At 41.8% G+C, this 60,948-nt stretch overlaps 4 protein-coding genes and 1 long non-coding RNA gene across 8 annotated transcripts; 4 read left to right on the top strand and 1 right to left on the bottom strand.

Moving 5' to 3' along the window:
• Positions 1–322: 322 nt before the first annotated feature.
• LOC124148064 (alkali-sensitive linkage protein 1-like) lies at positions 323–4,411 on the top strand. Of its 3 annotated transcripts, none has more exons than XM_046518993.2 (3): positions 323–412; positions 2,668–2,818; positions 3,664–4,411. In XM_046518993.2, exons 1-3 carry the CDS (start codon positions 337–339, stop codon positions 4,325–4,327), a joined length of 891 nt encoding a protein of 296 aa, XP_046374949.2. In that variant the 5' UTR covers positions 323–336; the 3' UTR covers positions 4,328–4,411. The 3 variants fall into 3 exon arrangements, with proteins under 3 accessions (XP_046374949.2, XP_046374951.2, XP_046374950.2); XM_046518995.2 differs by lacking the exon at positions 323–412 and adding an exon at positions 1,265–1,358; XM_046518994.2 differs by lacking the exon at positions 323–412 and adding an exon at positions 2,524–2,572.
• Positions 4,412–5,663: 1,252 nt separating this feature from the next.
• On the bottom strand, positions 5,664–8,174 carry LOC124148066 (alkali-sensitive linkage protein 1-like). Of its 2 annotated transcripts, none has more exons than XM_046519001.2 (3): positions 8,043–8,174; positions 6,760–6,912; positions 5,664–6,349 (listed from the first exon to the last, which is right to left on the bottom strand). In XM_046519001.2, the coding sequence occupies exons 2-3, from the start codon at positions 6,891–6,893 to the stop codon at positions 5,689–5,691; spliced, it is 795 nt and encodes a 264-aa protein (XP_046374957.2). In that variant the 5' UTR covers positions 6,894–6,912; positions 8,043–8,174; the 3' UTR covers positions 5,664–5,688. The 2 variants fall into 2 exon arrangements, with proteins under 2 accessions (XP_046374957.2, XP_046374958.2); XM_046519002.2 differs by lacking the exon at positions 8,043–8,174 and adding an exon at positions 7,694–7,787.
• Positions 8,175–8,213: 39 nt separating this feature from the next.
• LOC124148065 (alkali-sensitive linkage protein 1-like) lies at positions 8,214–30,886 on the top strand. Its single transcript, XM_046518996.2, has 3 exons — positions 8,214–8,418; positions 10,055–10,205; positions 30,145–30,886. The coding sequence occupies exons 2-3, from the start codon at positions 10,066–10,068 to the stop codon at positions 30,800–30,802; spliced, it is 798 nt and encodes a 265-aa protein (XP_046374952.2). The 5' UTR covers positions 8,214–8,418; positions 10,055–10,065; the 3' UTR covers positions 30,803–30,886.
• A 1,892-nt stretch (positions 30,887–32,778) lies between these two features.
• Positions 32,779–37,139, top strand: LOC125371598. The gene is made up of 2 exons (XM_046518999.2): positions 32,779–32,935; positions 36,223–37,139. Exons 1-2 carry the CDS (start codon positions 32,799–32,801, stop codon positions 36,572–36,574), a joined length of 489 nt encoding a protein of 162 aa, XP_046374955.2. The 5' UTR covers positions 32,779–32,798; the 3' UTR covers positions 36,575–37,139.
• Positions 37,140–52,961: 15,822 nt separating this feature from the next.
• Positions 52,962–55,594, top strand: LOC124148023. Its single transcript, XR_006862911.2, has 3 exons — positions 52,962–53,020; positions 53,805–54,053; positions 55,462–55,594. It is a non-coding gene; the product is annotated as an uncharacterized LOC124148023 (long non-coding RNA).
• Positions 55,595–60,948: the final 5,354 nt, after the last annotated feature.

Genomic DNA, 60,948 nt, shown 5'->3' with positions numbered 1-60,948 from the left:
CAGCATTGGCGCCACCAGCAGTGGAGAAGGGTCCTCTTCTCAGACGAGAGACGTTACTGTATCTCAAAAGCAGATGACAGAGAGAGAGAGAGAGATTCTGGCGACGCCTTGGGGAACGTTATTCGGATGCGTGTGTTGTTGAGAGAGACTCGTGGGGTGGTCCGAGCATCATGGTTTAGGGTGGAATTGGTCTTGCACAGAGGGTCGACCCTGTGGTCTTCAAGAACATCGGTCCAGGGAGAGGAAATGGTGTCACAGCAGCTCGGTACACTGATCAAGTCTTGAGACCACACGCCATACCTCATTTGGCACGTAGCCGCAACCACGAGTTTCAGCATGATAACGCCCGTGCCCACACTGCGAGAGCAACAAGAGACTTCCTCCAGCGGAATGGCATCTATCTCTATCTCAGGTATATTACTCTCATATCAGGTATTTCCATTTAAGTATAATTGTTTTAACTGTCTTGATCATCAAAGGGCTGAAGGCTAGTTCTCTGTCTTGATTAGTGATTTTAAATATCTATGTCAGCAGCCACCTTAACACCTCTGACCATTTGTCACTATCACTGCACTGCTCTGCACCACAGTACAAGTTACTAGGTTAGTTAATATTATTAATATTACTTTCTAAACTTACTGATAGCACTAAGTAACTTATAGTATCTAATATCTGTGATATTGTAAATGGTTAGTGATTCATGAGCATGAATGTTATGAATGGGTTCATAAAACACTGTTAGATTTCAGTGTTATGGCCTGGCTGTGCACTATTTCAATCTAAATGCATATTGTGTGTTTTATATGTATGATTATTATCTGATATGTAATAATCGGGAATATTGCAAATATGGACATAATGCTATTAAGGGAATATATATGTTGCCTGTGTTGTCTGTTCATGAGAAAAAATGTTCAATTTAAGGATTGACTGTGTATTTTTTTCGGTTCATCGAGGTATGAATCGAAAAACCGATGTGCAAACTGTATGAATCCGCGTAGCGGATTCTTACAAAAAGTTTGCACATCGGTATTCGAATCATATCATATCATATCAGGAACTTTAAACGTGTGTCAGGAATGTACTGTATAAATGCGACAACAATTACCACATCTGTTGTGTGCATGTATCGTGGTCGGATGTAGTTGTACGACGCGGAAGCAGGTGTGGTCATTTTGCACCAGAGGACCGAAATAGACCCCTTGATTGCAAAGACATCTTGCCTTAGAATATAAATAAAACGCAAATACAAACTGGGCGCAGTCTAGCATATGTGCTGTGTTGTAATCTCACGTGACTATCAGTTGGAACAAAACAAGATATAGTGTTACACTGAGTGTCAGAAGACAGTTTTCTTCGTGAGTATAACATGTTTCTGTTTTCTTACCATTATTTGACAGCGTTGAGATTAACGCTGATTTCAGCAAATGATTTATGATGGATTGGCGTTACACTTTATAGGAATTTAACCTAGCCCTTCTGGCCACGAGTGAACGGTTTGACCACTTGGTTTTCCCTCGCCCTAGTATGCGAGTACTCCTTCAGCGGCCCCATTAAACACAATCTCGCCACATTTCCTGGAGCTACAAAAACACAGACCATTTGGGTAAAAAGTAAGGATAAGATATTTGGATGAACAACTTCTTTATTACAATTAGGTTTCGGTGTAGGTTCTAAAACCAAATATCCTATTCTTACTCAGTACTCCATCTTCTAAATGCCTCTAAAAGAAGTTGTTTGGGTTAAAGAGTGGCCATTGTGGTTGGCGAAAAGTTGGGGTGTACGGAAGGATAGTTACGGTTTTACCCTCCAACATGATGTCGTTCCACTGTAATTTGTTGTTTGTTTGGGGGGCACGGGTGGCCCAGTCGTCTAAGGCGCCGCGATTCGCTGTGCAGAGTTGCGTTCCTAGGGCATGCCAGAAACCTATGATTGTGGGTTCGGATCCCGATTCGCCCCGATTATGTTGCTAGGTTTGTCAGCACCATACCCGTGCTCGTGGGTTTCACCTAAGTGGTAAACGTCTGAGACCTGCATCACTTCGGGCTTTCCTCCCATATTAAGCTGACACGCCGCGATATAACTGGAATACTGTTAAAAGCGGCGTTAAACCCAACTCACTCACTCACTCACTCACTGTTGTTTGTTTGTTGATTAGTATCATTGAGTCATTTTTTTCCTTTTGCGTTGGACTTCCTATTTTCATCATCTTTGTAAATTATCCCAACAGGCTTTGTCATCAATAATTGGTGTTTTTGTATTTGAGTGTGTTGCACGTTCTTTCTTGATAAATAAAATCAGATTATTTCGGAAATAGTATCTACATTACACGAACTCCGTGTTGAAGGAAGAATATTCTTGGAACGGACTGTCACGTGATCTTCTAAAAAAACTCGGATTTTATCTCTGGTCGTGTGCACAGATATCTAGTTCGTGTTTCAGAGACGACCATCCTATGAAGTCCCTGACCTTTTCATGGTTGTATATCAGTAACCGCAATATGTGCCAAGTACATACAAACTCGAAACAAAACAGGTTACAATGGCTCTCTGCCTGACAATCATATTCAGTTGTAAGTGTTTCGCCTTCTTTGCTAATTAAGAAGTAGTGCTCACTCCTTAAATTTCAATTTCATTAAACCAACAATATTTCTTGGATTTCTTTCAGAAATCGCCGCCATGATGTGGGGGTTTGCCAGCGTGACCTGCTTCGCCGTATTGATCACTTCTGTGGTAACAACACCAAAGAAAGGCACAGCTTTCACCACGAAGCACCCGACCTGCAACGACACCCAGACACTGTCAGACATCAGCTGGTGGTACGTGTGTTTGCGTCACGTAACGTTTGTATATATACATCATCATGTACATCTTACCGGGTACTGGCCAAAACGACGAACATGTAGGTGAAGATACGGGTTAGAATGAGCCTTCAAAACCCCATGCTTGCCGTAAGAGGCCACAACACTAACGTGATCGGGTGGTCAGGCTCGCTGTCTTGGTTCGAAGCGTATATATGACATCAATCATTGGCTTGACTGGTCCAGACTCGATAATTTGCAGACCGACGTTACATAGTTGAAATTTTACTGAGTGCAGTGTTAAACAACTAACAAACAAATCATTCATAATCAATAACGATTGGTATTAAATCACGCTTTTTAGCTCTTAAATACGTATTTATGAATTTAATACGATACAATAAAATTTTCCAATGCGGATACAATGTAAGCATTATCCAAAGTGTCCTTCTAGGAAAAATGACACGACTCCTTGCAACGTTTAATTCTTAATTACAGACTTATGTGTGTGTTCTGTCGCGGCAAACATGATGCCAAAGGGCGTCAGATAGTAGATTGATGTTACTGAATTTGACTTTCCCATTTAACCTATTTATTCGGATTTTCTGTCAAAAATGTATGAGGCCGGCCATTTGATATACGCTGCTCAAAAAAAGATAAGATTGCTTTCTGGAAAATAGTGTATTGTGGGTTTTGAGGGAAGATTGTACATATTTGAAGCTGTGCCCCAAACTATTCTGTCTCAAACAAAGTTATTAAACGGTCAGGCCGTTTACCAAACCGTATGTAGGACTAGACTAGCAACCTATACTGTTTCCGAACATTTGTTACCTGACCTATCAATCGTGACCTCTCTACACCAGGTATAGCTGGGGAACGAGTGACAACAAGCTCCATGAGATGGGGTGCCCTGCCAGAGGGGAGTTTGTACCCATGTTCTGGGGAGGAGGTCATGTCGCCAATGTTAACCTACCCAGCTCCGCACGCCATGTCCTCGGTTTCAACGAACCCAACGCGAGGCACCAAGCCCACATGACGCCCAAAGCAGCCGCCTCCCACTGGCATCAATTGGAGTCTGTTGCCATGGGCAAATCCCTTATCAGCCCCGCTCCAGCCCGATGTAAAGTCCATGGCAACAACTCCAACTGTGTCATGGATCCATTTGATTGGCTGGACGAGTTTTTCAAAGAATGCGCAGGCTGTAAAGTCGACTACGTTGCCGTTCACAGCTACACCTGCGGCGCCGACAATGACATGCGGTTCCTGGAGACAGTCCACAACCGTTACAAGAAACAGGTCTGGTTGACGGAGTTTGCTTGTCCCTACACAACTTCTCTCACCCATGTTGAGAATTACATGAAAAGGCTTATACCAAGATTAGAAAGTGCTCCGTTTGTGGCTCGCTATGCCTGGTTTGGGAACCGTATTGTCAAAGACGGCTCGTTCATCCACAAAGTCAACGCGTTGCATGAAGACAGCTCTGCTAAGCTGACGGCGCTGGGAAGGCTGTATAATACTCTTCACTAAATCATCTGAGTCCAAATGGTTGTAATGTAATTTAAGATATTTGATCTGAAATGATTAACCTTTTCCAATAAATCATTACAATGATGACTGGTTGGCTATTATGTCAGGACGTTTCTCGACTTGTTCAAACGGGGAAGGGGCGGTCGGGTAGCCTAGTGGTTAAAGCTTTCGCTCGTCACGCCGAAGACCCGGGTTCAATTCCCACTTGGGTACAATGTGTGAAGCCCATTTCTGGTGTCCCCCGCCTTGATATTGCTGAAATATTGCTAAAAGCGGCGTGAAACTATACTCACTCACTCAAACGAGGACTCGTTTACAATCAGAAGTCTGGGTTACTCGTAAGCATAATTTTTCTGATCCACATACACACATACTTGTCTGAAACATATACATATTCCTACCCGATTCGTCCAAAAGAAATGATAAGGGCAGGATAGTTAAATGTCACGGCCCAAACATTTCTTCTGGTTGTAGGCTCGGCATAAATGATGAAAATCGGGGACTTCAGTCCACAAACAGAAACATCGGCCCATTTCAAGTTAACATAAAACGTCAGAGAATATTAGTCAAATACCGCGTCCGTTGAGCGTAAAAGTCAACATAGTGGTGGTAATTATATGAATGGACCCCTTAAAATTATTTGTGATGATACCAGCTCGATGACACCAGTGAAGTCAGCACAAGGGATCTAGTTTTGTATCCCTCTCTTGAAGTCCACCCTTTGATATGAGTTAAGTGTTTCCAAGGACGGAGGACAAATAGTATGAGCCATATTGAAATTATTGTCCGACTGCTCATTTCTCAATGTGCCGTTATGATTTGTGTTTTTTTGCTTGTGTAATGCCGAACTCAATATTCAAGCTGTATGTCATCGTCTGTATGTATGTCGATCTACATAATTGGTTTACAATGACATTAATCAACAACTTCCGTAGGCATCAACACGTGATACCGTTAGCTGCCTCGTATGACACGCGTTGGTTGCTTAAGACCACTTCTAACCCTGGTCTTCTGAGGGTGTGTCATTATGACATATCCCATGCAGTGGTCATTTATGAAGAACATTTAAGTTTTCCCCTCCACATGGCCTGTCATGCATGTATGAATGTGTGGTGAAAGGAACATGATTTGGTCATGTTTGTTGTGCGGCAACTCCCGTTGTTTCTCCTGAACTGTCACATTTAGTAAAATATTGCAGAAAACATCAGGTGAACTGATGCTGAAACAATTTACCAACTTTGTATCGATACTTAATGCAATCAATCAAGTGAATTAACATTTGTATTTATAGGCCTATAATTATTGTAATAATTACATAAAAAGTAAAACAATAACAGATTGTACACAATTTAATTAAATCCTTAATGAAGAGAATTATACAATCTCCCAAGGGGTGTTAGCTTGGAAGAGTCAGCTTCCAGAAGACTGTTCTCCTTGTGGATGAAGTTATCACCGTGCGTTATCCGAGCCTGGAACCACGCATAGCGGGCCACAAACGGAGCAGCCTCAAGTCGAGGGATGATTGCTTTCATGTAGTTTTCAATATGGGATAGGGAGGAGGAATAGGGACATGCAAACTCTGTGAGCCAGACCTTCTTGTGGTACCGATGGAACACGGTTTCCAGGAACCTCATGTCGTTGTCAGCGCTGCAAGTGTAGCTGTGGACCCCCACGAAGTCGACCTGACAGCTGCTGCAAGCTTTGAAGAAGTCATCTAGCCATTTGTAGGTTTCCTCTGTACATAGTCCTCCAACACTGCCACATCGAGCAGGAGCCGGGCTGACCAAGGACATACCGTGGGCCCCTGATTGGAGCTCCCGCCAGTGCGAGGCAGCAGCTTGAGGGGTCATGTGGGACTGGTCTCTGTGGTTGGGTTCGTTGAAGCCAAGAACGTGGTGGGAGGAGCTTGGGAAGTTCATCTTCTGACCCCAGTAGCCCCAGACCATGGGCACGAACTCCCCCCGGGGCTGACCCTGACAGCCAAGCTCATGATGCTTGTTGTGATCCATGCCCCAGTCATACCTGTAGCAGGAAGATGATCAGTTTACACTTGATGTTTAGTAGATCGTTTACAGGTGATGGTCAGTAGATAGTAGATAGAGACTTAGTGTTTCTCTGGCGTTGACGTTTTATATTTTCACGAGATGGCAGTAGATATATTATACGCTCATTAGTATAGACCTCAGTAGCTCCGATCAGTCGGGACACAATTACAAGAGGCGACTAAATTGGACCATTGGATCAGGTTCTTCTAATGGGTTGATTGCGTGGCATTGTACCCGACGGGTAGGACGTTGTCAATGACTGGTTCAGCTTTACTATTAAACTGGCTGCCGCAATATAGCTGAAATTGCGACCAATGCGGCCTTAATCTATACACACTCACTTATGGTATATTTGACCAAGATGGCCACCAGATGGTCCTGACCTACCACCAGCTGACGTCACGGAGGGCCTGTGTATCGTTGCAGTGGTACGCCTTCATGTACAAACACACCCCTTTCTTCGGAGTACCCGCCACCAGCAGGGACGTCCCCAACAGCCACACACAAAGAAGCAACAACATCTCTTCTTCGTTCTGCTATCTAAAACAACAAGGCATACTTAACTTTTATGACTGTCTACCCACCATCATAGTATTTTCAGGTCTTTTCCTACCTGTCACGTCCCCAAGTGAAAGCAGGAAAGCCCAGATTTGTTTATGTTACACAGGTTGTCGCAGGCTCCTAATCCATTATACGAGTCTTCTGAACGTATAACCCCACCCCTGAATGTTCCCCCTCCCACACCACTCTCAGGCCTGGCTCGCGGGCCGCCCGGTGGCCTAAGGCTCTGCTTTTCGCTATGCAAAGTTGCGTCCATGAGACATGCCAGGATCCGCAGATTCGAATGACTGATTCACCCGCAATATAATCAATGGTTTAACGGCACCATACCCGAGTTCATAGGTTTCTCCATCGTGATAGACGTATGTGACCAGCTGTGTTTCGGGTTTTATATAAAACTGACACGCCGTGATATAACTGAATTACAAGTAAAACGGTCTTTAACCCATTTACCCCACTGGCCCGCACGTCCCTCTGAGAAATTAACAGTCTATATATGATCCGTAGTAAATCGACCGCCTCAGTGGTCTAGCGTCCGCCCGGAGAGCGGAAGGTTAACGGTTTCATCCCCGTCCGCGTCATACCATAAGACGTTAAAAGATGGTAGTTGTTGTTACCCTGTTTGGCGCTGGCCCTCAGTATTTAGGGGCTAAAACAAGGACTGGTCGGCTCGGGTCAGTATACTGTGTCTGAGTGGGGTATACGTCGCTATAGAAGAGCAATAATCTTGAACGCGACCTTAAACCCTATTTCACCTCACCGTAGTGATCGCTGCTTGATGTCCTTTTGTTACGGGCTGCCTCCCTGGTCTAGTGGAGAGAGCGTCTGATCACACACGCGCGCGCACACGCACACGCACATGCACATACCTCATCTCACCTAACCTTTTCTTACGATGAAGGCAACAGTGTCAAGGACAAGCTGCCAGTCTTGAGGTACCTTTACACATATATGTCTTTTGAGAACAGCTATTTGATCGTATAAATACTCTTTCGATATGGTCCAAAAACAAACGTAGGGTATAGATTATAATCATAATCATTTCTGAGCAGCTGAATGTTTATTAACAAGATCGAGCAAATATTACACAGAGTAAATATAGCGCCTACCTTGTTTGAGTTACAGGACTGATAGGACTAGGAACCCATCTGTTCTGTTTACAGGGCTGGCGTAGAGGCAGATAAGCAGCATACAGACACAATCAAGCCTGATCTTATATCAGTTATCACTGAAACGCGTGTCTTAGAATGTACTGCCTTACATGCACTGTTGTCAGGACTGAGACAATTGAATAACCCGGATGGAGGTGCGGCCATTTTGTCCCAGTTCAGAATGTGACCGCCTTTCCTATCTTGACTTAGAATATGTATAGTCAACAACAAACTGGACACAGTCTATGTGCTATCTTGCAGTCTCTGATTATCAACAGGATCAGACCGAACCCAGATCTAGCGGTTTACTGTATGTCACAACAGAGAAATCCCTGTGAGTATGACAGGTTTGTTTTTGCACAATTAGTTTAACAGCATCATGTTCTACGCCGGTTTTACCAATATTTCAGCAGCAATATCACGGGGGATAAAATTGAAGGGCGTCACACATAACAGGCATCAGCAGAGTTAAACTCTAGTCATCTGGTGACGGTAAGCTATCCTCTCCCGTTTTGACTGTAATTCTTCAGTGTCTCGGAAAACACGATCGCATCGCACTCCCTGGAGGAACTAAACATCGACCACTTTATGATGTTGTTGTGATGTCGATGGATAGTTCGGTTGTGGCGGATTGTCCGTTTATCAAAATCGTTTTCATCAATATCACTTCGTATTATACCCGGTCTTCAGCAACCCATGCTTCTCGTAAGAGGCGAGTGACGGGAACGAGTGGTCAGACTTGCTGACTTGGTTGATGCATGTCATCGTATCCCATTTACGTGAACCGATGCTCATGATACCTGTCTCTGGATTGTCTGGTCTGGACTCGATTATTTACTGCCGTCCTAAAAGATGGAATATTGCTGAGTGCGGCGTTAAACATTTAGAAGTATTGTCCTTTTAATAATAAACTGAAGGGCCAAAGAAAGTTTACCGAGTTTTTTTATGTTAGTGAAAAGTAAAAGATTTGATGTTGTCCAATTTAATTTAATTGTCTGTTTAACCATCACTCAGTCCTGCAACAGTCTGTCACAAGTTATCTGTGGCTGGGTATTTTTGTGTTAAACTAAAATGGTTCAGTGAAGACTGGGGTAAGAAATGAATTTGCAACAACATGACCCCTACCATGTTTAAAATGTTGTAAATTTGTGCCGAAAAAAGCAAATGTATAGATTCTCAAAAATAAGATGTCTGATATACCCATCAGCAGTTGTGTATTTTGCGATTTATTTTCTATTTTTAAAACGTTTCACATCAAATGATACTTTAAAAAAAATGTAGAAGTATTCTTACTAAGCGCCAGGACAGTTCACTTTAATATAATATCGCTCCCTGAAGATATTTTCATTTTCATGATAAAAACAACTGCTCCTCCGTTTACGTAATATCGACGGTCGGATTCCGCTATTTTCGCTTAACCTTGAATTATACATAGTTTTACACATAAAGTATAACAGAAATACCTTTTTACCTGTGTGGTATGTACGTTTTTACTACGTCAGAAATCGAAATATCTGCCAAATAAGTACAAAGGTTACCACGAAGTGTCTTGCCATTGTTTCAGAAACTTGACAAGGGAAATTGTACCATGTGCTCAACATGTTCTTTTGTAGGTGTTAGTGTTTGTGTCAGGATCTAATGCTCGTTTGGTTGGTCGGGTAGCCTAGTGGTTAAAGCATTCGCTCGTCACGTCGAAGACTCGGGTTCGATTCCCGACATGGGTACAATGTGTGAAGCCCATTTCTGGTGTCCCCCGCCGTGATATAGCTGGAATATTGTTAAATGCGGCGTGAAACCATACTTGCTTACTCACTCACTCTAATGCTCGTTAGTTAATCCAAACGTCGCCTCGATTATAGCTGCTGGACTGTCGGCACTACACGAATGGCAGTGATTTCACCAAAATGGTAAAGTATCTAACACATATTTTTCAACCAGTTTATGAAGAAAATTTTATGGATTTCTTTCAGAAATCCCCGCCATGACGTGGAGGGTTGCCATCGTTACCTGTATTGCCGGACTGATCTCTTCAGCGGTAACATCACCAAAGAAGGGCATCGGCATCAGCATGAAGCACTACCACTGCAACGACACGCAGACACTGTCTGACATCAGCTGGTGGTACTTGTGCTGTGGCCTATTTTAGCTTTTCATAACCTTGACTTAAATAGTACAACGCACATTAAGTGCCACGATGGTGGTTAAAAGTAACGGTTAAGAACCGACCATGTGATATTGTGTTGGGTAAATTGAAAATTTTATTATAAATTGTATATTTATATACTTATCCTATCTCACACTATGCATCTCTCTTTCTTCTTTCGATTCTGAGTGGAAACGTATCTGAAATAAAAGTTTCCAGCTTCTAAAGTTAATTAACCCTGTCATACCTCACATCGTCACGGTCACCTCCCAGATCTGGGTCATGCGCGCTATGCATGCTGGTTGACCTTCTTGCACTGATCACGTGTCTATCCCAGTCAACTCATTCTCTTTCAAGAGCATATAGACTAAGGAATTGCGATGTGGGGATGGACGGGTGGGCATATAACGTGTGAGATAGGATAAGTATATAAATATACAATTTATAATAAAAATTTCAAATTTTTAAACTTATCCTATCTCACACTATGCATTTTATCCCACGGTTGGATGGTGGGGCGCAACTCCCTTGTCTATAGATCACAACCGTAGGATATTTACGAGGAAGCTGGAACTTAACAGTGGTACAATACTTAATACAGTAACACAGTTAAGTGTCGTAAGACAACAAAAAACAACAACTCGTAGACAGGATAAGAAGAACACTCTCAAAGAATGTTGAGATCCTGATACGTGAACAACTGAAACACAATAAGTCGGGTACAACATGTGTAACATGTTCAAACGTAATCAAGCGTAATCGCATGTCTAAAACGAACGAGTACGACTTATATTCGAGAGAGTATACATCCAGTCGTCGAATCTACAAGACGCGGTATTCCTATCTCCAGAGGACGATAGGTTGGACCCGCTCGGCATCTCTTTTATCGCTTCGTCAAACCCTCAATCATGTCAGTGATTGAATCGATGGGTAAAAAACGAGAAGAGGAAACGATCAACAATATCCACAAAAGGATCATCAATCCGTTACTCAACACACATACCTAAAGTAGAGGTGTTTGAAATTAGGGATCGGGACACCGAAATCGGCCGCGTCTAATGACGACTTCGAGTTGAAGACCAAGATCTCTACAGACGAGTGATTATACCCTCCAATCGGATACTCAGTCTGGGAAGCCCGAATGAATACAATAAACACCAATAATCATGACAAATGTTTATTATAAATAGAGATGGGTGTAATGTAATGAAAATCTGGTTATACATCTCCCTATCTGCGCAGGTGTGTCTTTGAGATCTGTTGTGCGAGTACCAAGGGTCCAAACTGGTGAAGGCCTTGAACGTCCGTCACTGAGATGTCTCGGAGGTAATGGGAAGCAAACACGGTATCGGATTTCCAAAAACATCCCTCCATAATTGCGGTCAAGGAGCAATTACTGTGAAGTGCCATGGTGGAAGCGACAGCACGGGTTTCGTGAGGATTAGATGCGACTGGAGCAGGTAGGCCAGCGAAGGTGTAGGCTCGAAGGATCACTGAGCGTATCCAAAACGAGTTTGTGGTACGGGATACCTCCGTAGTAGCTGCCGCAGAGAGCGGGATGAATAACCTCTTACGTAATCGACGATGTGGTTTCGCCGCTTCCAGATAGATTCGAAGTGCACGTACCGGACACAACGATATGTCTTCGTCAGGGTTTAAGAGGGCAGTCAACGGTGGGATACTGAATAGTCGATCGGGTTGACCAGGGAGTTGATTTTTGGCGATGAAATCCCATCGTAGTCCCAAAAATACTTTCCCATGTGCAGTTCGTTCGTAACGCACTCTGTTGACGTCTAAAGCGTGAATTTCACTCACTCGAGCCGCCGTTGCAAGGGCCAGAAGGAAAACTGTCTTCAAAGAAATGTGTTCGAAATCTTTCTCGGCGAGAGGTTCGTACTCGGCCGACGTTACACTGCAAACACGAAAACGTCGTTTTTTTCCGTATATGGTCATTGGACGGAAAAACGACGTTATTTGGACGTTTTCAAACCATCGTTTTTCCGTCCAAATAACGTCGTTATTTGACATCGGAATTTACTGGGAGAGAACGATAGCGTTAAGCTCCTCCCTTTCTTGATTGACATTGTCAATCAAGCAACAGCGTCTACCGGTATTTCTACTTCTCAGATTTCATTGGTCAGTCCCCGCGTGTTAGATTACAGGCCCGCGTTTGACGCTGCACTCGAAGCGCTTAGCGGAAGTACTGAAATCAATCGTTCTGCGCATGCGGATTACTTAATGCCTTGACCAAATTTTCCGTTCTGTGCATGCGCGATTTCGCGTATTGTTTCCTAGATTTAATGTCACCACTATTTGACAATGGTTCATAAACACAGTCACGTGAAGGTTCGGAATCGTAACGAGTAACTCCATTTAAATTGAAGAGGATCCCAAGTGATATGGGAGATTCCAAGATGAAACTATTCTATGGCTATCTAGGCTGCCACCCAAACCGATCTAAACGGGACCCGATAGCTTATTGTATGCTATATAGTCATATGGAAGTGGACAAGAACTATGCATTGTATTCCGGCCGATTGTTCTTGCATTTACTTATAAGTCAGGAAAATGGACTTAAAAGGGGAGTTGTTGAATGTAATTATTTTAATTATTAAATGTTGCCTATACACTAATCTGGACGAACTTCTCATTGTTCTGTTTATGTCATCCTATATACTATTAGTATGTTACCGTTCTAAAGTCAACCTCTCACATAACATTATATTGTTCATAGTATCAAAGTTTAATCAACAATATCAAGAGCAGCGATATAAACCACTGAAACACCCAAACACAAGGCTGTTATCAAGCGCTAGTGCAGACGTGATGCATCGTAAAAACTGTATCGTGATGTCTTCAGAAATACAATTATACTACGAGATAGTACGGCTAACGCTGACTCACCGGTGGAACAAAGACAATATCGCTAATACAGATATAACGTATTTGAATGTTAATACTAAAGACAAACAATCATTATTTTTGCAGTGACGATATAACACTTATACACGTTTATTGTTAACTTTCATCAGTTTTGCTCTTCATTTTAATAACTTTGTTTTCACATATACATGTTGCAATACCCGACAAGCATGTTATACATAATTATGGGGCAGTTTTCAATCTTGTACTGACTTACTCTGGTGTTAATGAGCGAAGTTTATTGGCTTGTGTGTAAAACCCCGTTTTTCTGGTAATCCTATTATTACTTAGTTTATTTCTATCTAATGACACCCTGTTCTCTGGATCAAGGCTCCGTGACTATCCATAACAATTAAGATGAACATTCAGTTCAAGTAAATGAATGAGTTTGTTTTGACGCTACAGTCAGTCAAAAAACCAATGCTGTGAGGTTTGATAACACACTTCTACCAGGTCGAACATCGTGGATCCTCATTTTCTGCCTAAAGAGAATCATAATAGTTCATATGCTAATCCATCTGCGAATACCCTTCCACTCAAGATGACCTTACTTGTTGCTAAATCTATCATCTACCCCCCCCCAATCCTACCCCCACGCCCCCGCCCCCGCCCGCACCCCCCACACGCACGCACGCACGCACGCACGCACGCACGCACGCACGCACGCACACACACACACACACACACACAAACAACTGACCTAAATAACCTGGACAGGAAATACTGCTGATAGCCTCTGGTCAACTCAGCCGCGCCACCGCAGAATGTTCGTCCAACTCTGCAGGGGGCATTCTCAGTGGCTTCAAAAGCGCTGAAATGTTTTCGCCTTGCATCCAAGATGGTGGACAAGTGAAATCGTATGAAATTTGGATATTTTATGTCCTATCTCTTTTTTGATTACCGAATAAAGTCAATTCACAGTTACACGGTTGTGAAGAAGCTTACAACTTTATAAGACTTATTCATCTCATTCCAAAAAAACTACTCGCGCTCACATAAAGTTTTAGTTATTATGTCACTGTTTTATTTCTCAAAAAATATATTACATGTTCAACAATAACAATTAAGGTGAACATTCAATTTCCGATATAAGTAAAATGAATAAGTGTGTTTTACGCCACAATCAGTCAAAGACCAACGTTGTCCGGTCTGATGACACACAATCTACCAGGTAGCACATTGTGTACACCCTATCCCCATTGAAGTCTCCACTGTGGGTATTCCTGGGGACGAAAAGGCCCCATGTACCTAGGAATTTCATCAATACATTCATGCGCGGCATTCTCTGCCTAAAGAAGATCATATAGTTAACATGCTAATCCAACTCGAACTACCATCCCGCTCAAGATGAATGTTTTATGTAACATCTAACAGGCCCACATTTACGCACGCACGCACGCACGCACGCACGCACGCACGCACGCGCACACACATATTTGGATTTACCAATCCCTGAATTGAGAAGACGTGCGTTACGAAGCTCCTCCAAGTCATCATCAATATCCGTATATGTCTGTGATATCATTACCCATCCAAAGCCGAATATACATTTATTGTGTTTTCTTGACAACAAATGTCATAATTGGGATAACACTTTCTGAGTTAAGTACAGATTCTCGTACTTTCTTGGGTTGAGTCCCGTCCGGGATTTGAACCCACACTGTGAGTGAGGCACCCAATCGCCAGAACACAAAGTTGGCGATCTAACCCAGCCACTTAAACCAAAAATGTTAGTCCAGATGACGTATACTTTGTGTACTCCTCTGACAAGAGAAAAATGGCACGGCTTCTATGACCGAAAGCTTTGAACCAACAATGCCTTTAAGAAAGTGGTCAACAGTAAAAAACATTATATTTGGATACCACTTTCTCAGTAAACTACATATTTTTAGGGTGGAGATAATAGACGTTGATGGTTGATTATCAATGGACAAATTAAAGCCAAAACTTAACTTATGAATGATTGGTAATGGGAAATGGACAATGGGCAAACGGGAGTCGGGGTAATCAGCGCCATGCCAGTTATCTGTTGCCTTCCCTTGTTGCGTTCCCTTCTTTGCTATCTTTTTACTTTTGTTGTTCTTACAGGTACAAATATATGTTCTCTGCCTCATAGCTTTTAATAATATGCACCTGATGAAGGAGAAAGTATATATTCCGAAACGCAGTGTTCCTTCGTTGACATCCATAAATATTTTTCCTTGTGTGTATCAGTTCTTAATGCCCTTCAAAGACTCAATCTAGCTTTGTTTTTAAATGTGGTGATATTTGCGTAGAATATAATATGGTCATGCCTATATACATTTGGGTCTTTGTCTACATAAGCATTTAGACATACAATTTAGAGCTAAGGACATTGCTAATTCTGCAGGCATGAAGTACACGTCATAGCAAGCTGTGATCTTTATTCATACTTTAGATATCCGTAATGGAGATCTGTAACTGAAGTTTACCGTAATCTTCCGCAACTCTCACCTCCTGACCAGTTGAACGTCTTAGTGCATTCAGATGCCATTGTAAAATTCCAGACTGCCCCTCTTTCTGTGATGTTTTGACGGATGAAATCTATTGCGTTATAATAATCTCTGTTTGCTGATATATAATATGTACATGTTGTAAAATATTTACGATATTTTAAACGTGTAATTCGATACCTATGCAATGCAATGTGAACATAAGTGCGGATGCACGAAGGCGGTTATAGTCATAGTTATACTGCGATGGATGTAGGGGAATGGTAGGGGGTGTATGTCTGTATGAAAGCACGAATACCGATACATGAGGGCGGATATAGTTATAGTTCGATGGATGTTTGGGAATGGTGGGAGGATGGATTATGTATGAAAGCATGCGCATGGATCCATGATGGCTGACGTAGACATAATGGTGGGGAAAGAAGAATGTGATGTGTGTGTGTGTGTGTGTGTGTGTGCGTGCGTGCGTGCGTGCGTGCGTTGTGATACGAGGGTTGGCGAACATGTTGTCAGATGATTGTGTGAGTAAGTTAGGTGGTTGAGGATGTGGCAGGTATGAGTATTGATACATGCAGACTTGGGGTTGGGGGACTGGGTGTGCCTGTACTGAGGTCTTTTGTTTCACTCACTTATAGTGTTTTCTTTCACTCAAATTCTGTTTTACGCATTTTAATGAGTGAAACTGTATCTACCCCAACTACATACGTAGCCATTTTTATGGTGTACAATTCTTCTTCTTCCTCACACACACACACACACACACACACACACACACACACACACACACACACACACACGCATTAATTGTTATATTAAATGTATCTTCGAGAGTCAGTAAGAAACTAGAAATAACTGCCTTTGTTCTGCAAACCTCACCAAGTTTCAGCTTTCGACTCTTCCTTTGTGGACTGAGGTTTCACATTTGTAAAATGATCTCTCTTATCTGTCTGTACCATCAACTTAACTGCCCTCACCCCCTGCAGTTTTCCCGTCCCATATTGCCAAGCAGATGACCCACAAGGAGGAATACCGCCTTCCCTCAGTCCAATGATACTGTGCCTAGCACAATATGTTGGGGATACGTAGCCTTGCTGTGGGCAAACATTTTGTATCAATTTGGCAAACTTTGATATGTAAACAGCAAAAACGGAAAAAATCGGATCCTACTTATTTTGTGGATACCATAACAATAAATCAAGCCAATTGATCGTTTGAGCTGGCATGAATATAAAAAATAATTATCAAGTCGATAGTCATAATTCCCTCTGTTGGTCCCACGTGAAATGTTCTTCATGAATAGAATAGATGGCTGATAGGCGTTCGACCGAATAATATCATTTGCTAACTTCAACTGTTCATCTAATTTCCATGAATGTTTGTTACATAGTTCATATGTTCATGGGCTTCTTCACTGAATGTATAGTGTGGAGGACTACTTCACTTGAGGATAAGTAACATAAATAATGATGATAATTATGATAGTATTGCCATTATTATTCCTGATTATTAAAAAAAAGTTATTATGTTTTCATAGAGAGAGAGAGGTATGGAGATTGTGAGATTATTTTTAGCATCGGAATTGTTAACATAATTCTTAAAGATATTATGTTTTGTTTGTTTGTTGTTAAATGCTGCACTCAGTAACGTAAGGATATTAAAACATTACATTTAGGTTCAGTTGTATTTTTATATTTGTATCATTTTGCAAATGTTACAGAGACCTGATAAGGGATATATAATAATGTATAGTCGCTATTCTTAAAGTAAGAATATGTTAGATTTATCAACCAGAAATATTGCACACAAGAGGATAATCATATTTCATGACACTATTCAACGTCGAAGTCAACGATATTTGTGTATGTTATTGCTACATGACACGGATACGTCATGATAAAGCAATTAGAAATTGGCATTTGATGATATAAGATAGCTACGCGATAAATCACAAAGAACAAAGAAGGAAGCGATATTTATTTCACGATAAAACATTGTGCTATCATGACGTCATTTATTGAGATTCGAACATGCACTCGCAACTTGAAAAGTAAAAATTGTAATTTGACCTTATTTTTGAGAGGTATGTGTCTAGTGAGTTGTTCCCAATAAATGTTGCTGGAGAATCCGAAAGTGAGAGTGATATGACAATCGGTATTGGGAGAAAAGGTACAGATGATTGACGAGAAAATTGTGAGAATATGCGGGACCAAACTCAAATCCTAAAATGGATTTATCTAGCATGGCCGCTGTCGGATTCTATTCCAGGTATCATCATTATTTAAGTACGGGTAAATATTGTAAAGCGGGTATTTTTTCCTAATTTAACACCCTCAAAGAGGCTGTAAGTAATGTTGATATCTCATATAGAAATAAACGAGTCTCGGTCGTTGTTTATCGTACAATAAACAACTCCCACTCGTCGTTTGTTTCTTAATTACATGACCATATACACTAACATTATATCTTTTCATGTTTATCGGTCAACAAAAGCGTCATAAGCATTTCCATTATCATGAGAAACCCTTGCCAAATGTAGCGCCAACTGCACCATTGCGACAACATCAGGAGCATGTTTCATGATTCATCATAATAAATGATGACATTGGATGCTCGCAAAAACGCGAGCTCATTCCGATCCACTAGTGGCACTCGCCACAAACACATCCAAAGGCAAGCCAATTGTTCACCCGAAAAGGCAGAGAATTGCATCTGACATCATTTTTGTCATTGATACGTCAAACCTGGAAATGCCGTCTACACGTCCAACACAAAGCCCAAGCCAGGACCCAAATCCTTCAAACCCGGCCAAAGTTCTGTTAATTACATACATTTCCCCCTAACCTTAAATAATCTATACTAGTTCTGAAGTAAATCGTATTTACCCGTATGAATCGTCTTATGTTATTTATTGCCGATAAACAGAATATGCACACTTTCTGAAAGTACTGTGTGATAAGTCACGCACCAAACCTATACTCTCGATATACATGCTGCTCTTACTTAAAAAAGAATATTGGGTTAACAAGATACGTATATTAAAGTACCATGCTTTCCTGATGTGCTCTCATTCTAATTTGAAATAATGGCATAAATAGTTACCACTCATCTTTCAATATTTTTCAAGGTTGGGTTAATCACGAACATATATGAATATGTACAACATCTATACTTACTTATCTTTATACTTAAATACATCAGGTTTGTCTGTCATAAGACCCCGAAACAAATATGTCCAACACAGCCCAATAGTTTGCTCTTGGCTCCTTGTTCTTATGTTTTATAAGTATTGTTTAAATAACTGTTTTTTTTCTGTAAAATATGTTCATTTCAGAAATTAGATGTTATTCTAGCATTAGGTCTGTGGTACGTTTACTACATCAGCATTACATTAAAACGATATTACATTATATAAATCCATACAGAGGAAATGCTTAACATTTATCTTTTAAGGAAGAGTGCAGGACGCTTTATACATATAAATGTGGACCTATATGTATGGACATTTGGATGATACAGATATACCTCCTTAAAGATAGTGTTCGTAGATGACTGTAGAAAATGGAATAATTATGTGAGTAATCGGGTTAATACCACGTTCAGCAATATTTAGCCATATTGCGATATTGGTTTCCAACATACACGACGGACCATGAAATTATGACTTGAATTTGGACCTGGCTTTCTGGTGTGATGTAACACCCCAGAATCTCCGGTAGAAAAAGGGCTCAAAGCACGAATTGAGATCACGAGATGATACTGATGTATGCATCTGGATATATATTTACGTAGTATTACTACCTTAATTCATCAGTATATATGTATTTTGCATAAAAGGATATTATAGGATCGACGCTGACATGCGCATATAACCTATTCACCAGTGCTGTAATATTTCATTTCTTCTGACACATATCGACACGAGAAATTATATTTAAATTTAAAAGGAGCCCAAGTGGGATAGAAATTTGAGTCTGAACCTGTTGAACAAGGCTTGTTTCATTTTGGGCTATAGCATTGCCGCAAGGCCTGGGCGGAAGGGAACACCTGTTTGCATCCATCAGATACCAATCACAACTTCTCTCTCCAAACGAAAACAAAATACGAAAAATGTCGGAAGTGTATCCTTCTAATTTTCTATTTAGATACATGTTTTAACTTTAAAGTAATTATATGTATCTCATGTATAATTGGTATCTGTGATGCTGGTACCGTTTTGTTGCCATTGTGTAGCTTTTGTGGAGTTATTATGAATATCAAATACATGCCTTGAAATATGGACTTGTGAAAGAACTCATCATTGAATCATTTGCATTTAAATTAATGCATATACCATTTACTTGGCGTGTATGGACATATTATCCATCTACTTATACACACTTATTATGGACATATACAGAATTTCATTGTACCTTATTATTTAAAAAAATACCCGTGAACAACCCATGCTTGTGCGAAGGCGACTTGGCTCGCTTACTTGGTTGATGCATGTCATAGTATCCCAAATGCGTAGATCGGTGCTCTTGATGATAATGACTAAATTGTTTGGTCCAGACTGGATTATTTACGAACCGCCGTCATATAGCTGGTATATTGCTGAGTGCGGCGTTAAACAACAAACAATCAAACAAAATCTATATAATTATTAAACACCATCCAACAATGAGAAATTAAACTTATATTTTCTAAATATTCTGTTATATTTATAACATAATTTGATTCATAATTTAATTTTTGCGTTGCTTTCTTCCCTGTCATTCAATGTGCATGTACAAACCCCTAAACTTTTAATATTTCATTTTTCATAAATGGCTACGTTAGTGCGTTGCCTAGATCTCTCGTTACCTACTCATAAGAATAGATTAAAATAATTTGTTTTACTGTCATATTGCTGTTTATCTAATTCATAATACGAAATTGATAATTCATTTATAATAGTATAGATCATATTCGTGTATATCACTATCTGATGCTAAGGTTTTATTTCAGAAAATATAATTAATTCAAAATGTAGAAAGATACACAATTTGCCATTATTTGACTTTTAAACTGTACAAAGTATGATATAATGATCAGAATGCCTGTAACGGATAGTATTTAAGAAAGAAATATTTGTCGAGAAGTCCCATTTTTCAGATATAGTAGTATTATTGCATATCTCCAGAGAGAGGTTTACATTGTAGTTCTCATTATTTGTGGATAATTCAAAAAGCAACATCGAAAATATATATGCTACCATGACGAAAGAATACAGAGTATACATAACTCGCAATTCTATATATTCAGCAAACAGCCCAAAACCGAAACTCCACAACATATCCGATTACACTGATTAAGGCTGTCCCAGTTCTCCATGCGATACTGACGCCCGTTCGTCTCCCAGACCATACAGAATAAATTTAAAAGGAATCCAGCTCAAGTCTAGAACGATTTGGCAAGCCTAGATTGCCTTAATTCTATCCATGAAAGTAAGCATTAATAAAAAAATATTGTTCTTGTCTGCTTCAGATTATATTTTGTAGATACTTATTTTAACTAGGAAAATTGTACTGACACCGGCGCTGTCCCTATTGAAGCTTTCCATAAGAATTTCGAATTGCCGTCCATTGTTCGATGTCAATACATCGATGACAAGTGAGGATATCATAAAGTAATCGTTGATGCCGCGCTACACTTTGATACAAATTATAATCAAGTTGACTGGTGTGTACATTACTACAGTGGACATGTACATGATCATGCCCTAATAATCAAATGCCGTAATGTCAAATACTAATTTATTATTGTGTGATGAATTTAACTGGATCAGTGGTAACATGTGATATTAATAGTCCATCAATTTCTTTCCTGGTTGGTCCATCCATGTCTACAAAATGAAAATAATACAATTAAAATGGAGCAGAGAACAATTCTTAATTTCAGGCTAGAGCTGTGGAAATCTAGACTTTCCCAATCATTATAGACTTGGGTTGGTCTCTTGTTTTACATTATTCTCTTGGGTCAACGTCACAGCTCATACCATACACTAACAAGACCAGCTTGCCCCCCGCCGGAGCTCCCGGATTTTGGTTATATCATCTAACATGGCCAACTCTGCTCTTAAGTAAACAAGAACCTAATCAGCGAGTGGTCCTTTATCATCCCCATGTGGCTGCTTATAAAAATCTGATATCTTTTCCCAAAGACCTGGTTAATAATATATTTTCTGCTGAATATTCGAAACAAATAGAGTGAGTTGGTACTACATGTACATATGTATACGGTTCTATTTTAAATGACTGCAGCGCTCCATTATGAAAACAATTTGTTTTAACGCCGCTCTCAGCAGTATTCCAGTGATATATGACGGCGGTCTGTTGTATATGAAATATATGCAAATTGAATCTTGAATCTTGAAAGTTGTAACATTTCTACAAATAAGTATCACATGCAGTATACAGTATATCAACTGCAATACACTGTATACATCAGTATACAGTGTGTCGCGAGCTCTGCGCTGGGCTGGAGCACACATTTCCTACACCTCTCCCTTCGGCAAACACATCACGAGGGTTGCAACGAGGTCACAGGTCAGGCGTGCACTCGTCAGTTGCCTAATACGGTCAAGAGTAAGATCAAAAGAGCGACAATGCGAACACGCGACAATGCGACAAATGGCTTTTGTTAATTTTGACACGTTTTGCTTGTTTTTGTAAAGGCGTCAATGCGACAATGCGACAACGAGACAATGTCCCTTCCATAGTAATCCGTGCAAATATAACTTAGTAATGAAATAGAAGTCTGACATGCCAGTTAAAAGATAGAGTGTTGCAGCTTCTGATTTCATAGATCTTCAAGAAGGGTTATCAATAATGGGATGGGTGATGAGTTCAACTGCATACGCTGTGATTAACAATAATGCTCCGAGTCAATACATTTTGTCAAATGTATTACATGTATTACGTGAATGAACATATTGTTTATACTCGTCGATGTTTTTGACGGACAAAATAATTTACATGCTCGGTAAAACTGAGGACGGGCATCATTGTGTTTTTCCGTGCTTTGTTCAGGTGAACAATTGACTTGTCCTTGCATGTGTTTGTGACGGGTGCCACTTGTGTGGCAGGATACGCTCACCTTTTCCCGAACACCCATTGGATGACCTGAACCACTTCGGATTTTTATCCCACATCAGTCTGATACACCATGATATAACTGAAATACTGAAATACTGTACAGTTGAAAATGATGTTTAATGCGATTACCGTAGTGTGTTACTGCAACTGTTCATATTTTGTGGAGTGATGTTATGTAATATGTAAAAGAAAGCATATTCAATTATCCAATTGATTTGAATAGAATATACTTGCGTCAGTGTATTTTATTAACGCCCCAAATCGTAATTTAAACACATAAAATAACAGATCACGCATGGTGCCTTGACTTACTACTAGATTTAATGGGCCACCCCGGAATAAAATAGTTCCCCCCAAAGCGAGGAACATATGTTTTAGTATGTTTACAAGAAATATATTCCAAACAATATCCTTTTCTGTAAATTGTCACTGCGACAGTTTGGATTTTTTCCCGTGTTTTTTCTCTCTGGGATGGGTTGTAGCGAGGGTATCCTTAAATGGGCTTGCAACCACGCTTCTGTATGAATTCGTACCAGGGAATTCCAAGGGTTTTCCCCAGGAATGTGGAAGTAGTCAGTGTTTACGCCTTTTCAAGAATAGAGTCACGTGAAGAACGTCATGTGACCGACCTCGTGTCCAAGTCGTATATCTTGTTAACTTCACATTAAAAAATTAGTTATTGTTATAACCAAATGAAACACAACCCATTATCCGATAGGGCTAACTGTACATAGCCGTTACCACAATGTAACATTGTTTGGTTTGACTTCTTGGCGCATGTCTGAATTCCATTAACATGTAACATATCCTAAAACTAGCTTATCAGCAAATCTCGCTGCACTGCGCGCGACAGATACTAGAGCAAGGCATGCCAGAAATACGAAACCTAAAGCTTCCGAAAGGAAGCCTTGGACATCACGTGCGTCGGGGGACCAGCGCCATCTTATTGGCCGTTAACAGTTGTACAAGGCGGAGCAAAAAGCATCGTTTTTCCGTCCATTTTACGCTTGAAAAACTCGACCCTTTTCTGGACACTTTCTAGACGCTGACCAATTAATCAATTTTAATGAATTTTTAGTCGTATTTCCGTCCAATGACCATATACGGAAAAAAACGACGTTTTCGTGTTTGCAGTGTTAGATGGCGAAGTATGATGTTTAGATCCCAAGTTGGTGGTCGAAAACGTGATGTTTGGTCCGCCAACTTGTACGATCTGATCAATGATTGTAATTCGGCGATTGTTGAAATCTTAGTGCCCGTTGTAGTTGCGATGACAGAATTGATCGCAGCTAAATAGGTAGCTAGAGTCGAACCTTTTAGTTTACGAGATGATCGAAGATAGTGAAGGTATTCAGCAATTTGTTGCGGGGATGCCGTGGCAGGTGTGGAAATGCCTTCAAATTCAAATGCCTTCCATTTATGGTCATATAGTGCTTTAGTAGATGACCTGTGCGCCCCCGCAATGGTCTTGGCCACTCGTTCAGAATAACCCTTAGCTATCAATGATTTCTGTAAATGCGCCAAACGCATAGATTGAGGGTTGTTGGCGACGGATGACGGAGCTGAGAGTGTGGTTGATGCAGAAGATCGTCCCTTAGAGGTAGATGGTAAAACTTTCTGTCTGCGAGACGGATGAGCGGTATGAACCAACTGCGTGTTGGCCAGTAGGGCGCGACCAAAAGTAGAGTGAGGCGATTGGTCGTTGAAATCTTCTGTAGAACCCGATGTAGAATGCCGGTTGGGGGAAAGGCGTAAGCATGTAGTCCTTCCCATGGGATTGCTAACGCATCGTGGTCCCAGGCTAGGGGGTCTGGGATAGGAGATACGAACCGGGATAGCTGAGTATTGAAGCGGGTTGCGAAGAGGTCGACGTCTGGGCACGGAAATAACTGGCAAATCCACTGAAAAATCACAGGATGTAGACGCCATTCCGTGGGAGATGGTTTGTCGGGTCGGGACAGGGAGTCGGCTATGACGTTGGCGATGCCAGGAATATGTCTCGCTCGAACTTGAATGTTGAGTGAGTCGATCATTTCTAATGACCACCGCCCTGCCACGTGTAGGTCTTGGCAATGAGCTCCCCATCAGACGGTTGAGGCGTCGACGAACAGGTGGAGGGTCGGGCTGAATGGTTGCAAGGAGACTCCTTCGCAGACATTTGATGGAGTTAACCACCATTTGAGGTGTGGGTGTAGATGGTTTGGAAGAGATATTAGAACCTGACAATCGTCGTCCTGAAGGAAGGGCTTGAGGAAGCACTGGATTGGCCGTAAGTGAAGTTGACCTCTCTTGGTGAGGGCTTGTGCTGATGTTAGGAGACCGAGAAGTTGTTGCCATTGATGTAAGGAAATTGGCTGTTTGAGTGCCAATGGAACGAGGCGTTGGATTTTCTCCCAACGATCTTGGGGTACAAACATCTTGCCCAGACTCGTGTCGAAGAGGGCTCCGATGAACTGGAGACGTTGTGTTGGAATAGTTTCGGACTTTTTTGGGTTGATGATCCAACCTAGTTGATGAAGTAGGCGTTGAGAGAAATCGAGGTGATGAAGTAGAGTGTTCGAATCCTTGTTGGCTTGAATACAGTCGTCGATGTACGTTTCGAAGACGATGCCTCGAGTGTGTAGGAACTTGACGATGGGTTTTGTGAGGCGAGTAAATAGCCACGGGGCCGAAGAAATTCCAAATGGGAGCACTCGCCATTGGTAGTGTTGGCCTAGGAACACAAACCGAAGAAAATGGCGGTGCTCTGGCAGGATAGGGACGTGTAAGTACGCGTCTTGTATATCTAGGCTGATCATGAAGTCGCCGGGATGAATAATCGTTCGTAGTAGAGCGATTGATGTCATGCGAAAGTGTGGAGGAGCCTCTAGGTATAGTTTGTTGAAGGTTTTCATGTTGAAGATGAGACGTAGTTGAGGACTGTTTTTCTTGGGAACCAGAAAAATTGGAGAATAGAACCCTGGTGTCATTGGCTGAGTGCCCAGACACTCTATTGCGTTCTTTACAAGTAACGTGTTTATGGTGTCTATGAGAACTGGAAGTTGTTTGGCTGGATACAGATGTTGAGGCGGTTTGCACGTCGTCGGAGGTGTGGTGGCAAGAGGTAGAGGATAACCTGTTTGTAGGGGACGAGACACATATGGGTCGTCTAGGATGGTCCAGTTTAAAGCGAACGTGCCTAGTCTTCCGCCTACGGGAGACGAAAAAATCGGAATGGCTGGAGTTGGAAGGTCCCAGTCGTTCTGCTGTTGTAGTGAGTCATTTGTGGTTAGTGTCTCCTGGCTTAGGAGAGTTAGTGTTTCCTTTAGTCCCTGAAAAGGAGACGGTGCGTCCGCCTGATTTCCCTCCTCGCTGATGTTGGCGTCCTCGGCCTGGGCAACGAAAAGAAGCAGACCTATTACTCAAAACTTCTCTAAGGTCTTGTTGAGAAGGAGTAAAGGTTGGTCGTCTTCGGTCTTTCCTTTGTTCTTCCAGTTGATTTTTCTGGAGACGAAGTAAGTCAACAGTGACTTGCAGGGAAGTGTCTCTTTGGACTTCATGGGCGACCTCCTGTATGCGCCCAGCAAAAAGGGAGGGTGTTGACCATGGCATTTGGTACAGCCTGTTCTTAAATTGATCATCCCATGAGCAATGTTGTAACACCCCCCGTCTAAGAAGAGAAGTGATAGATCCCGCATGGTGAGCAAGGAGGTCTAGTATAGCTGTCGTTTTATCCTGGATGAGGGTCACAGCACCTCGAATACAGGATTCTTCCGAGGAAGATGCATGAGCTAGAGCCGACGAAAGTGCTTCAGTTGCTGATAAAATAGTGGAGACCAACGGGAGGGTCCTTCGAACAGTGGTGTCGAGGTGAACGAGATCCCTGTCATCCACTGAAGAAGCTGAGTACGGACGCTTAGGAGCTAATGTTGCGATGTCACCATCTAGTTCGGGAGAAATCGTAGACAAGCCATGAGTCCCTGCATCCGCCAATACAAAGCGTGGAGATTGAAGCCGATCACGAAGACGGCGAAAGGATCCAAATGCTTTGTCTAAATTGGTGGCCATATCCTGTAGGACTGGTCTCGGAGGGAGTGTGATGTTCGGCGACGAGGCTGAAGGCACAACAAATGACGATAAAGTGTCCTCCGTTGAAGTGCTTTTTAACAATTGTAACTTATCTGCTATCCAGATAAGTACAGTGATCGGATCCGCTATGTCGAAGCTCCCAGAAGACGAAGCTGGGGAGGTATAGTGGTCTGATGACTCTGATTCTGGTGGTTGATCCACTGAAAGGGATGTAGTGGGTGTAGATAGAGGTACCGTAGTTGGTACAGCAGGTGCCGGTTGGGGAAGACATGCTGCTGTTACAGCCTGTAACAGAGAACGAATCTGTTCTGCTGGAATAGCAGAAAGTTCGCTTGGGATCCATGATGTAGGGATAGCTTGAGATGGAGCTTGTGATGTTGCAGGAGTCTGTGATTCAGAGGAAACAGGGGGGCGTCGAACCGGAGGTGGCGATGGGGAGCCGGTACGACGAGTAGGTGAAGTAGAACTCTGCCTATCTTTAGGTGAAGGGCATCTACTAACGGTAGCTGATCTGAGTGGTCTATCTCTATGTCGCCGAGGAGAATCCTCATGACGAGAAGAGGAAATGTAGCTTGACCGATAAGGTCTGTAATCTGGATCATGAGGATACCCATGCCATGGAGGGTCGGGATCCCTGTAGTGTGGGTATCGTTCCAACTCATGTGCGTAGGCACTATATGAAGTAGTGTTCCATGGGTAATCACCACGTTCATGAAAATCACAAGTGTGAGGGTAATCTCTTAGTCGAAACTCCGGATGGGTGAGTGAAGGAGAAGATCGAGACATGTAGGATGAATGGCTAATAGACTCGTTGTAGCGTTCATCCTCCGAGCCTAGACGTGATGGGTCTGAATAGTCTCTTCGTGAGACATGATAAGGGGATGAGCGATAATCCGCTCGCCTGTCATAAGACGAGTAACGATCTGTAGGTGAACGTCGCATATTAGGGGAGTATCTCGAATGTCTCCGTTCCTTGGAGGTTTTATGAACTCCCGTGTCCCGTTGAACCTCCTTTGAAGTGTGTCGATACTTAGGAGTCCGTTTGTCCTTCGAAGTTCGGTTCGATGATGTTCGTTGAACCTCAGAGGTTCGACGAGGCTCGAATCTCTTTTGTTTGCCCGAAGATGTACGATTCGAACGTGACTGTCGCACCTCGGGAGTACAGCGACGTTCGGAGGTTCGACGATGTTCGAATGTTCGACGAGGTTCGGATGTTTGACGAGGTTCGGAGGGTCGGTTATGTTCGGAGGTGCGATGAGGTTCGGAGGTTCGATGAGGTTCGGAGGTTCGAGGTTCGGAGGTTCGAGGTTCGGAGGTTCGAGGTTCGGAGGTTCGAGGTTCGGAGGTTCGAAGTTCGGAGGATCGAGGTTCGGAGGCCCGATGTTCGTAGGTTCGAGGTTCGGAGGTTCGGAGGTTCGGGGGTCCAAGTTCGGAGGTTCGGTGTTCGGAGGTTCGGTGTTCGGAGGTTCGAGGTTCGGAAGTACGAAGAACCTTCGATGGTGGGATGTTCGGTGAATCATCTCGGTGTCGAGAGTGAGAAGTCCGTTGGTCCCAGTCTGAATGCCGATCCCCCGATGATTGCACTGAATAAAGTGCACTGACTGTCGATGCTAGTCGATCCCGGGACGAATGTCTATCGTCTTGTGAATCCTCTTTGGAATGGGAGGTTCGTGAACCTTGATCCGATGAGTCGTCATACGACTCCTGGTCTTGAGAGGATCGATCCTGCGAAGATCGTCGTATGGGAGATTTCGAACGACGGACCGAACTTATAGGGTCGACCGAGGTACAAGTACCATGTGTACCCTCCGAAGGTAAAACAGGAGCGAGCTCCATGTTAGTCGTAGAACACGACGAGTCGAAAGTACGAACCTCGGTCGGGTTGGATACGTTGGCTGACGTAAGCCGGTCATCCACACTCGTGTCTAACGAGAGGACTCGTCGAATGTCCGAGTCTCGGGATGTGGAGGGTAGGTTCGGCTTTGAAGGTGGATTCGTGGATACCTTAGACATGTCGTCTGTGAGAAAAGAGTCAGAGACCCCCTCATCGTCTAACGAGATCATTGGACCAGTTTGATCCCTAGTATTCTGGCCCGCCTGTGAGGGTGATCGGGCCGATCTCGCTTTCTTGACCGGTGTTTTCTTGGCTTTCGTGGATTTTTCTGCAGTCTTAGAGAGACGATCTGACACCCGACGCCGACATTTATGCAGGTACAGTTTGAAGGATTCATCTGGTAGATCGGAGCAGAGCTCGCAACGCTCTAATAAACTGCATAATCCACGACAATCCGAACATTGGGCATGAGGGTCGGACGGAGAGAAAACACGTCGGCACAAAGTGCAGACAGGTCTCCGTGTAGACTGCTCGTCCATTATGATGAATAACTATCCCAAACAGGGATATAAGTAAATTTGCAGGCAATTAGACGACAAAAATATGAAGATCGCTTGCAAGCGAAAAGAAAACCTCAAAATGGATTCCTGTAATAACAACACGTCACCACTGCGTGGCGATTTGAAAGAGAATGAGTTGACTGGGATAGACACGTGATCAGTGCAAGAAGGTCAACCAGCATGCATAGCGCGCATGACCCAGATCTGGGAGGTGACCGTGACGATGTGAGGTATGACAGGGTTAATTAACTTTAGAAGCTGGAAACTTTTATTTCAGATACGTTTCCACTCAGAATCGAAAGAAGAAAGAGAGATGCATAGTGTGAGATAGGATAAGTTTAAAAATTGAGTATTTGTTTTTCAGTCTGAAGCATAATTATTTTTATTTTCCAATTTTATTTATATTTTGTTTTATCGATAAAATTCTACGTTTATTCCATAGTTATCAGGAAATTCTTTGATTTAGTTGCTGGTGTCAACATTCTACCAAACAGGCGGGGTCAGTTACTATAGAAGCATACGGCGTCATGACATTCCCACATGACTTCATATCATTCCAGAGTGACGTCGTATTTCTCTGTGATTTGAGGGTGTTAATGAATATTCGAAATCTGGAAAATTGCACATTTGAAACCTCCGGCTAACATCATATGTTTTCATATATACGAATGTTTCCAGACATTTCATTTGGTACCCTGGGGTACTAAAAATTACAGTAGCCTGTAGCCAGAGGTGTCAAATGGTAATATTTCAGGGCATTGAATACTCAATTCCTCTCGACAATCTGAAAACACATACATGTAAATGTATATCTCCTACACAATCATCGGGAAAGCTGTATTTCCGGATAACGAGATGTCAGAGCAACTGTAATAGTATCCCCAGGGGCGTTAAAATTCAAATCACTCACTCACCGACTCACTATCTTGACCTCTCCACGCCAGGTACAGCTGGACTACACAGCACGACAAGGTCCAGGTGATGGGATGCCCGGCCAGAGGGGAGTTTGTACCAATGGTTTGGGGAGCAGGTAATATCGACCATCTTAATATACCGAACTCCGCACACCACGTTCTCGGTTTCAACGAGCCCAACGAGAGACACCAAGGCCACTTGACGCCAAAAGAGGCTGCCTCCCACTGGCATCAAGTGGAGGCTGCGGGTCTGGGCAAATCAATCATCAGCCCCGCTCCAGCCCGATGTAACATTAACAACACCAACTGTCTAATGGAGAACTTTCAATGGCTCGACGAGTTTTTCAAAGAGTGCACTGGCTGTAAAGTCGACTACGTTGCCGTTCACAGCTACACCTGCGGCGTCGACAATGACATGCGGTTCCTGGAGACGGTATACAACCGTTACAAGAAACAGGTCTGGTTGACGGAATTTGCTTGCCCCCACACTACTTCTCTAACCCATGTTGAGAATTACATGAAACTTATTATACCTAGATTAGAACGCGCACCATTTGTGGCTCGCTATGCCTGGTTTGGGAACCGCATTCTCACAGACGACTTGTTCATCCGCAAAGTCAACGCATTGCTCGAGGACGACTTGTCGAAACTGACGGCTCTGGGAAGGCTGTATAATTCCCTTCACTAAAAATTTTAAATGGTTGTGATGTGCTGTTATCTAGATATTTGATTTGAAATGATTGATTTTTTTCAATAAATCAGGAAATGATAACTGTTTTTTTGTATGTTTTTTGTTTGTCATAAAACGCTGAACTCAGCAATATTCCAGTTAAATGACGGCGGCCTGTGAATAATCGAGTCTAAAACAGATAATCCATTGATATAAACAATGATTCACGTCGTCGGGTACGATGACACGCAATCAACCACGTGATCCAGCCTGACCGCCCGATCTATTAAGTTTCCTCTCATTGCCAGCATCACGGTTGCACGTCTGGCCCAGTCGTCTAAGGCGCCGCGATTCGCTGTGCAGAGCAGAGAATGGCTGGGTGTTCAACAGACGAGAAAGACATATCTCTGAACAGCAAGCCGTCGTGCAGTTGACATGAAGACCCATCGCATATCACTGACAAGTGATGCTGCATACTTTGGGAAATCTGATTTTCGAATTGCACACACCAGGCCCAATTCGAAAAGTTCTTGTTTAAGTACAGGGGACCAGTAATGAAACTGGGGTTGTGTAGCTGACTTCAATGCACGCAAGCTTCTGAAAGTGAAATGACCTTCGTTGTTCGTTTCTGTTTCCTTATATGGAACATATGCCTGGTGTTTCAGCACGGTGGGTACACTTGATGAATGAATCATTAACTCTACTTGTTGCAACCCCATCAGCACATATAACAGTTGCCCATCTACTTCCTTCGGCACAGGGGGCACGGGTGGCCCAGTCGTCTTAGGCGCCGCGATTCGCTGTGCAGAGTCGCGTCCCTTGGGCATGCCAGAAACCTATCATTGTGGGTTCGAATCCCGGTTCGCCCCGATTATGTTTCTAGGTTTGTCAGCACCATACCCGTGCTCGTGGGTTTCACCTAAGTGGTAAACGTCTGACACCTGCATCACTTCCGGCTTTCCTCCCACATTAAGCTGACACGCCGTAATATAACTGGAATACTGTTAAAAGCGGCGTTAAACACAACCCACTCACTGAGGATACTGGGATCTGTTTTTGAGACAAGATTTGTTTTTCAGTAACTTCTCGATTACATTCCTTGACCCCGGGGCATACCACTAACTTGATATTATTGGCGTTGTGACCGTAACCTGCGATTTCGGGCTAAATACTTTCTTGAACAGTTGTTGTTGTGAACGTCAGTTTGATATAGATGTGAACCTGAAAAAAGCCGCTATTGACGATGAACATAAGGGTAATAATGTTCACAGTATAAGTGTGGCACGAACTGACAAGCAGAGGATCTCGACAGTTGAGAAGCGTAACTCCGGATCATCGGGCCACCCGTCTCACCGACATGTGAATATAAAGCAACAAAAACATTTCCAAAATCATAAGACATCTCTATCAAAAGCACGTTCATTTACTCTTACGACGAACGTTTACTGTCCGAAAGGTGGCACCCGTCACAAACACATGCAAAGGCAAGTCAAATAATCATCTGGAAAAAACACGGGAACATAATAAATTATGGTACAGGTCAAAATAGGGAATTGTATGGGACATTATTGTGTCACTGTTACATTTCGAAATGTACTTCACATGACGACCATGACACATTTTGAAAGCTCTGCTGGGGCCGTGAATGTTGTAACCTTCATCAAACAATTTTTGAGCGTATAAGTTCATGACATCCCGAAGGACGGCAATATAAGTCATATGTTGCAGCAGTCCAGTAGCGAACATCTTCATGATGCTGCTCAAATCCGTTGCTTCTCAGTTCGAATCCACACTCCTTCAGCGTAAGCACTTTACCTGTGACATTCAGCGTCCATAACGGCTCTTTCAGTTTCAATGTCAAGCCGACGTGCACTACAGCACCTGTTCAAGGAAGTATTTAGCCCTCAATCGCAGGTTATGGTCACAGCGCCAAAACGCACCTCTAAAAGCCGATAAATCCGTGTGTTTAGCGCAACACCAAACTGGATTTTCACCTGACCTGGAGGCGAGTGACATGGCCTGGATATTGCTCACTGTATGTGTGGGGTCCGTTTTATTTGTGAATGCAATAACTAAAAAGGGCGTTACACTGACCTTTTCCGACCATTACCAGTGCAATGACACATTCGCACTGAGCAACGTCAGCTGGTGGTAAGTGTTTTTTATTTGTTTGTTTGCTGTTTTACGCCGCATAAATCATCTATGTTCAAACTATATCACAGTTACCCGTAAATAATCCAATGCAGTCGTCTCAGAGGAACTGACAATATGATATTCGGGTGAAGAAGGTGGGTGGGGCACTTTAGTTGGTGGTAATTGTTTGTTTGTATTGCAATATTCCACCTGTTTCACGGTGACATATAAATAATCTAATTTAGTCTTCTCAAACGGAGCGGACCCTAGGGTATTTGGGCGGGAGGAGGGAGAGCAACATCTGATGGAGAAATTTGTTTGTTTGTTTTTTATGACAAGTAAATAATCTAATTGTGTTGCCCTTAACAGAGTGGTGGGGTTTATTGCCATAGAGGACGAGGTAACAATACGTATCTGAATATGAAGGTACAGATCCGAGAACAAAGGCGAGGCGTAGACGAATCATATTGTCCTCGCAACTGTAACCTTTTATCCCGATAAAGTACTGTCGTGGGGTCTCCAGCTGGTTAAGAGCACAACCAAATACTCGAGTCCCACGAAAAGCACACACTGTCTGAATTGACAGTTCGCGGCACTTTCCACTCCAAGCCCACGAAAACACGAGCCTGGCTTAAATCTCGAGGTGCATTGTTGTATTGTTCAGAGCTCTGATCCAATAGCTGTTTGCCATTGGCGATCACGTGTGGTACATATATAGTCGGGATACAATTGTATTTCACGTGACCCCAATGACAAACAGCCTCCAGATCAGAGCATTTTTGCTGGTCTCTGATGTAACCCGGGTCCCCACGGCAACTGTTATGGGCAACTCTTGGCCAAATGCGTGTCCCAACTTCACGACGACTGTCTGACCAACCGACAGACAGGCAGACGGCCCGTAGATGATTTGGACATTATACGTTTTTAGAATGATAATTTTTTAAACTGTTGAAAGAATTGGGACAATACATTTTTTTAGTTCCTGTACAGTCAATGGACATCAGAAATATACTAAGCCAAGAAAGAAACGCGAAGTTGCACACTCGTAAATACGAGTGTGTTGCCGACATCCATTACCAATTAATACCGAAAATGAATTGGTCATATCTGCATGGATTGTGATGGATTTTTGTGGAAAGAAAACAGAAATAGGCACTGCAGAATTGTGGTGAGAGGATGGAAAAGATCGCAAAAACACAACCACGCTTTCTTACTCAAACAGTTGATGACGGTGATACACGTCATTATATGCAATAAACCAGAAGTTACTATCCATTAAGTTGTACGTTTTCTTACCAACCACGTGAGAGCCTGGCGCCGAAACACACCAACATGACATGCACGTGCAACATTACTTGTTGGGCTGCAGCAACGTTGGGTTTTCATTCGCATGCCTTCACAATCTTACAGCACGTGAACATGCCACGAGTTGAAGGCAGGTTTTTTTTCCATGTAGCACCAAGCACCATTACAAGACACACGGGACAACACGTGACCTTCGCAGATCCAGTCGATCCCGAATCACAACTAGAGCACAGGACAGATTCATATGGCTACGTCACTTCCGTGAAAGAACCATAACGGCCATCTCCACGGCAACGCCAGGATTGCATAGGATATCAACCCTGACATTGAGGAACCGTTTACGCGCGGAAGGTAACTAGTTCGAGGTGTCATTTTGACGGATCGGCATCGTCGGCTGCGACGTTAATGGAGTAAAGGTCACAGAGTATGGCCACACCTGCGATGGAGACACGTTACACGGATGAGATGTTTTGGCCAGAAGTCTTTCCCATATGCAACAAGCGAACGCCATTTTCCAAAAAGACAACGCCCGACCTCACACGGCAAGACTGACACAGCCTTTTTTTTTTTAGGAAGCACAACATCCAGGTCCTACCATGACCCTCAAGGTCTCCCGATTTAAACCCAGTCGAACATTTATGGGCTGCACTGGATCAACGATTGCAACAACTACAGAACCTTCGACAGTTGGCAAAAGCATTGCAGGCAGAGTGGGTTGACAATCCCGAGGATACAATTCGGGATCTGATTGCTTTTATGGGACGCCGATGCCAGTCAGTTTGTTGGACGCTAATGGTGGCCGTACAAGAATTTTAGAACAGGTGACCTTCACCTTGTAAATCCACTGTTCCAAATATGCCATATGGAACCTGAGACAATGACAATGATGTTTACCAATTTTAAACAATCGATTACCATCTGTTTTTTATTTATATGATATATAAGATATACATCTAAAATCACTTTTGCATTTCTTGTTTTTGCGGAATATAATACTCCTTCCCCAGACATCTGTGAAAGAGCTGATGAGAAGCATTTTATTTAATAAAAAACATATTTCTTATTCCATACGGACCAGGTGACGCATTTTTCTTAAGGCACTTTAAACTATTGTAGAGTTCTTTTTAGGGGAAAAGGACTGTTTAGGTCAGATAAGATTTGCTCGTCATCTTCGCAGATCCTATCCGACATGAAACACCATTGAATCATACATATAGACCGCTCCCTCGTCTCTCACTGAGACTGAAAGGTCTACACACAGTTGAGGTAGCATATATCTGCCGATACATCATGCTTCTCTCCCTTTTTCTATTTTTGGGTAGCATCTGCCGACATCTAAGGTTTGTCTCCCATCGAGTTTCAGTGGCAGAAAATGGACCCCCAGTACCTCATATCTGTGTCCCCTTTTTGTATTCGTGGGTACCATATATCCGCCGATACCTGATGCTTGTCTCTATTTTTGTATTCTAGGGGTAGTATCTGCCGGCATGTAAAGCGTGTCTCCCGCCTAGATTTAATGGCAGAAAATCTGTCTCGCCTTTTGGGCTTCTATGAGTAGGACAGGTGTATTGTCGGTTGTCCGTTTCTATAATCCAGACTCTATCACATGCATACCACCGTGACATAGTCGCAACATTGCTGAATGTGGCATGAATGGCAATCCACTCACTCACTCTATTCTAAAATATGAAAATGCCGACAATTGATCCTAAGTATGTTTTGGTGCTATGAGTGAGTGAGCGAGTGAGTATGGTTTTACGCCGCTTTTAGCAATATTCCAGCTAGATCACGGCGGAGGACATCAGAAATGGGCTTCACACATTGTACCCATGTCGGGAATCAAACCCGGGTCTTTGGCGTGACGAGCGAACGCTTTAAACACTAGGCTACCCGACCGCCCTTTGGTACTATGGGTTGCATTTCAAGATTTTAATAACACATCATTTTCCCCGACATGTTGTCGTAAATTATGACCTTGACATCAGCTGTGTTTTCTTCAGGTATGACTGGGGGCTCAACGACAGTGGGCACCATGCACATGGATGCCCTGGTTCCCCGAGGGGCGAGTTCATTCCCATGGTGTGGGGGTACAATGGTCAGACCATCTCCATTCCTCGTCATTCTAAATATGTCCTTAGCTTCAATGAACCCAACCACAAAGACCAATCACTGATGACTCCTGAATTCGCCGCAGATAACTGGCCAAAGGTTGAAGCTGCAGCACAAGACAGACATCTCTTGAGCCCCGCCCCCGCCAGATGTGCCGTAGTTGGGGGTCTATGTACATACACGACATTTGATTGGCTGGACAAATTCTTCGCAGCTTGCAAGGGATGCCTTGAGATTATATAGCCTTGCACAGCTACACCTGTGATGTGGACAGCGATATGGGCTTTCTGGAGAGCGCCTACAACCGCTACAACAGAAAGGTTTGGTTGACGGAGTTTGCCTGCCCTGGAAAACCGACTTTTGGGCAGGTAAAGGAGTATATGGAGGCTATTATACCCCGTCTGGAAAAGGCAGACTTTGTAGGGGGATATTCCTGGTTCATAGCGCGGCTGACAAAGAGTGGCTACATCGACCCGATCTGCAGTCTATTGGAGGCGAATTCGTCTACCCTTACACCGTTAGGGAGACTATACAATTCACTGCAATAACGACTAAAAATGACAAAAAGTAACTGCTGTTCCAGAATAATTCATGAAGGGAAGCCTATTTCACAGTCTGGAGGGCGGGTTGTTAAAAATAATAATCTAATCCCGCAGTTTTGAACATGATGGTTTGTGCGACCCAATATATAGTTTTCCTCTGACTTGCTTCTCGAGAAACTAAACACATAACTGTGTGTTTGTCTCAAACAAAAATCTCAGCTCCCTGTTAAACCTAATTCGGCTTATATGCATAAGAATAATTTTATAGTCATAGTTGTAAAAAACAGTTTATAATATTGTGTTTGTGCACGTGTTTCCTTGTGTTTTGGTATCTGGCTGTGGTTGCTCGTAATAGTCCGGACTTATGTCGGTTTTAAAGCGCTAGGCTACTGAGATATGATGCAGATGTAAATACCCCACTCAGACACAGGATATCGATTCCGAGCCGACAAGTCCTTGTTTATCCTTTAACGCCGCTCCTGGCTGGGGAAGCCACAGGTACCATCTTTTAACATCTGTTGATAATACGCGACCAGAGGATCGAACCACGAACCTTCTGCTCTCCGGGCGGACGTTCTAACCTCTCAGCTAATACCTCCCTGTCTTAATGGTTTACTCCTGGATGTGGCTCTATTTATTGTGATGTAAGTAAGGAAGTCCACAACACAACGGCAAATGTTATCGCCATTTTATTATTTCTGAGGCGACACATCTGTTTTAAGGTTAAACATAAAGGAAACATTGCTTGCTGATCTTATTGGTATCATATTATCCCTCATTATGTTCGAACACCATTTGGGGCGGTCGGGTAGCCTAGTGGTTAAAGCGTTCGCACGTCACGCCGAAGACCCGGGTTCGATTCCCGACATGGGTACAATGTGTGAAGCCCATTTCTGGTGTCCCCCGCCGTGATGTTGCTGGAATATTGCTAAAAGCGGCGTAAAATCATACTCACTCACTCACTCACTCGAACACCATTTTACTTGTACAACAGTTCTTGTCTGAGCCAGAAGAAAGTGTTGTGGCTCAAATGTCCTTCCAGACATTAAAAATGGCGACAACATCATTTACATAATCATAAGAATCTCCACTGCACGATTCCGAAAATATCATGAGCGTGTGTTTACCAGTGATGCAGGACATGCCTGCCCTTTTCGGTGACCTCTTCATATAACCTTAACCGCTATTTGGCCTTACACACCCACTGGAATCTGTTTCGTCAGTCGCTGTGCAGAGTTGCGTCTCTTAGGCACGTCAGGAACCTATGATTGTGGGTTCGAACCCCGGTTCGCCCCGATTACGTTTCTAGATTTGTCAGCACCATGCCCGTGCTCGTGGATTTCACCGAAGTGGTAAACGTCTGAGACCTGCATTACTTCGGGCTTTCCTCCCCACATTAAGCTGATATAACTGGAATACTGTTAAAAGCGGCGTTAAATCCAACTCACTCATCCAATATTCACACATAAATTGGTCCATGTATAACTCTACAGATAGTTAGACAACAGAAGACAATCTTGAATTCGCTCACTGAATTAGTGAGTTATTGCTGGTTCATGCAACGTATTAGTGGGGGAGGGACACAAATATTTGAACCTAACAATTTTTACTCATGGAGTGAATCGAATTCGGTTCTTCGGCGTGGATAGCCAGCGCTTTAACCACTACGCTACGCCACCCTCGCGTTTATAACACACCATTTAGAGACTGTGGGTGAATAAAAATATTCACTTCGCTTTTCCTCCAGTATGTTTGGTAATTCAGATTTCCACGCAAATATATCATCTATTGTTCTTCGGCAAAGTGAAACACGCTTTAAGCGCTTTTAAAACGTGACGTCACGAGCATCGTCACATCCTGAACTGGAATCGCCTCGCATATCATGACGTGTACCTGCCACTCACTCAGTCACTCAGTCAATCACTCACTCACTCACTCTCAGAATCCCGTGGGCGTGTTTATTGTGCTGAACTGCATCGAGAACAATGGGATGGGGTGGGGTGAAGAATTGGGGGTGGATCAAAATGTTTTAGGAGTTGAGGAACTGAGGTATTTTCCCCGGAACAAATACAAATAACGAACTGTATTCCTTGGTCATTTTAATAGAGTAAGAAAAGGCACATAATCCTTTTCCTACAGTACGAGGCATATGTAATCTTATTCCACTAAAACAGGAGCTTAATTAAGTTTTGGTGGAAAGGCCGAGGTGCACTCGTGACCAACTCGTTCCTCGGGTATGTGCTTATCTCGGGTATAGTGCTTAGCTTGGGTATGTGCTTATCTCTTGTATGGTGCTTATCACGGGTATGGTGCTTAGCTCGAGTATGGTGCTTGTCTCGGGTATGTGCTTATCTCGGGTATGGTGCTTAGTTCGGGTATGGTGCTTACCTCGGGTATGGTGCTTATAATCGAGTATGGTGTTTATCTCGGGTATGTGCTTATCTCGGGTATGGTGCTTAGTTCAGGTATTGTGCTTACCTCGGGTATGGTGCTAATCACGGGTATGTACTTATCTCGGATATGGTGCTTAGCTTGGGTATGTGCTTATCTCGGATATGTGCTTAGTTCGGGTATGTGCTTATCTCGGGTATGGTGCTTCTCTCGTGTATGTGCTTATCTCGGGTATGGTGCGTATCTCGGTATGTGCTTATCTGTGGCATGGTGCTTACCTGGGGTATGTGCTTATCTCGGGTATGATACTTATCACGGGTATGGTGCTTATCTTTGGTATGTGCTTATTTCGGGTATGATGCTTATCAGTCAGTGTCAGTTTGACATGGAGATACAAGTTGTCAATGCAAGAGAGTTACCAGCCTAGATTATCTGCCGAAACAGATTCTATTTGGAGTAAAGGACAACAAATAGCTGTGGAAATTATATGACTGGACCTATGAAAATTAGTGATTACACCGGGTGGTCGCGAAAAGGGTAAGCATGTAGCAGTCTCTCCTCTGATTAAATGAGAAGGCTTTCTTAAACACTAAGTAATTTGAATGTTGCAGCTATAAATCTATATAAATCAATATCCCAGTCCCAGACTTTTTACGGCATTGTAATTAGATTTTTCAGTAGAACTGACGTGGAATAAGTATTTTCAATAATCGACAACTGATGGTTTTTAAAAGTTTTAATGGGTATGATTGTGAGTGTGATTTTTACGCCGCTTTTAGCAAACGTCCAGAAATATCACGGCGGGGACACCAGAAATTGGCCTCACACATTATCCCAACCATGTGGGGAATTGAACCTGGACCTTCGCCGTGAAGAGCGAACGATTTCACCACTTAGCCACCTTAACAGTTTTAATGAAAACTATACCGCTTTTCAAAAGGTCATCAACCTTTATGTAAATGGATGGAGGTATATCCATTTACACACACACACACACACACACACACACACACACACACACACACACACACACACACACACACACAAAAACAACAACCCCCAACAGAGTCAAGATTTTCGTGCATGTCAAAACTCCTTTATCCACACGAATATCCGGACTGTTTTTTGTATATTTAATACTTACAGTTGAAGTATTCGATTTACGTTGTACAGATGGAGTGACACAGGATTCAGTTCCACTCGGAAACCATGTCGGGGACATTCTTGGAGTAACAAAAAATAAAATCGTCCTCATTCCCATATACGTAAATCTATGACGAAACACTACAACGGTTACATGATAGAGATTATAAGAGAATCTCACCCGAGTGTCTTTTGATATCAAATATATCAACACGAGTTGATAAAAGTGGAATAATTCCGAGGCTTGCCGAGGATTTTTGCCACTTTTATCAACGAGTGTTGATATATTTGATTTCAAAAGACAAGAGGGTGAGATTTTATTTATCATCCAACATAATTCTTCCAACTTTTTCAATTTGTAGACAGTAATAAGAAGTGTCTTCAGTGTAAAAAGTACTGCTAACAGCTTCAGTAGCAGAGCCATTAGTGATGTCATTTGATTGTGACGTCATGGTAACCAGTGACGTCACAATGGTCTGCAAAGCATTGTGATGTCATTTCATTGCAGCGATATCTACGGTGTAGATATCGCTTGATCTAATCCAAGCGATATCTCCTGTGGGAGCCAGTTTTGGTTGATAAAATAAAGTTGTTGGCTTATCTATCTTCATAGATGTGCCATACGTGGCCACGTGACCCGAGCCGACCGACAGAGGTCACATAGAGGACACATCAAACCGTATTCAGCGATGACTAAACCTACAACAAATTTATGATACCGCTTGTTTCACGCCTATATCCGTGCTATATCAGCCTATATCCCTCCCCAATCCTCTCCACCATCAACGACTACCCCTCCCTCATCCCATCCATCCCCAAACCGCCAAAATGAACTGAGTAGATGGCGAAACTATACCTCTAAGTTAACCTTATCATTTGTTTGACTTTCAATTGAAAATATCATAAGTTCGCGATATATCTAAAATAGTTAATTAAACGGGCGCATACATGTTGTCAGCACTAGAGATACTGTTACATGGCTTTCTTTTTAACAATATAATGTGTTTTATATTGTTTTAAAGTATTAACAATTTCTCATAATACACAACAGCTGATATCACAACAGCGTATCTCAGATAGCTTATCTCTGAATATCAATACATTTGCTTTTTTTCGGCACAAATTTACATTTCAAACATGGTAGGAGTCTTGCGGCTGCATAATCAATTCTTAACCCATGGCAACGTCATGGAACACAATATATGATGACTTCACAGAAAAGAAACGTGACGCCAATGACGTCACAATGCAATAGAATAGATAGCAGACCGTCGTTAGGAATAAGCGGACTGCTATCAAGTTACAGTGGCCCGCAGATTTCTGATAACATACTGGCATTGGTATGATAATTCTATCCATTTAAGCTATAATACTTGTTTGAACGTTCACATTTAGTGCATTACATATTCCAGCGTTAACGATTATGTTGTCATGAAAGCATTGTATCGGAAACATATATATATATATATATATATATATATATATATATATATATATATACAAAAATGAGGTAAATGTTCACTCGGTGTACATGTAATATATAATAAAATAATAAAGGCCACGTTAGTCCATCATCTTCTTTATATCAGTTTCATACATAGTACTTTCGCTGTCTCATATATATAATCTACACAAGTATGATCCAATTGCAGAAGAGAGTGCTCAATACAAAGTAGAGCATAAATACAGATTTGGATACACTTTCCTCATATCATTCCATGCATCAAAAACCATATTTCATTATGCCTGATGATCGTACGCAATACCATGGGTGCGTGAAACTCAGAGTTGCAAAATGATATAAGGAAAGTGTATCCAAATCTATATCTCTCTCTATATATTTTTACACAAAATTACCTAGCTACAGATTGCTTTCTACAAACTGTTGAAGGAATGAGATAAATACACCTAATCATTATTAATATCAGTTCTTTCAACTTCCAATAAAATAAAATAGCTCGGTATACTTGCTTCTGTCCCTGAGTTTATATAAATAGTTGGTTCGTAAATGTTTTGTTATTAACCTTGTTCAATCCTGCTTCATCTGACAAAGTAATGACAGGTCTGTGTGACACTTTGACATGAAATCCATCTCGTTCGCTGTCAAATATGACTGATAATGCATGAATGAAAAGGTGTTTACTCAGTGGTAGACGATAGCATTGCGCACTGGGATTAGACTATCATGGCGTTCATGACCTCACGGTTTGCAGATGCACTTTTATTTGACCGTATTCTCTGCGAATGGTTCCTGAAGCCGGATGTATATGTAAACTGCCGGGCAAAAGAAGGTATACAGCAAGGTTTGATTGTGGCTGAAATGAAACAAACAATGTTTTTTTATTCGATGATGATGTATTTGATACGGCTATCACATGCGATATTACATGCATTATATCAATGAGTATCTTACAACAAACGACGTGCACATGACGTCTCAAGGAGTTAAGTTTGAACTTTCAAGTGTATATTTTCTTTTATCCAGCAGTTTATTAGATTGCCAAGATTCAGATCTGACTTAACTTAGGAGCCAAGGACACTAACATCTCAGTTGAGTTTATCTAATGTTTGATTTTTTCTTTCTCCCTCTCTCTGTCTGCCCCTCTCTCTCTTCTCTCCCCTTACCCCATTGTCTCTCTCTCACCCCTCACACCCTCTCTATCTTCCTCTCTCCCTCCCTCTCTCTGTCTGCCCCTCTCTCTCCCCTCTCTCCCCTTGCCCAAATTTTCCCTCTCATCCACCTCCCCCTCTCTATCTTCCTCTCTCCCTCCCTCTCTCTGAACTGGTAACGTGGATGATATCCATGGACACGGGTATGGTGCTGATAAATCGAGAAACATCGTCAGGGTGAATCTGGCATTCAAACCCACGATCATAGGTTACTGGATCGCCTAAGGGACGCAACTCTGCCGGCGCCGTAGACCAGTAGGGACCGAAACATCCTGAAATATACGGAGCTGAAAATACGATCCGCCAAACAAGACAAACGATCCGGTGATCGCTTTACACTCTCTACACTGTCATCACTGATGTTTAAGTATTACAACAATGCACATATCTGCGCTTTACAGGGGATACGGGTGACTCAGTAGTCTAAGGAGCCTCCCAGTTGCGTACCCTGGACACCTCAGAAACAAATCCCGGTTCGCACCGATGAGGGTCCTAAGTTTGTCAGCATCATACCCGTGCTCGTGTGTTTCACCAAGATGGTAAACGTCTGAGATAGATCTGTATTGCTTGCGGCTTTCCTTACAAATCAAGCTGACACGCCAGCGCCTTACATAAGATTATATGCGTTATTAATTTCGATGTAGAGGTTTAAAGCGAGAATGTCAAAGGGTGATACGTGTTTACGTCGTTCAGATTATAGATTCAGCTATTCTGAGAAATGTCCGTAGAAATAACCCGTGTTCGGTAACACCAACAAAGGCTCAGATGCTCTCTTTGTACACAGTCTGTAGTCATTAACTACAGAACATAACAGCCCCAGCGTTTCTCCACACGAAACACGGCATTGTGTTGTTTAAATCTTTTTAACATAGTTGTGTTACTTACACTGCCCTATGCATATTAATGCGTAACTGATTTTAGGGAGTGAGGGTTCTACGCCTCGCTTAGTAATATTCCAGCAATGTCAGGGCGGGAGACACCAGAAATGGGCTTCACACATACGGAGAGTCTAACCCGGGCCTTCGATATGACGAGCGAACACTTTAACCACTCCCCTAACAGTTTTAACGAAAGCTAATCCGCTATACGGCTGTCATCTACGCTATATCTAAATGGATGAAGGTAACACCATAACCACAAGGCTGGTAACAGCTGCTGAATTCATTAAATGACACGAGGATGCGATAGATCTCGTAAGTTACGTGTGTGTGATTTACAATTGACCATGTGCTCATGAACTGCTTGGTCCTGTCGTCTCATCTTAAAATACACCTAGAAATTAATTAAGCACCCCCTGGTTTCGCGACCATATCTGTCCAACAACAAGGCATCATTCACGCCAAGCCTGAGCTATGGTGGAGAATTAACTGTCTTGTGTGAGATGCGACTTGACTAAAAACACAGAGAATGGTGCAAATGTTCAATATTTCAATAGCATTAATAACACAGTTGCGATAATGCTGTAATTGAGCAAAATTGATGACCACGAAAACTTTGAATCTGGAAAGTTCCATGAGCTGGTATGAACGACCACTCCAGTCCAAAACTGTCTACTGTTATCTAACAAAGATGATCACAATCCTGAAAATCAGTAGCGAGTGTAACCGCCCTGTGCCTGGATGACAGATTCTACCTCCTCATTCCTCCATTGAGTCTTCTGATACGATCAAGAAGTAACAGCTGACACTCCTGATGCGATGACACTCCTGATGCAATGACACTCCTGGTGCAATGACGCTCCTGATGCAATGACACTCCTGGTGCAATGACACTCCTGATGCAATGACACTCCTGATGCAATGCAGCCTCTACAGCTGCCCCACATTCTGTACTGGTGGATCCATTGCCTGCAGCCGACGTCCAAGAACGTCCCAAACATGTTCCAGTGGATTTAACATGGACTCATAGCGGGCCAAGGCAAAGTGTCAGTAGCGTGTCCTTGCAGAAATGCAGTCACAGCACGAGGACGCTGGGGCCTAGCGTTGTCGACCATAAACACAGATCGAGTGGCAAGTGCATGATTGTCAAAACGTGGCAATAAATGTCCTGGATGCAACGATCGCCGTTGAGATTGCTTCGTACTGTTACCGTGTCCACTTTACAGTTAGGAGATATTGCTCCCCACACCATGACGGAGCCTCCACCATACGGGACTGTTGGTACAATGTTCCTTGGGGTATACGCAGTGTTTCTGTGTCTCCAAACCCACCTTCGCCCATCTTTGACGTGCAGCAAGAACCTGCTTTCATCTGACCAATGGATCCGTCTCCATGTCCTCAGATTCCAATGATGTCGAGCTATTCGCCAAGCCAAGTCTCCGATGATGATCAGTTAACAAGGGACGTCTGATGACCCTTTGTGACCTCAACCAAAATGATTTTGGGTATTAGTAGTATCATATAGTGTAACCAAATGGATGTTTCCCTATCAAAAATGAATAAACGTACGTACCAGGGTCCCTTGGAGATGTTCTGATGTACTGAAGCAATCATACCCATGACAGTGTGAGCCACCCGGGTTACAGCTTCTCGCCACAGCACCAATACTAGTACTCAGCAACTTTCCTGTACAGGTTCGGGCTAAAGGTGTACAGATAGATACAACACGGTGAATAAACAATAGGGTATAACGTGTAGATACCAATTCACAATCCCGATCCAACCTTTCAAAATCATTATGTTGTGTTAAATGGTATCAAGATGTTCATTTTTTTGCATTTCGAAAACATAAAGGTCTTTAATAATTACGTGTAAATTAATGACTACTCTTAACGTGTATGATTCTTAAATCTCAATCATAAAAACCTCAGGATTGATTGACATATATATTATCATTGATCATTATTGCTCAATGATCTTGAAATGATCTTGTTGCAATGTGATTTTTTTGACCGCCTTTGTGGTCTAGTGGTAGAATATCTGCGGAGAGCGGAGTGAGTGAGTGAGTGAGTGAGTTAATATTTAACGTCACATCGGCAATATTGCAGCCATATCGTGACGAGAGAAAATGTGACTTTAATAACATATATGTAAACTGTATAAAAATCTGTCGACGAAGGACAGTAAAACAACTAGATTATCACAGATATATGTTTAAAACTAGTACAGAACCATAAAATATGACAATTCATAACATTACAATAGATAAAATTGGGCTATATATCACCAGCAACTAAAGTGAGGACACCATACTGAGGACCATGGGGACTTACAGTACCTTTGCTACCTGCATGGACCCCAGCAGGATTTTTACACCATCACTTTAGTCACTGGCGACCGTTGACAGGGTTTAGCCGGAGATTTAAAACCAACAAATATGCTTCGATTAAAACACTGGCAGATATAAAATTACTTTGATTTATGTGGGCTTACATATCCTCTCAGGGGGACAATAATTTTACGCTACTTCAACCCCCTTCGAGGATATAGCCACTAACAATCTCTGTTAATTATCATATTCTACCAATTTATAAAATATATATCTTTGTACATCAAAATTTATTAATTAATTCTATTTCCTTTAAAAAACCGAGGATTAAATGAGCATGTACTTGATTAAAAAGATCCTTTACAGATAACACTTTGAAATATTTATCCCTTGTGATGGAAAAATCAATACAGTCAAGCAGGACATGCTTGACCGTGATTCTTTCATCACAAGGGATACAAAACGGAGGATCCTCATCTTGTAATAAATATTCGTGCGTATATCTGCTGTGGCCAATACGACATCGTCGCATAATGACCTCTTCAAATCTGGACTGACAGCCCAAGTAGGTGTAACCGATATTTGGTTTAATTGCATGTAATTTATTGATACCTACTTGGGCGTCCCACTTCTGCTGCATTAAATCTCGGATGTAAGATCTAATCGCGGGTTTGAAATCAGTGTATGGGATCAGAAGTGGTGTCACAGATTTGTTGAGTGCTGCTTTTGCAGCAGCATCGGCCATTGTGTTACCAGTGATACCAACATGGCTTGGTAACCAACAAAAGACGATGTTATATTGGCCAGTAGCAAGATCATTAAATAATTCAAGAATCTTGATTAAAAGTGGATGTTTGCAAGATATATTTTTAATCGCCTGAAGGCACGATAGAGAATCTGAAAAAATAATGAATTGTTTATGTTTAGATTGGTTTTTGATATATTGTAGTGCGGTAAAAATTGCGTTTGCTTCTGCTGTAAAGATAGAACTGTTATCTGGTAATCGCGAAGATATTGTCCTGGATCCAATGACAGTGGCACTAGCAACAGCACCACCATCCTTGGAACCATCAGTAAATATAGATTTATAAGTGTTATAAGTGGTTCTTAATTGATTGTATTCTTGTTGGTAAATTAATTGGTTAGTATCTGATTTCTTTAAGTTGGTTAATGTGAGGTCAACCTCTGGCCTTACCATTTGCCAAGGAGGTGATGAAAACAGTTGAAAAGGAGCAATATCATGCAATTTAATATTAGAAGCAAACATGGCAGACTGGATTCTTATTCCGAGTGGTGGAACGAGAGATGATTTTTTATTGTAGATATCTTGGTAAAGAGGATTAAAGACGCAATTAAAAGCTGGATTTGACTGATTTGAATATAATTTAGTGACATATTGTAAAGATAATTTCAGACGGCGTTGTTTAAGAGAAGGTTCATCCGCTTCTTCATACAGACTGTGAATTGGAGACGTTCGAAAAGCTCCAAGGCAAAGCCTCAGGCCTTGATGATGGATAGTATCTAGTTTTTTTAAGTTACTTTTGCAGGCTCCACCATAGACGATGGAGCCGTAGTCAAGTTTTGAACGGATCAGGGACCTGTACAAGTGCAATAGTGTTGTCTGATCCCCTCCCCACTTCGAATTAGAAACAACTTTTAACAAATCAAGTGCCTTCAGGCATTTAGCTTTAAGGTATTTAATGTGTGGTAAAAAAGTTAAATGGCTATCGAAAATAAGTCCCAAGAACTTGGCCTCCTTAACAACTTTGATAGGAGTGCCATTCAGAAACAGTTCAGGGTCCTTATGTGGCTTATATTTTCTGCAAAAATGAATACAATTAGTTTTTGATTTGGAAAATTTAAAACCGTTTTCTAGACACCACTTGTGAATTTTATTAAGACATAATTGTAATTGCCTTTCTATTGTGTGCATATTTTTACCACGACAAGATAGATTAAAATCATCCACAAAAAGGGATCCATCAACTGAATCATTTAAAACTTTGGACAAACTGTTAATTTTTATACTGAATAAAGTGACAGACAAAATACTGCCTTGTGGGACACCCTGATCCTGATTATAATGATCAGACAGGGTTGTACCCACTCGGACTTGAAATTGCCTGTCTGTTAAAAACTGTGATATAAAATGAGGCAGACGGCCTCTTAATCCAAAATCATGAAGATCTTTTAAAATACCATGTTTCCATGTTGTATCGTAAGCTTTTTCTAAATCGAAAAAGATCGATACAGCATGTTGTCTATTTACAATGGCATTTTTAATGAACGATTCTAAACGCACTAAATGATCGATAGTACTTCTATTTTTCCGGAAACCACATTGTATATTGGAAAGAAGATTATTTGTTTCCAAGTACCACACTAATCGATTATTTACCATGCGTTCCATCGTTTTACAAACACAGCTAGTTAAAGAGATAGGTCTGTAATTTGATGGATCAGAATGATCCCGCCCAGGTTTGGGAATGGGGATAACAATGGCTTTATGCCATGAAGCTGGAAACATCCCAGATGTCCAAATATCATCGAATATATTTAACATAGTTTTAAGGCATGATTCGGGCAAGTGTTTCAGCAGCTGATAATGAATATTATCAGCGCCTGCTGCTGTATCATGAGCTTGCCCTAAGGCAGTATATAGCTCATGTAGTGAAAATACCTCATTGTAATCTTCACCATTATCAGATGTAAAATTTACTTTTTTCTATTCCTGTTGAAGCTGATATTTTTTAAATTCAGGAGCGTAATTAGATGAAGAAGAATGATGAGATAAAGTTTCACCAATGCTATTGGCAATGGCAGATTTATCAGTTAACAAAGTATCGCCATCCTTCAGATGGTTAACTGTAGAATTTGAACCCTTGCCTTTGATCTTTTTAATCATGTTCCATACCTTGGACATAGGGGTACGAGAGTTAATTTTGGAGACATAAGTCCGCCAGGATTGACGTTTATTTTGCTTAAATAGACGTCTTGCCTTAGCATTTGAAATTTTGACAGTGTTTAAATTATGGACAGTAGGATGTTTACGGAAGTATTTCTCCGCCTTCTTACGACATTTCCTAGCTTGTTTGCACGTGTCATCAAACCATGGTTTACGAACACGTGGGTTGATAGAGAACTTAGGTATTGATTCATCAGCAATTTCATTCAGTTGATCTGAGAACAACTGAATGGGGTCAATAACATTCTGAAAAGACGTAGGTTGTAATTTATCTTTGCATAAAGATTGAAATAAAAGCCAATCAGCCTTCACAAAATTCCATCGAGGTGAAGGTGGATCATCAACGGGATGAATGGGTTTAAGCACGGTGGGGAAATGGTCACTCCCACATAGGTCATCATGGACGGACCATGAGAATTCATTCAACAAAACTGAATCCGTCAAAGACAGATCTAATGATGAATACGTACCAGTTGCAGGGTGTAAGTAGGTGTCCGAGTCATCGTTAAAGATGCAGAGGTCATTATCAGAAACAAAATCCTCGATGACTTTACCCTTTGGATTAATGATAGAACCTCCCCATAAAGGATTATGCCCATTTAGATCACCCATGATGACACAGGGCTTTGGGAGCTGGTCGTACAGTTTTTGGAGATCATTACGCTGAAGATTTGAAGATGGAGGAATGTATAAGGAGCAAAGTGTGAAGGCAATATGCAGTGTAAGTCTAACTGCAACAGCTTGCATATTTGTGTCAAGCGGAACAGGACTGTGAACAACGCCCCGCCGCACCAAAATAGAAGCTCCTCCAGTAGCTTTATCTCCCGGAGGAGAGAAGGAATGATACGAACTATACTGCCTTAAATCAAATTTGTCGGTTGTTTTAAGGTACGTTTCTTGTAAAGAAATTGCTGATGGACAAATATCCGTTGATAATAATTGCAGTTCGTTAAAATTGTGCCTAAGTCCTCGGCAATTCCATTGAATTAGTTTCGAATGATTCATGGTGGTTCTACCGGAGATCGTTCACGTAAACGTGAAGAGGAGTCACCACTGCTGTGGTGTGAAGATGGGGTGACATCCATCTCAAGAGGCTCAAAGTAATTGTGAACATCTACAGATGTTTCAGTGAGAGTAGGGATCTTAGTAGAAATTTTCTTGTTTTGTTTCTTCTTTTGTTTTTTGGGCATTTCAGTTGATGGTTTGTTGGTAGCTGGTATATCAGGAGTGGGTGTAGATGGGGCCACAACCTGAGTCACAATGATAGAATCTGGAGACATTTCACCTGGGCTGACAGAATGAGTTGTTTGACTGTCACATGATGTAGTCAGAGGCAGCGGGTGTTCAGAATGTGTCCACGTCAAGTCCGTCTGACATTCTATAGATCTACGTGTTGAAGGGCGAGAGACAGCAGCAGCAGCAGCAGCAGCAGCAGCAGCAGCAGCAGCATCAGCATAAGATTGTTTGGATGAAGGTGTCCGGCTATCAAAGAGTTTTTTGGCATCAAAGTAACTGATGTTGTTTTGACATTTGATTGTCAAAATGTCTTTTTCACGTGTCCAAAAAGGACAGGATTTAGATGATGCTACATGTTCACCCTTACAATTTGTACATTTCAGGTCTGCTGTACAGCCTGTACCATCATGATTTCCACCACAACGGTGGCAAACAGTTGGACGATCACATGATTTGGAGCCGTGCCCAAACTTCTGACATTTGTAACATCGGAGCGGATTGGGGACATACACCTCCACTCCGATGTTAAAATAGCCCGCCTTAATAGATTGTGGAATTGTGGAAAGAGAAAAGGAGAACAAATAAGTATTTGTTGGAACGAATTTTTCACCATCTTTTCTATTGAAACGTTTCACTGATGTGACATTCTGTGATTTAAGTTCTTCCAAAATGTCATCTTCTGACATTTCAGCCAGGCAACGAGCTCTGTCGCGGATGATCCCTCGACTCGAATTCAACGTTCTGTGTTCAGAAACAACAACTTCTGTGTTAGCAAAGCTAGTACATTTTAAAAGATTAATAGCCTGCTGTCTCCGTGCACACTCCACCAAAAGAGAGCCGCTCCGGAGCCGTGAAACATTCTTCACCTCACCACAGATACCTTCAATGGCTTTAGATATTGCAAAGGGATTGATTTTCAAAGGTAGTTGATTATGTGATTCCACTACGATAAACCGAGCCCAAGAATTTGAAGTTCGTGAAATAGAAGCATCGTCGTCAGATGAGAAAATCTCAGCTTCCAGACGTCTCTTCTTGTCAGTGCGGTTTGAACCAGAATGATTGTGTGCCATAATGAAAGTAATTGATTCAGCACCCCTGCTCCCCACCCACCATGGAGTGCTACAAAGAGCGATGTTTTCCTGCACCGGATCTCCAACATGCAAACATCAGGGATACAGAGGTGGTATACTCCAGTAAAAACAACATGAATAGCTGCATTTGTCGAACAAATAAAATGCCAGGCTGGTCCGGCCCATGACAAGAAATTGAAGACATACAGAACTCAGAGGTCGAAAGTACCAGATTGGCCCATGAGCCACCGCCTTCTGGCGTAAGACTCTAGGCAATGTATTCAATCCAAAAGTTAGAATACACACAAGTTATGGACGGCCAAGGCCAAAATATACAGTAAAATACAACACACGTGTGCATATACAATATTACGCACAGGGCCTGGCATGACCAGCCGATTGATAAGACCGGGCCCATCTTACCACCCGTCTAGGCGAAGTAAGGGTCGAAGTAGTGTGTTGGGCAAAGGAACACAGTTCCAGGAACCAGTGCCCTCAACTACCAGACTCCCGTCCTCCGCCGACACAGGGACGCAACCCACGGCAAACGGGCTGCCCACTTTGGTCGCCTCTTACGACCAGCAATGGGGTGCTGTGGAAATATTCTACCCCGGTTCCACACGGGGGAAGAGCTATTAGCGCTACCCAGCACTCACCACGAGGAGGTTGCTCTTCACGAGTGCCCGGAGAGCGGAAGGTCGGGGGTTCGATCCCCAGCTGGATCAGACCAAAAGACGTTAAAATATTGTACTTGTTTTTATGATGCCTGGCGCTCGGCATTTAGGGTCTAAAACAAGATCTGATCAGCTTGTAGTCAGTATACTGGTTCTGAGTAGGGTATTCATGCTGAACTGCAACACGGTATGCCTCAGTAGGCAAACACTATAAAATCGGCATGAGTCCGGGCGCGCACGCACGCACGCACGCACGCACGTACGCACGCACGCACCCACACACATACACACAACACAACACATTTGCATACACGTCGCTATATAAATGCAACAATCTTGAACGCGTTTAAACCCATTTCCTCTCACCTGTAATGCATTAAAAAAATGCAGTTCAAGACAACCACATGCATAATAATATGTAATATTAACCTTTTTTTCTAACATGTATATACAAATACTTGAACGATTTCGGCACTATACGTAATACAGCTGTTTTTGTACAGCTCTTAAAACATGAAACGTCAACAACCTGCCAGGGATTGCTTCACCTTGACATGCATTTCAATTCGATATTACATTATAATTTACATGACACATATTTCAGCTTTCTCTCAAGTGGCGTTTGAGATGATCGAATATTACTGTTAGTGGGACAACAACCGTTCCCCGAGGGGCAACGTGGGTTTATTAGTTTGTTGTGTGTGCATAATTAGCATGGAATTTCTCTACATGCTATATAACATCGCCCACGCTGTCAGTGGTCAGTACCAAGTTAAGATACGGCAACACATGTGAGTATATAATGTTTTAATTCTTAAAGCAAATAATGCATCTAAAAATGTTCATTAATTATTTGTTTTGCTTTTTATATTGGTTTTATTTCACTTAGACATTTGTTCAACATGCATATTATACTAGGTGAGGGATTAATGTCGCCTATATAGCGTCGTGCATGCACGTGTGTGTGTGTGTGTGTGTGTACTAGTCCGGTCTAATGCCCGTTTTATAGTGCTATACCACTGAGATACCACGCTGTGGTTTGACATGAATATCCCAATCAGACCCAGTATGCGGACTCCAAGCCGACCAGTCCCCCTTTAGCCCCTTAATGCCGGGCATAAGGCAGGGTAACAATACGTACCATAGCTTAAAGTCGGGTGTGCACACATTGAAGGATTTATAGTGTACAAACCGGTATTTATATTGATACTTTTATAAACACAAAAATTAATTAAATTAATTCTTAAGTATTCGCAAAATTATGGGGGTGGGTGGTTTGTGGTGGCACGGGTAGCCGAGTCGTCTGCACGCCCAAACTTTATGATTCTGGGTTCGAATCCCGGTCCTCTCCGATTATGCTTCAAAGTTTGTCAGCACCATACACGTTATCGTTGGTTTCACCAAAGAGGTAAACTTCACTATGGGCTTTCCTCCCACATTGAGCTGACATGCCGTGATATAACTGGAATACTGTTAAAACACGACGTTAAACCCAATTACTCACTCCAAAATTACGTCCTTTAGTACTTAGTCATGCTGTCCGTATTCATGTATATTTCCTGTATCTATTTTAAGAAAAATGCTTGAGAAAATCATCGTCTTCCTACTGATAGCTGTTGCTATGGTGACAGCGTTCTATCAACCGTACTACAACCCATACGCATACACTGGATATGGCTATGGATATGGCTATGGAAATGACTGGGGCGATCAGTATTATCCATACTATCAACAACAGTTCAACTATTACAACCCCTTTTGGTATTATTCCGACTGAGACTGATCAAGGGCCAGCTTCAACCCCGACTATCAATGCTGAACAAGGTACCTATCATCTTGAATGGGATTGTTGGTGATGTCTGTTTTAACATATACTACTCAACACTAATGAGGGATATTTATATCATTCCTTGATGCACAAAACTGATTCTGATGTCGAACATATATTTAAAAAGATTTACATATCTGATTGTCAAAATGTGAGTAGAATATTATCCATGTCTGCCCGAAGAAGCCTCGTTTATATTGTCTTCAAATATTTACCCTGCATACAGAGATCGGGTGCCGGGTGAGAATAGATGCCCAACATTTAAATGTTTTGTTTGTTTGTTGTTTGACTCCGCACTCAGCAATATACCAGCAACATGACGGCGGTCTGTAAATAATCGAGGCTGGACCAGACAATCCAGTGATTGACCTATGGTGGTTTGTTGGAATAAAACATTGATTGATTGATTGTGAGCATCAATCCACGCAATTGGGATACGATGACATGCATCAGCAATCATGTCAGCAAGCCTGACCTCTTGATCCCTTTAGTCGCCTCTAATTACGACAAGCATAGTCGCCTTTTACAGCAAGCATCATGGGTTGCTGAAGACCAATTCTAACCCGGGTCTTTACGGGTCCATTTAAATGTTGTACCATGGGACGTCTTAGTGGGATCGGCTGGTGATGATCAAACTCTGTGATTTAGTGATTTAGTTTGTTTGTTGTTTAACGCCGCACTCAGCAATATTCCAGCGACATGGCGGCGGTCTGTAAATAATCGAATCTGGACCAGACAATCCAGTGATATATATCATGAGAATCCATCCACGCAACTGGGATACGATTACATGCATCAACCAAGTCAGCGAGCCTGACCAACAGATCTCGTTAGTCGCCTTTTATGACAAGCATAGTCGCCTTTTACAGCAAGCACATGTTGCTGAGGACCTATTCGTGACTTCGTGCCCCGAAGGATTATTACCACGTATTATTATTATTATCAACCACTTTTTTCTAGACCAGTCTTGATTATTTACAGGCCGCCTTTGTTTACCAACATTCACTCACTAACTCCTTATTAGAGGTCGTTAGATTTGTAAATACTTACTTCAGGTAATTCATTATTGCCCTGAATGAAGCGAACATTTTTTGCTAAAGTTTATATATGCATTGAACCTGCTTCATTTCTCTATCAGTAAAACTCGTTAATCCATGGCCAGACACGCCTTTAACGTCTGTAAGTAAAAGACATTACAACCATAATTCTTAATCAGGACGATTTCATCGGGAACGGTATCGTCCAGGTCAACGTTGTTTAAATGTATTACTTTAATACGTTTGTGGCGTCATAAGAATTTTTTAATTAAATAAATATCTCTGAAACTTCCTTCTTCACTTTATGCAACAAAAATAATGCTGTTATAATAACTTATGACCTAAACATTTTATCCTTTTGTTTTAGAGTTCTCAGCAACGCTATTACAGACTACGAGTATTCAGCTCAAGCATCGACCTACAGGTGTGGCTGAACTCCGAGGTGTGATGTCATTATTCTGTCGCACTGATTTTAATAAATATTTCATACTTTCTTAAAACATCTGGTGTGTGTAATTATTTTGCACAGCTGCAACCCTGTCATTAATTATCGGTTGCTTCACGGCATGGACGGTCTTTGGATGTACACGAACATTCTGCTCTAAAATCCCGTACACTCGGGAAGTCACACAAAAACGAATTATCATCAGGTGGTACATATAGAGCATCTCACCCGAGTGTCTTTTGATATCAAATATATCAACACGAGTTGATTAAAGTGGAAAAAAAACCGAGGCTTGATGTCAAATGACACGAGGGTGAGATTTTATTTATCATCTAACATCATTCTTCTAACGTTTTCACATTGTAGACAGTATTAAGTGTAAAAAGGTCTGCTGACAGTTTCAGTAGCAGAGCCATAAGCGATGTCATTTGATTGTGACGTCTGCAGGCCATTGTGATGCAATTTAATTGCTTGATCTCATCCATGTTTTGGATAATAAATTGAGATATGTCTGTGTTATAATATCAGATCGGTCTTTCCACACATTTGTACAGGGCCCACTTGCACAAAGTGATCTTAGCGCTAAGAAGATCGTAACTCCCATAGGCTTACAATAGTCCTAGCGCTAAGATCGCTTTGTGCAAGTCGGCCCAGGTCATTTATGACGTGACAGTGAGATGACGTCATATGAAACACGTCATGATGTCCGTTTAGGACCGCCGACCGACGTGTATGGCATAGTTGTACAAGACGGCGACTAGCCAATTAGAGAGGTGGAGTTTAATACGAGAAATGACAACATAGTTATGTACAAAAATGTGTATGTATTATGTAAGCTATACCGTTGCTGAAGTTCACTTACATCAAACCTGCATTATGTTGCTGGAGTGTTGCTAAACGAAGCGTAAAACCGGAAAATCTCACTCACTCATCTATACACTCACCCACCATCATATCAAGGATGGTGAGAATCAAGGGTTTTCAATTATTCCTAAAATCATCCACTCACTTACTCACTCACTCCCGACAAATTAAATCATGTTTGCATCAGGTGCTTGTGATATTGACACTTTCGACATTTCCGTATATCCGTGTACCATTAATTGCAATACGTTGTACTGACAGAGGTCTGTTCCCTGTGACAATATACACAACAGAATCATAAACAATGCCAACCTGGGATTCAAACCAATGTCATAGGACAAGGCTGACACACACCTTGATCAGCGACCTTATCTGGAACCAATCAGTTCCGGCAAATCAAGTCATATTCGGATCAAGGGCCTGCATAACAGTAATCCTGATAATATTGATATTCCAGGATCATATCAAATAGACCATACCCGTGTACCTTCGATTTCAATACGTTATAAAAAATGACAGCAAGTTTGTCTAACAAGTGTACCATCTTCTAAAATCAGTTTAGTTATTCACGCAGTAGTTTCCTTATTGAGTGTATGTCTATCAAATTGAAAATATAAGGTAGTCTAACCTTGCAGTTGTTTAGGTGCTAAGTTCTGTCCAGTATCTGGAATCTAAACAGCACCGACAACGACAGTCAGTCTTCTCGTCTTTCCGTCAATCTTTTAGCAATAACACTATCAAAACAAAGTTTGTGTTTAGTTATTGGAAAAATCATATAGCTAAAGACGAACCCGTTGCTATCTTCAAGCTGCTCAATATCATAGGAAAGATCACCAGGAATCTGTAGCATCGAACTCTGGTCTTTTGGGAGACCAGGGAACGCTGCTTTAAACAAAATTCTTAATGCCCCTTTGTAGTTCTGGAGTGAGTGAGTGAGTGAGTGAGTATGGTTTTACGCCGCTTTTAGCAATATTCCAGAAATATCACGGCGGGGGACACCAGAAATGGGCTTCACACATTGTACCCATGTCGGGAATCGAACCCGGGTCTTCGGCATGACCACTAGGCTACCCGACCGCCCCTTGTAGTTCTGGAACCAATATCATTGTGCTAACATTGTTGGGATATTTTGTTGGTGTGATCACGGTGTTATACAGTTGTGACAACGTTGCATGTGCGACGTGGTTGTTTCTTTCTTATAACAAAAGTGTATTCTTCCAACTGATCATGTGACCATGAAATAACGTTACGCACAAACAGAGGCCTAAAAGGCGATAACTACTGATATGATTTTGTTCCCAGACACAATTCCATGGTGTTTAAAACAAGCTGGACTAGTGAACGAATTAAAAAGCCAATAATTTGTAACATTTAGATGTTTTTTAAACAAATAATTAGTCTTTGGGTTGAAATGATCGACTCCCGCTCCCAAACCCGTGGGATATTAAATGGCCGACCCGTGTCATAATTATAAAACTTCCGCCAGATTGAAAACTACAGCTTCTATATAAACTGCCGTGGAAGAGAAAGCATACACCAATGTATGATGATGACTAAAAATGAAACAACGGTTGTTCGATGGTGAGGTAATTATTTAATAGGGGTATGTGTTGTGGACCCTCAGTTTGCAGTATTTCGGTGTAATGTAACGTTTGTAATTGTTTGGTCAAATCCAGTTTTTAAGTGTATACTTTCTTTTGCGCGGTACTTTCTTGATCTTCTTAACATCGCAATCTGGATAAATGTCATAGCAATTCAACGTTATAAAATGCTTTACTATATGTAATCAGTGTTCATCCGTGAATTTAAGTGCTTAGAAAACGGATTCTCACTTGCAATTCCGATGTCTTGTACTATTTCATTTGATCTGACTGCTCGCGAAGACATACATGTATGAAACACGAGGTTGATAGCGCGAAGAACGATTCACGCCGTGGCTGCATTAAGGCGTATAGGTCAGGTCATGTCACGGTAAAACCATGTACATACACGGCACTGATTGTGCCTCGGTCTCTACAGTAAGCACTTACACTGCTTTTTTCGTTGCTTAACACGTGTTGTTTTTTTGTTTTTGTTTTTTTAAAAACCCGCTAAAAACTGCATCGTTGAAAGAAAAAACATTATACATAACTATGAAGTCTTTGTCGAACTCTCGGGAGGTACGGGGTTAGGGAGGGGTATAGGTCACCCCAGCAGAGTTTCGTTCCTTAGGAGTGCCAGAATCCCTGATTGGCTTGAATCCAAAATTCGCCTCACTCACTCACTCACTCACTCACTCACTCACTCACTCACTCACCCATCCACTCACTCACTCACTCTCACTCACTCCATATTAGTTACCAACATTTGTAAGCTCCGAAGAAGCGGACATGTGATATTCACTTACATCAAATACTCATATACACCAATACTCATAAAGCGCATCTGTTTATTCGTTTGGTCATTTGCGTTGTTGCCATAAATATCCCTAGCCATGCAAGATGACCTGTGGTTTGCCGTACTGAGCGCTGAAAAGCTGTCAGGGACAAAAATACGTCTTTGGGCCTAACTGGTCATCTTGACGAATGTACCCACGGTCCACACGTAAAGGCAGTAATAAATCAATCAATGTCCAGTCAGTAGATTGATACTGTACCGTGTGTTCCTGTGTTATGTTCGGTGAACAATTTACTTGCCTTTGCATGTGTGTGTGACGGGTGCCACCGTTGGGTCAGGATACGCTCACCTTTTCCCGAACACTTGGTGTCATCACTTTTTGATAGTGATTCCAAAACACATGGTCATCATATAGTCGGAATCGTACAATGGACTTCTTATTTGGATTTCTTATGATTATGGAAAGTGTTGTATCGCTTTGTTTTCACAAACGAAAGCGACTTTCAGTGCAGGGCATGTCAAGCTGTCACCAGTTTATTTAAAGAGGTATATCATAGCATTGCGTAGGAACGAAAATGCACGTGCTGTGAAAAACGTAAGATATATAGGTGTAATGAAAATGCATGTGATGTGAAAAATGTAAGATAGATCATATCCGCGTGCCATCGGTGTCAATACGTTTTACTGACAGAGGTCTGTGCCCTGTGATATACACACAACACAGTATAGCTATGGAGGACACCATCGTCCACAGACAAAAGACAATACTCTTAATCTGACAATACTATCTATCATCCACGATGAAACCTGAAGGGAAAAATTTGGAAGGTGAGGGTGAGCAATAAATAGCAGTAAATAGACATTCTTCAGACAAATAACCATTCATCATCCTGTTCAGCTCAGAACTGAGAGCCACACTTATCTTCGCCAAGTATGAATTGGGCATGACAAATCCAATATCAGGTAAAAAGGATACACTGAGTGTAATGCTTCTGGGATTCTGAAGCAATGTCGTTGAGTGCCTGGTAGACCAAAAATGGCATTGGCTGTAATAGTGTCCGCAAAATGCCTCCCTTGGGATTACAAGTCAGTAGATGATATAAAATCAACTCAGTTGATTATTTTGCTTATGTATTAACAAATAGTTTAATGGAAATATCCGTATAGAATCACTACATGGTAATGAACAAATATCCGACAAATGTTTGAAATAAATTTAATTTACACGCATCAGGGAAAAAAATTAAAACGGATTTTTGTCTCTTTTCTTGTTAAAAAACATGTATATTTCATCCCGTGATCTGTGCCGTTCAGGAAAATATCCACTTTGTCAGATCACTCGATGAAATAAACATGTTATATGACACGAAAAGGGGAATATATCCTATGTGACGCGGGAGAGCTGTTTTACTCCTTTTAAACAATATTCAAGCAATATTTCAGTGACTTTCACGGGGAATGATCTCGTAAATCGAAACTGCGACTTTTGCGAAACGAGAGAACTCCTTTGTTGTTGCAGAAACTCAAGACCATTGTGCTGAAAATGCAATAGCGTTTCATAGTACTGACACCGTTGGAGGTGCTGTTCCTTTACTTCACGTGACTGTGAAATAACGACAACTGCAAACAGAATATCAAAGGCTATAACTCATAAAGCCATGGCATTGAACAAAATCATTTGGTCAATAAATAAATGAGTGGTTTTGCATATAAATAGAAATTTCTGCTCGCGTTGGCAAAAATGAAAACAAGGGAATTTGGCCAAGGAGTTTAACTTAAGCTTCAGGTATGTCGATGATCTCATATAATTCAATAACGGTCAAATAGCCAATTACCGTTCACTGATTTACCCACCTGAACTAGAAAAAAAGAGCCCATTGAAACCGCCTTCGATTGGGCACGACACACACACCTTTTCGTGTACACCTGACCCCTGGTGTTATCAATATTTATTTGATAGTGATTCATAAATAGATCGATATAATCGGAATCGTACAAATGGACCTTCTTGTGATTATGCAACTTATAAATTCTTATCTACTTCAGTGGGTATTTTATGACAATCCGTTCCCTGAATGAAAACATAGTTAATTTACATAATATTCTATTCAACTTTGATAGCATATATACTGATGGAAACGGATTTATACAATAAGGGAACAATGAAAA

The sequence above is a fragment of the Haliotis rufescens genome, unplaced genomic scaffold (assembly GCF_023055435.1).
Source record: "Haliotis rufescens isolate VD_foot unplaced genomic scaffold, xgHalRufe1.0.p SCAF_10, whole genome shotgun sequence".
Taxonomy (NCBI): Eukaryota; Metazoa; Mollusca; class Gastropoda; order Lepetellida; family Haliotidae; genus Haliotis; species Haliotis rufescens.
This window is presented reverse-complemented; position numbering and strand designations above follow the sequence as displayed.

Coding starts and splice junctions, on each gene's coding strand:
- LOC124148065 (XM_046518996.2), top strand. CDS start 10,066: ATGACGTGGAGGGTTGCCATCGTTACCTGTATTGCCGGACTGATCTCT. Junction 10,206..30,144: donor CTGTCTGACATCAGCTGGTG/GTACTTGTGCTG, acceptor TCTCCACGCCAG/GTACAGCTGGACTACACAGC.
- LOC124148064 (XM_046518993.2), top strand. CDS start 337: ATGATAACGCCCGTGCCCACACTGCGAGAGCAACAAGAGACTTCCTCC. Junction 413..2,667: donor GGCATCTATCTCTATCTCAG/GTATATTACTCT, acceptor GATTTCTTTCAG/AAATCGCCGCCATGATGTGG. Junction 2,819..3,663: donor CTGTCAGACATCAGCTGGTG/GTACGTGTGTTT, acceptor TCTCTACACCAG/GTATAGCTGGGGAACGAGTG.
- LOC124148066 (XM_046519001.2), bottom strand. CDS start 6,893: ATGTTGTTGCTTCTTTGTGTGTGGCTGTTGGGGACGTCCCTGCTGGTG. Junction 6,350..6,759: donor CTCCGTGACGTCAGCTGGTG/GTAGGTCAGGAC, acceptor TTCCTGCTACAG/GTATGACTGGGGCATGGATC.
- LOC125371598 (XM_046518999.2), top strand. CDS start 32,799: ATGGCCTGGATATTGCTCACTGTATGTGTGGGGTCCGTTTTATTTGTG. Junction 32,936..36,222: donor CTGAGCAACGTCAGCTGGTG/GTAAGTGTTTTT, acceptor TGTTTTCTTCAG/GTATGACTGGGGGCTCAACG.